The sequence below is a fragment of the Emydura macquarii genome, unplaced genomic scaffold, assembly GCF_026122565.2.
Source record: "Emydura macquarii macquarii isolate MOO-44397 ecotype Brisbane River unplaced genomic scaffold, CSIRO-AGI_Emac_v2 contig_1692, whole genome shotgun sequence".
NCBI lineage: Eukaryota > Metazoa > Chordata > Testudines > Chelidae > Emydura > Emydura macquarii.
This window is the reverse complement of record NW_027131829.1, coordinates 265,858-336,663: the sequence shown is the minus strand read 5'-3', so window position 1 is coordinate 336,663 and position 70,806 is coordinate 265,858. Positions and strand designations below refer to the sequence as shown.

At 46.2% G+C, this 70,806-nt stretch overlaps 2 protein-coding genes across 11 annotated transcripts in view; both read left to right on the top strand.

The window, feature by feature from the left end:
- Positions 1-25,793: 25,793 nt before the first annotated feature.
- GOSR2 (golgi SNAP receptor complex member 2) lies at positions 25,794-51,286 on the top strand. 3 transcript variants are annotated; one of them, XM_067556219.1, is made up of 6 exons: positions 25,803-25,938; positions 28,221-28,285; positions 31,913-32,021; positions 41,077-41,209; positions 44,544-44,684; positions 48,150-51,286. In XM_067556219.1, the coding sequence occupies exons 1-6, from the start codon at positions 25,910-25,912 to the stop codon at positions 48,309-48,311; spliced, it is 639 nt and encodes a 212-aa protein (XP_067412320.1). In that variant the 5' UTR covers positions 25,803-25,909; the 3' UTR covers positions 48,312-51,286. The 3 variants fall into 3 exon arrangements, with proteins under 3 accessions (XP_067412322.1, XP_067412320.1, XP_067412321.1); XM_067556220.1 differs by lacking the exon at positions 25,803-25,938 and adding an exon at positions 26,153-26,310; XM_067556221.1 differs by lacking the exon at positions 44,544-44,684 and having other exon boundaries at positions 25,794-25,938.
- Positions 51,287-54,753: 3,467 nt separating this feature from the next.
- LOC137158453 (zinc finger protein OZF-like) overlaps positions 54,754-70,806 on the top strand; it is a 16,260-nt gene continuing 207 nt past the window's right edge. Inside the window, exons 1-9 of one of the 8 annotated variants that reach the window (XR_010921429.1) lie at positions 54,754-54,873; positions 57,484-57,570; positions 58,073-58,294; positions 58,924-58,946; positions 60,504-60,616; positions 61,166-61,198; positions 65,217-65,330; positions 65,718-68,955; positions 69,051-70,806. The exon at positions 69,051-70,806 is cut by the window's right edge and continues 207 nt beyond it. Coding sequence is in view for 7 of the 8 variants with exons in the window: in XM_067556204.1 (XP_067412305.1) it covers positions 54,811-54,873; positions 57,484-57,570; positions 58,073-58,294; positions 58,924-58,946; positions 60,504-60,616; positions 61,166-61,198; positions 65,217-65,330; positions 65,718-66,640 (1,578 nt within the window). In the remaining variant the exon portion in view is untranslated. Of the gene's footprint in view, positions 54,874-54,959; positions 56,078-57,483; positions 57,571-58,072; positions 58,295-58,923; positions 58,947-60,503; positions 60,617-61,165; positions 61,199-65,216; positions 65,331-65,717 lie in introns of those variants that run through there. The other 7 variants (XM_067556205.1, XM_067556204.1, XM_067556210.1 and 4 more) reach the window with 7 other exon arrangements.

Below are 70,806 nucleotides of genomic sequence, written 5' to 3'. Positions count from 1 at the left end.
CCAAACAGCCTGGAAGTTGCAGATCTTGGATCAACATCTGCTTCTGACTGTGGCTTTTGGGCCCCTCTCTAGTGTTCAGTTAGTTCCACTCTCCCTAGCAGTGCCCAGCACAGTGCAGGCTGCTGGAAGTTTTCTTTCACACAGATCCACTGATATGCTTCATTCCTGACTCTGAGCCTCATCAGCCCTTCTTTCCCAGGCCTGTGTCTTTTGAGCAGAAGCTGCCACCTTGACGGCTTTTCTGATGTGGTCAGCTGTCTACTAGAGACAAAGCTGATTTGAGCTCTGCATAGTACAGGGCTATGGGGTTCACAGCAATTGCATGCAAATATTTCCTGGGCTCTCACTGCAATAAGAAAATCAGGGGGTTGGTAACGGGATTCTGAACCAGCAGGGTCACCCATTCAAAGCCAGCCCGGGTCAGAAATGACCAAAAGTTGTCATAGAAGAATCATAGAAACATAGAAGACTATGGATGGAAGGGATCTCAAGGTCATCTAGTCCAACCCCCTGTTCAAAACAGGGCCAACCCCAACTAAACCATCCCAGCCAGGGCTTTGTCAAGCCGCACCTTAAAAACCTCTAAGGATGGAGATTCCACGACCTCCCCAGGTAACCCATTCCAGTGCTTCACCAGCCTCCTAGGGAAAAAGTTTTTCCTAATATCCCACCTAGACCTCCCCGACTGCAACTTGAGACCATTGCTCCTAGTTCTGTCATCTACTACCACTGAGAACAGCCTAGCTCCATCCTCCCTGGAAACCCCTTCAGGTAGTTGAAGGCTGCTATCAAATCCCCCCTCATTCTTTTCTTCTGAAGATTAAACAAGCCTAGTTCCCTCAGCCTCTCCTCATAAGTCATGTGCTCCAGCCCCCTAATCAATTTTTTTGCCCTCCGCTGGACTCTCTCCAATTTGTCCACATCCTTTCTGTATTGGGCAATCAGCTTACAACCACCTCTGGGACATGATTCATGGCCAAGACTTAAATGCCAGGCACCTGTGAAGCAGGTGATAAGTGCAGTGTCAATGCATAGATAGATAGATAGATTTGACCCTGTCCCCATATGTATCACCGAGAGGCCCATGGATACTGCAGTGAGCTGAGATATTATTAAACTGACACTACTGAAGACAATTTCAATCTCCCACCCTCTCTTGAAAAGCTGGACTTGAACAAATCAGCCTCAAATGCCGGGCCCCGTTGCTTTAGCCCCCTCAAAACTGTTGAGTAACTAACTGGACCGGTCGGAGAGCTCTCGGAGGCACTGAGCAGTTGGCCTTTTTTAGCAGCATAGCCCTTGTAAAATCCCCTTAAAAACCACTGACCGGGCTCCTGCCCAAGCCGCTGAATCCTAGCAGTGCCGTGTGCACTGAAGTGAACAGCCAAGCCTAATGTGTGGTAACTGATTACTGAGCCCTTGGAGGGTCGGCAGCAGCGTTAATGCCGGTCAAAGGTCTCCACAAACATTTCACATCCATTAAAAGCTAAACCTTTGTGTACGGATGTTTGGGCTTTGAGCCCTTGAATAGCTTCAGGCTGCACATGAGGCTCAAAGAATCTCTGTGAGTCTGACACTGGCAAACACAAAGGCCTCCAGGCTGGCCTCTCCAGACTCACGAACAGCATCCTTGAACAGACCTCTCCCTCCCACTCATTCCTCTCCTGGCCCTCTCACTGCCACCCCGGGAGGGGGCACACTGACTGACTCTGCCACCTCTCCCCCCCCCTCCCCGGTTAAAATGGGTTAGACCGAGGTGGGAAATCAGTTTTCCCAACCTGCGAGTTTTCAAGATTTCAAAAAAATGTCCTGTCATGACTAGGGACAAAAAGTTGAAATCTCAAAAGTGTTCATAGGCTGACAAAAAGAGAAGTTCAGACTGGGCCCAGCCAAAGGTTTCGTTTTGATCATTTTGAAATGCGCTGTTTCAGTTTGGACCTTTTAATGTTTTTTTTTTTTTTGGCTTCTTTTAGTAAAATGATCTGAAATTCTTAAACAAGATGTTGTTTGGAAACAAAAAGTGAAATGTTTGTTTTTAAAATGTCAAAATTCGACAATTTCCAAACTCTTTTTTCAAAAAGTTTCTAAATCAGAAAAGCCAGAGAAACTCGCCCTTTCCCGAGCAGGTTTGGTGTTGATGACTCAGCATTTCCCACCCAAAAGACATTTTGCTGGAAAATTCCCGACCAGCTCCATGAGACTTGTGGGGCCCTGGTCTCCCTGCAGTCCCATTCCTGGGGTGCGTGTTGTTCCGCAGGGGGGGTGCAGCAGCTTGAGGGCCTTGCCTCCCTCCTTGTGTCTGACATTCACCAGCGAAGATTCCATGGGACCAATTTCTAGCATTTCTCTTTCATCATTTTAGTCCCCTCTATTTCGCTCAGATTGCATCAGATCTTTAAAACTCTGAGTCCAAAAGCTCATGGCCAGGTCCTGAGGCACCCCCTTATCCAGTAATGCTCCCCATGTCCCTCTCCCACTCCTACTCTGACTCTCATTTAATCCTGTCTCACCCCTTGGAGATTTCTTACGTGGCTTCTGGAATCCAGGAGGTTAGACACCTCAATGCCTTTGAGGACCTAAGCCTAATCCTTTGGGCTCAATTGTTAGACCCAAACTCATTCTTTGCTCATGCCAAAATAGTCAAACCTGTGGGACTAAAATTAAGCACCAAAATCTATATTTTGGCATCTAAATATGCAGCCTGATTTTCCAAGATGCTAAACTCACTGACTTCCCTGAGAGTTTTGCCTTTTTAAGGAGGGAGTAAAATCTGAGCAAGGACGTCAGGATTTAGCTGTTAGCAAGATCTGGTGTATACGCGAAATCAGCCCAGCAGAAAGCAGCAGCCAGATTTCAGGTCCGACCAAAGCAGCCACAGCATTAAATCAACCTCCCAAACTAAGCAGAACCTCACCCAGTCTTTAATATTTGCTATCTCCAATTGCCCCAGGCAAAGCCTAATTAGCCTCTGGCTTCCCGGACACTTGAGAATTTCCTTGTCTATTTAATTTCATGCTTGTCATCAAACTAGTCATTAAATGACTGAGTATTAAGGGAAAAATTCAAAGCTTTTTGCTCTGTCTTGTTTAATCTCTCAACTCTCCACCCCTTCTCCTCCATTCCAAAAACTTGCTGCAGAGAAAGAGACTGGGGGGGGCCTCACGGAGGACACCTCAGTGAAACCTCTGCTCAATCTGCTGCTGCAATCAAAGCAACTAACAAGATGTAGGATGCATAAACGACGGGATGGAGATGAACACAGAGATTAGTCTAATGTTTTTATATAAAGCAAAGATGCAGCCTCATCTGGATGCCATGGGCAGTACCGGTAACCCCCTCTACAAAAGGATATTGCAGGGTTTGAGAGGTTCAAAGAAGGCTGATGAGAAAAATTGGGGACATGGAAAAGATCTCATAGGAAGAGAGCGAGAATAGATTGGGATTGTACTTTATGGAGAAGGACACTAATCAGAGGGAGCATAATATAAATACATCAAATAGTGAACGATGGTGTGTGTCTGTTCTCACTGTCTCATAACACATGATGAAAGGGCAGTCAATTAATCTGAGAGGTGATAAATTCAAAACCAATCAAAGAAAACACTGTGTGAAATGAGACGGTGGAACTCACAACTATAGGTTGTTATTATTGAGGCCAAGAATTCAGCAAGATCCAAAGAGAAATTGGACATTTATGTGGCTATCAAGAACGAGCGTTAGAATGGGAAATTCTAACAAACATTGGGAAGGGATATAATCTTTCATGCTACACCTAAGTAAAACAAAACAACTGTTTAAAGGATCAAAACTAGATTGGTTAAACGTTTAACTGATATACTATTTTATATCCCTACGGGTTGTGGGGGGCGCCCAGGGGCTGGATGGGGGCATCCCCCCATGCCCTCCGATCGCCCTCTGCAGAGTGGGCCCTGCAGAGCCAGGATGCTGCTGCCTTCCAGCCCTCAGGAGGGGGCAATTAGGCACCTCCATGCTCTGCACATCCCCGAGCCCATCTGCCCCCACCGCACTCCTGGCCCTGCTCCAGGACTGGGGACACCCCCCATGCCCTCCCGACCCCTCCAAACCCGTCACCCAAGCACATCTCAGACACTGCCGCTTGGCTCACGGCTGCTCAAGCTGGTGCCACTGCCAGTGTCAAACCCTGAGCCACCAGGGCTCTTCCCTGCACATGCGTGAGTCCCAGCTGCCCCCCCCCCCCCCATCGTCCTTCCCTGCAATAGCCTGTCCCCATTCACCCCCACATGCACAGCCCCCCTGGCGAACGGTTAAATGGTTAATGCAATTTGTAAATGGTAAAACTACTACTTACCAGGTAACCGTTTAACTGTTTGATATTTTACACCCCTAGCTACAACCTCTAACTATTACGAGTTAGGAAGAGTCCTCCATTGCGACAGATTATCCCACATCTCCCTAGTACCTTCAGCTGAGGCATCTTGTGCTGGCCAGGGTTGTAGATGAGATTCCTAGATGCCAAGGCCAGAATGGACCATTGTGATCACCTAGTCTGACATCCTGTATAACACAGGCCAGAGAATTGCCCCAAAGTAATTCCTAGAACAGATCTGTTAGAAAAAACATCCCATCTTGATTTAAAAATTGTCAGTGACAGAGAATCCTCCATGACCCTTGGTAAATTGTTCCAATGGTTAATTACCTCACTGTTAAAAATTATGCCTTATTTCCAGTCTGAATTTGTCTAGCTTCAACTTTCAGCCATTAGATTGTGTCATCCTTTTCTCTGCTAGGTTGAAGAGCCCATTACTAAAAATGTGTTCCCCATGTAGAAATTTATACACTATATTCAGGTTAACCCTCAACCTTCTCTTTGTTAAGCTAAATAGGTTGAGCTCCTTGAGTCAATCGCTGTAAGGCAGGTTTTTTAATCCTTTAATCATTCTTATGGTTCTTTTCTGAACCCTCTCCATTTTATCAACATCCTTCTCGAATTGTGGACATCAGAACTGGACACAGTGTTCCACAGCAGTCGCACCAGTGCCAAATACAGAGTTAAGATAACCTCTCTACTCCTACTCGAGATTCCCCTGTTTATGCAGCCTAGAATCACATTTGCTCTTTTCGTCCCAGAGTCACACTGGGAGCTCGTGTTCAGCTGATTATGAACCATAACCCCAAATCTTTTTCAAAGTCACTGCTTCCTGGGATAGAGTCCCCCATCCTGTAAGTTTGTTCCTAGAGATATACATTTACATTTAGCTATATTAAAACCCTACTGTTTGCTTGTATCCAGTTTACCGAGTGATTCAGATCGCCCTGTATCAGTTACTTGTCCTCTTCATTATTTACCACTCCCAATTTTTGTGTCATCTGCAAATTTTATCTGTGGTGATTTAATGTATTCTTCCAGATCATTAATAAAGATGTTCAATAGCGTACAGCCAAAAATCAATTCCTGCAGGAACCCACTGGTAAAACGTTCAGTGATGATTCTCCATCTACAATTATGTTTTGAGACCCCCAGATCATCAATAAAAATGTAAACAGTCCAGGATCAAGAACCCTTTGAGAATCCACTAGAAACATACTCTTTGATGATGCTTCCCATTTTACAATTACACACTAAGATCAATCAGTTAGCCAATTTATAATGTATTTAATGTGTGCCATGTTTATTTTATATCTTTCAAGTTTTTAATCAAAATGTCATAGAATCATAGAAGATTAGAGTTGGAAGAGACCACGGGAGGTCATCTAGTCCAACCCCCTGCTAAAAGCAGGACTAACCTCAGCTAAATCATCCCTGCCAGGGCTCTCTCAAACTGTGCCTTAAAAACCTCTAAGTATGGAGAGTCCACCACCTCCCTAGGTAACCCATTCCAGTGCTTCACCACCCTCCTAGGGAAAAACGTTTTCCTAATATTCAACCTAGACCCCGCCAATGAACTTGAGACCATTGCTCCTTGTTCTGTCATCTACTACCATTGAGAACAGCCTAGCTCCATCCTCCCTGGAACTCCTTTGCAGGTTGTTGAAGGCTGCTATCAAATCCTCCCTCCCCCCGCCCCCATTCTTCTCTTCTGCAGACTAAACAAGCCTAGTTCTCTCAGCCTCTCCTCATAAGTCTTGTGCTCCAGCCCCCTAATCATTTTTGTTGCCCTCTGCTGGACTCTCTCCAACTTGTCGACATCCTTTTTGTAGTGGGGGGCCCAAAACTGGACACAATACTCCAAATGCGGCCTCACCAATGCCAAATAAAGGGGAATAATCACTTCCCTTGACCTGCTGGCAATGCTCCTATTAATGCAGCCCAATATGCTATTAGCCTTCTTGGCAACCAGGGCACACTGCTGACTCATATCCAGCTTCTTATCCACTGTAACCTCCAGGTCCTTTTCTGCAGAACTGCTGCCTAGCTCGTCGGTCCTCAGTCTGTAGCTGTGCATGGGATTCTTCCGTCCTAAGTGCAGGACTCTGCACTTGTCCTGTTGAACCTCATCAGATTTCTTTTGGCCCAATCCTCCAATTTGTCTAGATCATGTGGTACCAAGTCAATGTAAGTGTATTAAGTCAATATTATTATCTTTTTCAAAATGTCAAACAGGTAATCTCCTCAGAAAAGGTATATTAGTCTAACCGGGTCTATTTTCCATAAACCCATGTTGATTGGCATTAATTATATTATTCTCCTTTGGGTCTTTATTAATCAAGTCCCATATCAGCCACTCAATTATATTGCCCAGGATCGATGTCAGACTGATATTCCATTTACCCTTTTAAAATATTGACACATTAGCTTTCTTCCAGTCATGTTCCAAGACTTATTGAAAATCAACATTAATGGTCCAGTGAGCCCCTCAGCCAGCTCTTTTAAAACTCTTGGATGCAAATTCTCCCAACTTGCTCATTTAAAAATGTCTAACTTTAGCAGTTGCTGTTTAAAATCCTTCTGAGATACTAATTGAATGGAAAGAGTATTATTATCTGATCCTACTAGTTCATCTATTTTCCCCAAACAAATAGCAGAAATATGTATTGAACACTTCTGCCTTTTCTGCATTATTACTGATAATTCTACCATTGCCATTGAGATATGGACCAATGTCATTGTTAGGATATTTTTTGTTCCTAATATGCTTTTTAAAAAACCCTCCTTCTTAATGGTGTTAACACTACTGGCCATAGATTTCTTCTTTGCTTTTTTTTTTTTTTAATCAGTTTTCTATGTTTTTATTATTTTTATAGCTGCCTTCACCTCTCCTCTAAGACAAGTTTGTTTTTAACCAATATGTCCTGCTTCCTTGATTGTAAGATTGTGGCTTTTGGGGGATCTAGTAAAGTGTTCTTAAACAATTCCCAATTATCATTCACATTTGTCTGATTGAAGTTTTCCTCCTAGTTGATTTGGCTCATAATTGATTTCAGCATTGTGAAATTGGCCCATTAAAAGCCTCAAGTATATATATATCACTGGTCTGGACTTCATCCTGTTTGCACATTATACATGTGATCAAGTCATGATCACTTGTACCTAAGCTACTATTAATTTTTAGTTCTGTCATCATTTCCTCTTTATCTGTCAAGATGAGCTCTAATATGAGTTCTAACTTCCCTTAAGTTGAATGCCATGGTTTTTTGAGTTAGAAAATGTTCTTCTATAATATTTAGAAACTGCAAAGATGTTTTAGTCCTGGCAGCATGACATGTGCAGCATATGTCACTCAAAGTGAAGGCCCTCTGATCATGCCTTTTTTCCTACACATTATAGATAGGTGTGTAATCAGATGGTCATCCTGTTCCCCAGGATTATTTGGGGGTCTGAAGCAGACATTGACAAATACCCCATCTTGTTCTTTGCCTGTTAGAACTTGATCCATCTGCATTCAAGATTTTTTCCAAGTTGTTAGTGACTTGGAAGCAGGTAATGCCATTTCTGACAGGGTGCCTTTTCCCCTCCGCTTCTGACCGTTGGATCATTCCTAAATAGACTCTTAGCATTGGCTTTAACATTCCAATCATGCTAATCATCCCAGCAGGGCTCAGTTGTAGCAAGTAGCAAAATGTATGCTAATAAATTAACAATTCCAAATGCATTTGTATGTTAGCCAGGCTCCTAGCCCTGGTGCACAGACAAGCAAAGAATTTCTTCTCGTCGTGTAATTTGGTTCCTTGATTAATTTTGTTTTAAAAATCTCAGTTTTGTGCTAAGTGTTCAGATCTTACCACATTTTACTCTCTCCGTTTGTTCTTAGAGGACAAAAGGGTTGGGGTGCACTGGCAGGGCTATGGGGATGCACTGGGTTGGAGTGCAGGGTGGTTGGGGTGCACTGGCAGAGCTGGGGTGTAGGGTGTTCAAATGCAGAGTTAGGGTGCACTGCCAGAGTTGGGGTGTGGGTGGCTGGGGTGCAGGGTTGGGGTGAACTGGCAGAGATGTGGTGTAGAGTGTTAAGAGTATGGGATCGAGGTGCAAGAGCAGGGTGGGTGTGTAGGGTGTGGGAGTGAAGGGCTGGGATGCACTGGCAAAGTGTGAGTATAGGGTGTGGGAGTGAAGAGTTGGGGTGCACTGGCAGAGCCAGGGTGTACAGTGTTGAGGTGTAGAGTTGGGGTGCTCTGGTAGAGCTGGGGAGTATGGCATTAGAGTGCAGGTTTTGGGTGCACTGATGGAGCTGGGGTGTATAGCTTTGGAATACAGGGCTGGGGTGAACTGGCAGAGATGGGGTATAGGGTGTTGGAGTGTAGGTTTGGGGTACACTGACAAATCTGGGGTGTACAGTGTTGGGGGGCACTGGCAGAGCTGGGGCTGTATGGTATTGGAGTACAGCGTTGGGGTGCAATGGCAAACCTGGTGTGCAAGGTATTATAGTGCAGGGTTGGGGTGCTCTGGCAGAACTGGGGTGCAGGGTCGGGGTGCTCTGGCAGAGCTGCTGGGTACAATGATGGAGTTCAGAGTTGGGATGCAATGGCAGAGCTGGGTGTGTAAGGTGTCGGAGTGCAGGGTTGGGGTGAACTGGCAGAGCTGGGGCACAGGGTGTTGGAATTCAGAGTAGGGGTGCATTGGCAGAGCTGGGGTATAGGGTTTTGGAGTGCATGGTTGGGGTGCAATGGTACAGCTGGGGTGTAGAGCACTGGAGTGCAGGGTTAGGGTGCACTGTGGGAGCTGGGGTGTAGGGTTTTGAAGTGCAGGGTTGGGTGCATTGGAAGAGATGGAGGTAGGGCATTTCAGTGGGGTGCATTGGAAGAACTGGGGATGTAGGCTGTTGGGTTGAGGTGCTCTCACAGAACTGGTGTGTAGGATGTTGGAGTGTAGAGTTGGGGTTCAATGGCAGAGCTGAGGTGCAGGGCATTAGAGTGCAGGAGGTGAGCCTGGCTGAGCAGAGGCTGGCATGGGATAATGACCTGGCACCTCCCCTAGCCCCATAGTAACCTCACTTTTGGTGTCCGGTCAGTACATCTCACCACAGGACTAGATTAAAAGACGATTAAAGGCCTAGAAAACATGACCTAATCATTTTTGTTGCTCTGCTCCGGACTTACTTCAATTTGGCCACATCTTTCCTGAAATGTGGCACCCAGAGCTGGACACAATACTCCAGGTGAGGCTGTAACAGCGCGGAGCAGAGCTGAAGAATTACTTCTCGTGTCTTGCTTACAACACTGCTGCTAATACATCCCAGAATGACGTTTGCTTTTTCTGCAACAGTGTTATACTGTTGATTCATATTTAGCTTGTGATCCACTCTGACCCCCAGATCCCTTTCCGCAGTACTCCTTCCTAGGCAGTCATTTTGTATGTGTGCAACTGATTGTTCCTTCTTAAGTGGAGTACTTTGCATTTGTCATTATTGAATTTCATCCTATTTACTTCAGACCATTTCTCTAGTTTATCCAGATCATTTTGAATTTTAATCCTAGCCTCCAAAGCACTTGCAACCCATCCCAGCTTGGTATTGTCCGCAAACTTTATTAGTGTACTCTCTATGCCATTATCTAAATCACTGATGAAGATACTGAACAGAACTGGACCCAGAACTGATCTCTGTGGGACCCCACTCGTTATGCCCTTCCAGTTTGACTGTGAACCACTGGTAACTACTCTGTGGGAATGTTTTTCCAACCAGTTATGCACCCACCTTAGAGTAGCTCCATCTGGGTTGTATTTCCCTAGTTTGTTTATGAGACGGTCATGCAAGACAATATCAAAAGCCTTACTAAAGTCAAGGTATACCATATCTACCACTTCCCCCATCCACAAGGCTTTTTACCCTGTCAAAGAAAGCTATCAGATTGGTTTGACACAATTTGTTCTTGACAAATCTACGCTGACTGTTACTTATCACCTTGTTATCTTCTAGATGTTTGCAAATTGATTGCTTAATTTGCTTTATTAACTTTCCGGGTGCTGAAGTTAAGATGATTGGTCTGTAATTCCCTGGGTTGTCCACATTCTCCTTTTTATAGATGGGCACTATATTTGCCCTTTTCTAGCCCTCTGGAATCTTGTCCATCTTTCCATGACTTTTTGAAGATAAGTGCTAATGGCTCAGATATCTCCTCAGTCAGTTCCTTGGGTATGTCTACACTGCTGGCGGCATTGTTGGCAGTGCAGGATCGATTGAGTGGAAATGAAGACCTGCTCAATTGAACCCGGAAGTTGACACTATTAATCCACCCACACAAAAGGAATAACGCTGCATCTACGGGAGGGCACTTCCCTTCGGCACAGCATAGCGGGGACTCTGTGGTAAGTAGAAGTTGGGAAGTCGACGGGAGATACACAAACTACTCTACGTAGCTTGCATTTCTCCCATCAACTGCTGCTGAATTTAACCAGCAGTGTAGACCAGGCCCTTGAGTATTCTAGGATGTATTTCATCAGGACCTGGCAACTTGGAGACATCTAACTTATCTAAGTAATTTTTTACTTATTCTTTCCCTATTTTAGTCTCTGATCCTACTTTATTTTCTCTGGCATTCACTAAGTTAGATGTTCAATCATTATTAAACTTTTTGGTGAAAACTGAAACAAAAAAGTCATTTGACACTTCTGCTATTTCCACATTTTCTGTTATTATTTCTCCACCCCACACCATTGAGTAACGGGCCTCCCCTGTACTTGGTCGCCCTCTCGCTCCATCTTGCCTCTTGAGATGCAAGATGCCATGCAAGTGCAAAGGATAATGTGATCACTGATATACATATTTACTTGTATAGCTCAAGCAGGGAATTTCTCCCCCTGAGGTCCTAGCAGTGACTTCAGCATTCAGATCACTCACTTGCATTCTCTTCCTTGAGGGTGTCTAAGATTTTCCAGTGTGGTTTCTTCTGGTGCAACCGCATCAATGAAAGTTAGAGTGTGACGAGGAATGGGAGTGAAAGTCATGAGTCCTGCAGCCTGTGTAACATAGGGATAATAGTACACACTTTTGCAAAGCAGTCTGAGATCCCCAGATGAAAGGCACCATGTAAGTGTCACATTGGCATTGGGACAAAAATTCCTCCTGAGGAATACATCAGCAAATCTGCTTGTGGAGCAGGACTGGGCTGCTCATAAGAGGAACTATTCAGGTTAATGGAACTATTCAGGTTAATGGAAATGTGGGGTCACCTTTTCAAGTGCTGAGTGCCTGCAACTGAGAACAGATTTTCAGGAACCTCGGTCCCAGCAGTTCCCATTGTGACACTTTTGCACAAATTAGTCTTTGGGAAATCTGACCATTATTCTACTGCCTAAAAGGGTGCTGAGCTCTTTTGAAAATCTAGCTCCAATTGTGGGTGCTGAGCACATTTGAAAATTCTGGCCTTTGGTGCAAACCAAGCCCAAACTAACCAGGTTTGACTCCGGCTGCATTGAAAAGAATCTCCAAAGCCTGTGCAATGCCTTCGGTCTGTTTGAGCCACTCCTAGCAGTGCTGAGCAAAGCCAGCAACATGGGAGGGTTTGCTGTTGAATTCCATCTCACACCCGCTGTTAGGTCACAAAAGCTCATAACAAGGGCTGGATGCTGCCCCAATGGGAGCAGAGTGCTGCACTGACAGGCAGGGGTAAAGTAGCTCTGGAGAGCAGCAGAACCGCCTTGCAGCTCCCCTTTTCCTTGCTGGGCTGATGACGCTGTTGCAGTTTACTTTAACCACTGCGTCCAAGGGCAAAGTGAGAAGTGATCAATGGGACAGGGACACAAGGGGCCTCGATCCTGCCTTCCTGAGCACTATTGCATGGCTGCCATGTTACACTGGTCTATTGGCAGGAGGGAGGCTGAAGAGGGGAGCACACAGCTAAGCATCTGGTTGGTCTAAGGAGGATGGTGCATGAGCCCATGTCTCCTCAGCCACCACCCAGGCATCGCCCCTTTGCCCTACACACTTGTGAGTGAAGAAATAGCTGACTGAGGGCCTTGAGCCGGGGTATGTCTACACTGCAGCCAGCTACGGTGCTAAACATAGAGTAACTGCAGCAGCAGGAGTGGTGGGAGGGGCTAGCTGCACCAGTACATTCATAACTGATGCAGCAAGCCCAGAGGTGCCGGGCTCTGAACTGCCACGCCCAGAGGTGCTGGGCTCAGCCCTGGCAAAAATTAAGCCCTGGGCCAAAGTGCCCGGCTTCAACATGGATTGTCGAGTGCAGCCCTGGAAATATTCTCTTTGTGGTTTTCTTCCATCTAATCCTGTCTCTTGCATGATAGCTGGTGGGCACTGCAGCCCCCGCTAGCAGCCAATTCTACTGCCACCTGCCAGCCCCCGTACTGCGGAAATGTGCTTCATTCAGAGAAGGGAGGAGGTGCCGCGCACCTTTAGAAAGGTCAGTGTTCAGGCAGGTTTGAGATCAGCATGTTACCCAGCATTTGAAGGATCTTTATGGATAAGCCTCCGACTTTGTTGTCAGGTTTTCTTTCTCTGACCCCTCCTCCCCCGATGCTCCCAAAGTGCAGTGAGGCGCTCTGTGAGGTCTGGCTTATGTAAGACAGAGCCTGTCAAAGTTTGGACATGTAGGTCCCATAGCCTGCAGCTGGATTGAGTGATGAGTCTCTATCAAGCACTCATCTCCGTTCCTCAGCCTGCCCTGAGGTTTGGCATTCCTTGCTTTCAAAGCTGCACACTTATTACTATTAAGGAGCTTGCTCACCTCCAAGAAGCCCCAGGAACAGTGGGAGTGCAAGAGTCTCTGTGTGCATGTATGCGTCTCCATGTGGGTGCTGGGAATTGTGGTTTAAAAAACAGCCATATTACTGAGGCCTGATACGCACAGAGTGGCCAAGTCTTCTCTTCAGAAAGATTCCCATGCAGCAGGGCGGGACAGGGCGAGAACAAGTCCCTTCTGCCCCTGCCATGCTCTTGACTATGGGTCAGGGTCACATCCTGAAATAGCAGCAAGAGGAAGGTGACTGCCAAGAGTTGGGTTTCCTTATGGGTGTAATTGTGACTTCAGCCATGGCCCTGAATAGGGGGCAGAGCGAAGCAGAGCTAAGGGAGGGTTTGAGCTTCTCTACTCAATGCACCTTATGGCTGCTGGTTGCTCGACAATCAGAAATCCCAACCTTTGGCGTTGGAGTTAACAGGAGACCTGTTAACATGAAATCCTTTTCCTCCACTAGGAGCTAGCACAGAAATGACCTGGGGATGCATTAGACAGTGATAAGTGGCTCTTTCCATCCCCTTTTATCCTGTTTACAATACAGGAGCTTTCCTTGAACAAAACCCTTCTTTCCCCTCCATGCTCCTGGCTGTTGTGGCTCAATGAGCCAATTTGCTGACAGACTCTCCCTGGGAGGACAAAGTCTAACCTGAAGAGGCCTAAAAGAGAGCTCTGTGTAGCTCGAAGGCTTGTCTCTTTGGCCAGCGTAAGTTAGTCAATAAAGATATTGCTTCCCCCACGTTGTCTCTCAACGTCTAACAAGCATACTGGCTTGACCTCAGCACAACCAATGTCTCCACAGAAAAAAAGCAGAAATACATTACAGTGCTGCCACCAATCGCGGGTGATTGTCTTAAAGCCACAGCTTCGAGAGGCTCCTAGTGACTATGGGAGAATCTCAGTTTAGGGTTTTTTTTGGTTTTTTACGTGAGTTTCTAGCCCTTGTGGTTGTAGAGAAAAATTTTAAAATGTGACTTGAGTGTGACTTAAAGGCTCAGACACTGGAAGCCAAGTAAAAAGAACCCAACGTTTTTGTTCATTTTTTGTTTTATCTCATGCATTTTGAACCAGTATCTTGATTCTGGGAGACGTGATTCAAGATTTTGGATCACTTGGGATTAGTTCTTTTTCCACAGAACTGCACCTGGCCTGTTGTGTTACTGTTCAGAAATGACAGGGTTTAATGGATCAACTAGGGACCAGAAAGGATGGATCCACAAGGACATTGGATTTGACTTCAGCGGGTTTAACTTCACTTATTAGTGTAGCAGTTCAGGATAAAGACCCTTTGTAAAAATGATGCACTTATTCCATCCTTTGCAACTTCTAGGCCAAACTCTCTTACTTTTCAAGCAAATCTGAGGTTTCTAACTCCTACTATTAGTATCTGAAATTCCAAAGTGAATACTTCCTGCTTCTTACATCAATGTTTGCTATAAAAATCTTAGATTTAGCAATTGATACATGTAAGAGAATGGAACAGTTTGCACATTAGTAACCAAATGGACTCTGCGCTAGAAACAAACCTTTATTTAGAGAAATGCCATCCAGTTGAGTGTGGGGCCTCGCTTCACTCAGCCAGAAACACAGACTGTAAATCAGGACTGGTGAGACCCCTCGGCAGGATATCATTTACTTACTCTCACTATGTTTTGCCACCATGAACTTCAGCTGAGGATCGGTGTTGTTTCTGGAAGCCTTGAGTACATGGGGCCGGTTTTGTTCAACATCTTCATTAATGATCTGGAGGATGGGGTAGATTGCACCCTCAGCAAGTTTGCAGATGACACTAAGCTAGGGGGAGTGGTAGATACCCTGGAAGGTAGGGATAGGATACAGAAGGACCTAGACAAACTGGAGGATTGGGCCAAAAGAAATCTGATGAGGTTCAACAAGGACAAGTGCAGAGTCCTGCACTTAGGACGGAAGAATTCCATGCACAGCTATAGACTGGGGACCAATGAGCTAGGTAGCAGTTCTGCAGAAAAGGACCTGGGGGTAACAGTGGATAAGAAGCTGGATATGAGTCAGCAGTGTGCCCTGGTTGCCAAGAAGGCTAATAGCACATTGGGCTGTATTAGTAGGAGCATTGCCAGCAGATCGTGGGAAGTGATTATTCCCCTCTATTCGGCATTGGTGAGGCCGCATTTGGAGTATTGTGTCCAGTTTTGGGCCCCCCATTACAAAAAGGATGTGGACAAGTTGGAGAGAGTCCAGCAGAGGGCAACAAAAATGATTAGGGCGCTGGAGCACAAGACTTATGAGGAGAGGCTGAGGGAACTAGGCTTGTTTAGTCTGCAGAAAAGAAGAATGAGGGGGGATTTGATAGCAGCCTTTAACTACCTGAAAGGGGGTTCCAGGGAGGATGGAGCTAGGCTGTTCTTAATGCTAGTAGATGACAGAACAAGGAGCAATGGTCTCAAGTTGCAGTGGGGGATGTCTAGGTTGGAGATTAGGAAAAAGTTTTTCCCTAGGAGGATGGTGAAGCCCTGGAATGGGTTACCTAGGGAGGTGGTGGAATCTCCATCTTTAGAGGTTTTTAAGCTTGACAAAGCCCTGGCTGGGATTATTTAGCTGAGGTTAGTCCTGCTTTGAGCAGGGGGTTGGACTAGATACCTCCTGAGGTCCCTTCCAATTCTATGATTCTATGACATCTAGGGGAGCACACAGGCCAGATTGGGGCAGCTCCCCAGCTGCATGGGATGAGCTTAGCTCCCTTGTAGTCAGTCTAGCTATGACAACATCCGCTACCGGAGCATTACAAATGATCATTTAAGAAAATAATAAACTGCAATTTCTCTCAGTTGACTTTTGAATGTAAAAAAGCCCATGAACTAATCAAACCACTAGCACATTAAACCTTAACTTCCCTATGACACAGCGTCCCCTGTGCTTTGCAAATAACTCTCACCTCAGACTGACAAACTCACCACACTAAACACATCCTACAGGATATTTATCCATAAAGCATAACAATGTAAGGTATCTGCAGACAGCACGTGGTGTGCCAAGATTCAGAACCTTTGTGAGACCTACATATGGTAATAGTGCAGAAATAATGTAATTGTATTACAAATATTCTTGTAGCCACCAGGAGATAATATGTCTTGGTAACGGGCAGTTCAGGCAAGAGAGAGTTGTCACCCTGCCGAGTTTTGCCTTGCTCAGTACCAAGACTTTCAATGGAAAAACATCAGAGGCGACTGCAAACAGTCAAACCCACTTGAAGGTAAAGAAGGAACATGACAGCACACAGGTTCGCCCCGCCTATGAATAGAAACAAAAGGCTGTTTTTGGTATGACGAAAGGAGAGAGAAGTGCTGTGTATCCATTCATTGGTATATGGTATAAAAAGTCATTTACTAAGTGAATGGAAGAGCTGCTAACGGGAATTTCAGAGGGAGTAGCTGCAGACTCTGTGCTTGGAGGTAGCAGGATGTAGTGAGTGGTGCACTTTGGTTGACTGCTTGTTTGTACTCTTGTGTATGGACTGCAGAACTGGGCCATGGGCCCCTGAGTAAGCAGGTGCCTTGCTAAAGGCCACGAGGCTTTAACCCTGGCAGTTCTGATCAGCCCAGCTGTTTGAATTTCTAAGTGGTTAATTGCTCCCTGGCGGTGAGGGGCAGAGCTGAGCTGAGTTACACAGGGAAGAATTGGTATAAAAGGTCACTTAGTAGGAAAATTCAAGAACTGTGAAGAGAGGAAGCCAACAGGGGAGCTTTGGAAGGAGTTGAGAGAGGGAACGTGAGAGGCTTTCCTTCCAGGTTCTATGTGTGATCGAAGAGTGGTAGTGAGCTGCAATAGAAGAACCATGCTCTCTTTCCTGCCTGGCATTTCATATGCATGAAGTACAAACTGGTGGTTGTGCTGGAGGAGAAGATTCTTGGACTGGAGTGCAAGTAGAGACACTGCTGAGAATCAGAGAAGCTTGAGGAGCTCCTAGACAGCCAGGTTCAGGAAACATCATGCCCCAGTTTCAAGTAAGACTGGAGCTAGCCACCAAGGAATCAAAGAAATCAGAAATCAGAGAGGAGGTCTGGTGTTTTGTAACTATATAAGAATATAAGAACAGCCATACTTGGTCAGACCAATGGTCCACCTAGCCTAGTATCCTGTCTTCTGACAGTAGACAACCACCACAGGCAAGAGGTCATGATGGCATTCTGCATGGCTGGAGACAGATGAGGATGGGCAGGCTGTAGTTCGCAGAGAGAAGAGGACAGGGAGGAATTCCACACAGCTAGACGTTTCCAACTGATATCAGGTCCTCAACATGGAAACTTCAGAAAATACCTGTCAATATCCAGCAGGTCCAAGGGAACGGAGAGATGTATGGGAAACAGACATGGATGGCAGTTTGTCTCAACCTGTAAGAAGATCAAGCTTCCCTGCAAAGCGTTCTCCAATCATCCCAGGAAAACAGACAGTTCTTCTTGGGAATTTAATACTTAAAAGAATTGAAAGAATATTCTACAAGGGCCAAGCAGACAACAGTATGATGTGCCGGAGCTAAGATATGAGACATCACTCTAATATTGCATAGGCCTCAGAAGTGAACGGGCAGGTTCTTATCAATCATAATGACAATGCATTGCAGGATACCCTGCTGATATTAGATGACTTCATGGAACTCGGAAACATACTGAAGAAAAATGTCCACACAATTTTCTCTGTGATCCTTCCTGGACAATGAGAAAAGGAAAACAGAAGCAGAAGATTGGGCAAAAGGGGACAGGGAGTGGCAGTCTCTCTCAAAAATGGCATTACCTGCTTCCCAGTCATTGATAACTTGGAAGAAAATGATCTTGAATGCATATAGATCAAGGTCCCAATAGGTAAAGCACAAGATGGGGTATTAGTTGGTGACTGCTACAGACCAAATCACACTAGGGATCAGGATGACTGGCTCCTTATGCACCTATATATAACATGTAGGGGGAAACACTGTATAATCATAGGGGGACTTCAATTTAAGTGATATATACTGGAGGTGTCCTGCTCCCAATATTAAATCATCCTTGGTATTTCCAAATATTATAGTTGACAATTTCCTAACTCAAAAAGCATTGAAGCCAACATGTGGGAATTCTTTATTAAAATAACAGATAAAGAGAAAATGACCACAGAACTAAAAATTAATGGTAACTTAGATCATGACTTCATCACATGTATAATGTGCAAGCAAAACAAAGTCCAGATCTGTAATATATATCCTTGGTGCTTTAATAGGGCCAAGTTCATAAAGCTGAAATCAATTCTGAGCCAAATCAGCTGAGAGGAAGAATTTAATCAGAAAAATGTGAATGATAATTGGGAATCATTTAAGAACACCTTACTAGATGCCTCAAAAGCCACAATACTACAATTGAGAAAGAAGGCTATGTGGGTTTAAAAACTGACCTGGCTTAGAGGTGAAGTGAAGGTAGATATAAAAAAATAAAAAGATACATACAATATATGGAAGAAAGGGGAAGTTGATAGTAATGAATATAAATCAGAGATTAGGAATTGTGGAAAATTGATAAGGGGAGCCAAGGAACACAAGGAAAATTCTATGGCCAGCAAAGTTCAAGACAATAAGGAGTTTTTAAAAAATATCTAAGGAACACAAAGAATCCTGACGATGCATTTGTACATTGCTAGGTGGAAGTGGTAGAATTATCAATAATAATGCAGAAAAGGCAGAAATGCTCAATAAATATTTCTGTTCTATATGGGGGAGAGGGGAGAATGACGATAGTCTCATGATATGGTAATGTTAATGGTTTCCATTCCACTAGTATCTCTGGAGAATGTTTGTGGCAGGGTGTATCCCTGAATGCATTGGGGTTTGTGACTTTCATTTTGATCCCCTATTTGGAAAGAGTTAAGGAGGCCCACAAAGGGCAGAGCCCTTCTTGCAAATGGTAAGGAAATGGAGCCTATGTTGGAACCACTCAGTCTAGGTACCTAGGTGTGGTCAAGTTTTTCCACCCTCTGGGGGAGGACCCACCAAGGACTCTGCTACTATGTTAAACAGAAGCTATGAAAGTTAGACATTTTAAAATCAGCAGGTCCAGATTACTTGCATCAAAGAGTTTTAAAAGAGCAGGCTGAGGAGCTCGCTGGACCATTAATCATAGATTCATTGAAATGTAGGATGGGATGGAACCTTGATAGGTCATCTACTCCAGCCCCTCACACTGAAGAAGGACTAAGTATTATCTAAACCATCCCTGACAACTGTTTGTCTAACCTGTTCTAAAAAACCTCCATTTATGAATATTCCATGACCTCCTGAGGTAATTTGTTCCAGTGCTTAACTACCCTTATAGTCAGGAAGCTTTTCCTAATGTCTAACTTAAATCTCCCTAGCTGCAATTTAAGCCCATTATTTCTTGTCCTGTCCTCAGTGGTTAAGGAGAACAATTTAGCACCCTCCTCTTTATTACAACCTTTTACATACTTGAAAACTGTTATCATGTCCCCCCTCACTCCTCTAAACAAACCCTATTTTTTCACTCTTTCCTCATAGGTCACGTCTTCAAGACCTTTAATCATTTTTGTTGCTTTCCTCTAGACTTTCTCTAATTTGTCCATATCTTTCCTGAAGTGTAGTGCCCAAAACTGGATACAGTACTACAGCTGAGGCCTTATCAGTGCTGATAAGTGTAGTGGAAGAATTACTTCTCCTGTCTTGCTTCCAGCACTCCTGCTAATACATCCCAGAATATTTGCTTTTTTGCCAAAGTATTATATTGACGACTCATATTTAGTTTGTGATCCACTATAACCCCCAAACCCTTTAGTGCAGTACTCCTTCCTAGGCAGTCATTTCCCATTTTGTATTTGTGCAATTGATTAGTTCTTCCTAAGTGCAGTACTTTGCATTTGTCCTTATTGAATTTCGTTGTACGTATTGCAGACCATTTCTCAAGTTTGTTAAGATCATTTTGAATTCTAATTCTGTCTTCCAAAGTGCTTGCAACCCCTCCAGCTTAGTATCCACCGCAAGCTTTATAAATGTACTTTCTATGCCATAACCAAATCAGTGGTCCTCAACTTTTCCAGACTACTGTACCCCTTTCAGGAGTCTGACATGTCTTGGGTACCCCAACTTTCATCTCACTTAAAAACTACTTGTTTATAAAATCAGACATAAAAATACAAAAGTATCACAGTGCACGTCTGGAAAAATTGCTTACTTTCTCATTTTTACCATATAATTATAAAATAAATTGATTAGAATATAAATATTGTACTGATATTTCAATGTGATACTTACCATGTAATAGTATATAGAGCAATATAAACAAGTCAGTGTTTGAAATTTTAGTTTGTACTGACTTCGCTAGTTCTTTTTATGTAGCCTGTTGTAAAACTTGGCAAATATCTAGATAAGTTGACATACCCCCTTCAAGACTTCTGCGTACCCCAAGGGGTACATATACCCGATTGAGAACCACTGATCCAAATCATTTATGAAGATATTGAATCAAACTGGACCCAGGACAGATCCCTGCAGGATGCCAATCGATGTGCCTTTCTAGCTTGACTGGGAAACATCAATAACGTCTCTCTGAGTACAGTTTTCCAACAAGTTGTGCATCCACCTTTTAGTATGGTTGCTAGGCTACATTTCTCTTATCTGCTTATGAGGTCATGAGAGTGTCAAAAGCCTCACTAACGTTGATATACAGCACATCTACTGTTTCCCCCATCCACAAGACTTGTTACCTTGTGAAAGGAGGATATTAGGCTGGATTGACAAGATTTGTTCTTGACAAATCCATGTTGACTGTTACTTATCTTACTATCTGGTACGTGCATACAAATTAATTATTTGGTTATTTGCTCCATTGTCTTTCTGGGTACCCAGGTTAAACTGACTGGTCTATAAGGCAAAAAAGGGGCCACAACATGATAAACATGCGTCAAAGTCTCCCTCTCAACAGTGTTAGGGGAACTCCATAAACTGTGTCAGCAATACGCCTCTGTTCATGGCTGTCTGAAAGAGCTGCCAACTTATGTCTACAGTGGGCCATGAAACAAAAGTGGGGTACAGGCTGGCCCACTTGGGCTCCTTGCCCTTGATAAGTGGTAAAAAGTCTCTCCATTTAGTATCAGGGTGGGACACAAGAGTGAGGAAATGAATAATGTGGAACACAAGTGTGTATAGCTGCTTTTGTGATGTAGTGCGGAGGCAGGTTGCCTGGTTCTCCGTAAGCTGGGTTGGATGGCAGGTTCAAGGCGGCTGGTGGGATCATGGGGCAGGAGCCTGACATCAAGCTCCAGAGCACCAGCAAATATGAGTGAGTAAGGAACACCCTCCTGCAGTTGTGAGAGATAATCAACTGAGGTATGGGACATGGCAGCCTTTACTTCCTGGAGCACCTGGAGGTGCGGGGGACATATGGAGTGGGCAACCCGATGAATTAAGCAAGTGTCCCAGGGTCCACCCAGTTCCCCCAACTGTAGTCTAGGAAGTCTCAGACTGATTACACCAATCAGAATTAGCCTCCAGTGCACCAAGGGGACCGCCATGACCTGTGGATTATGAAGTAGGGTTCAAAAAGGTCTGTGTCCTCAGCAGCAGCAATGGATCTGACTGTGGAGGCCAACTTCCAGGTACTGTGGAGGTCTTGGTAAAGGACTGTCAGCTCCAAGAGGTTTCAAGAGAGGTCTTCGGTGGGGATAAAAGAGCTGCCAGTCATACTGGAACCTTCAGATGGTGAAGAAAGGCATCCCCTAACTGGCTCCATTCTGGACCACAAGCATTATAAGGAAGCCTCTGCAGGGGCTGAAGGTGGAATGTATGGACCTAGATGTGAATGCAAACTAGGCCCTGCCCTCTCTCTCTTAAGAGGGAGGCTTAGGACACCTGCAGAGACCCAGTGCTTCCCCAGCCAAAAAAACTCCAGGACCCTCCTCTGGAAGTTGGCCAGGGTTCCAGGGGGCAGCTTCACGGTGTTGAACCAGTGCCAGAGCATAGACAGGACCAACTAGGTGACAATAATGCTCTCTTCCAAAGGGAAAGGCACCAAAGAAGCCACAGCCATGCCCGCAACTGGTCAGATACCATGGCCTCCAAGTTGGCCTAATTATACAGTGGGGAGTGATTGATGGTGAAGAGGTAGATGCCAAGATAGAGTGACAAACCCATGCTCCAATGGATAATCCACCTACCACCTGTCCCCAATCTTCAGGCCAGACCTCTTGACCCAGTTGACATGGGCAGAAGCCGCCGCTGATTAGATTGTTTGAAAAGACTACTTGTAGCAGGTCTTCTGGGTCCTGGGCCATCATCAGCATATGCCAATAGGACCACTCTCAAAGCCAGGTTGCCAAGCATCTATCTCATCAATCAATTGCAAAGATGGCAAAGGAAGGATGTGATGGCAATGGCATATAACTGCCAGACAGAGGGCAGCCCTGACACACTTCCTGATCAAAGTTGACAGGTTCGGTCAAGTCCAGTTGAGCTTGACCATACACTCTGCAAAGGCTTACAGTACTTGGAAGAACACTGCAGAATGGAGACTGAAGCCCAATGCCCACAGGATTCCTATGAGATAACAGCGATACATCTCATCAAATGTTTTTTCCTAGTCAAGGGACAGGAAGGCAAGAGACAGACCAACTCTACATATTTAGAATCATAGAGTTGGAAGGGACCTCAGGAGGTATCTAGTTAGTGGGCATCAGACTAAGAACTTTTGAGAATTCAGCCAGAGTGAGAGGACAATCCAGCCAGTCCCAGTCCCCCATGTTCACCATTGGGAGTTTACCCTGAGGGATCCACATGCATTGGCTTCAGATCCAGAGAGAAAAAGTCAGCCTAAAAAGCCATTGCCCTTTCTCACATCTTCTCCAGATCTGTAAGAGAGGTATTGTCCTCTGCCAGGACACAGTGATATGTTTTTTGCACCTATCATCTTCTCGAGGATACAGAAGAAGTGGCAGCTTTGATCCATCTCCTGAAAGAGCTGGATACACAACCAGACAAAAGTGTCCTGGGCCAAATGGACCAAGTGTCCTGGGCCTGTTATTAAAATGCCAACAGGCCAGTCCCACCACTCAGGTATAAGAGCAACCTTCACAGAAGCTAAATGATAGTCTGCGAAAGGGACCAGTCAAATGTCAAAGGAACAGGCCCACAAGATGTTAAAACATGAGATGTAAATCCTGTCCAAATGTGATTGGCACAACTGAGCCCCCTCCATCCAGACAAAGATGAAAGAGGTGGCATTGTCTGGGTGCTGGTCGTGCCAAAGGCCTCTCAAGGAATGAGGTCAAGAATTACTCTGAGGATGTTAGTGGCGGCCTGTAGTCAGCCAACTCTCAGCCTGGGCTCGGCTGCAATCTCTTCCAGTCCCTAACCTCTGGGACCCCTACATGAGCCCCAACGCCTATGCAAGCTCACTGCTCCCCACAGGTGTTTAGTTCCCTCCTGAGGTCCTTTCTGGGGCTAATTGCCTCCACTCCCTGGTGCTGCTCCTCAGGTCACGGATAGAAAACAATGTCCAGAACCTCTCTCAGGGCTGCAGTGACTGCAACACCACGACAGCAGGCTTAAAAGAACTAATCGACCCTTTGGGAGTTGGTGCCAGCTTAACAGGCCCAGAGCCCAGCATCAGCAATCCCCTTGGTGGGCTCACAATCCCTGGGCCCTGTATCTTGAGCAGGCTTGGGGCTGAGCTGCTCCACCTTAGAGGAGGATGCAGCAGAATGCCTGGCACCTGGCTGCTCAGTGCCGTTAATGCAGCTACCTCAATGGCTGAGAGGCCAGCACTGTCATTTACTGAGCAGAGAGCAGGGCTGAGGAGCACCTCCAGAGTGGGGGCAGGGTCCAGGAAAGGAGAAGAGGTGACACTGTAATAGCTTCAGTGCCCAGACTTGGGAAATGGTCATACCTGTCTGGGTCAGACCCACAAGCCCTGACTGTCCCCACACTGTCTGGGAGGTCCCCACTAACAGAGTCTACCCCACTAGCAAATGGGGAAGAAATCCCAAACTTGGCACCAACTGGGGGGACAGATATTAAGAACACAGGCAGCCTCCTCCACAATGGTCTCCTCTAGTGGGAGAGGGGGACAACAATAACCCTCCCCTCTCTGCAAACCTCTTCCTCAGCCAACTACTCCCACTGAATTTTCCCAGGGAGCAGTAAACAGGGCATAGGAGCAGCATTGCCCCCTCCTCCCTGATGAGACCACATTGAGATTGGAGGGAAGCAGCCATGCCCCAGTCTTGTGCTTGGCTTTAGATTTGTGCCTGAACCCAAGACTATCTTGCAAGCAATATTATCAGTCTGCAGACAAGAGAGAATCCAGCAGCAAGGGCCAATGAAAGCCCCTTAGGGGCCACATCTCCCCTCATAAGAGGTTGCACTCCCTCTTCTGTTGCCATCTTCCCCTCCCCTCACAAGCTGGTGGGCAGCAGGATCCATCTGATTGTCTGGGGGCAATGGGGGTGGAAAGGCCAGCCTAGAGATTGTACCTGCAGGGACTATATTGTTGCCCTTCTGGGGTCCAGTGTCTCCCCGCAATGGGGTTGTCTGTATGGCCCCACCAATGCCTGCACATACCCATCCATGTGGGGTGAGGCAGTTTTCAGCACGCAGTGGCTGCTGTGCCTACAAGTCAGGCTAGGAAATGGACCACAGCTTTGCAGCCTTCCTAACGTGCTCTGAGCAGGTCTGTGCGCACCTCGGGGCAGGGCTGAGTGCACCACCTATTACAAAGCTGCTGATACTCCCCATTAAAGACCCTGTGTCAGCGGTTTCTGATTTTGCCAGGCTGGCCAGATTTGGGATCACGTTCTCCATGCAGCCTGCCTGCCGCCGGCTGCCTTCTGGGGGCAGGGTCAAGAACTGCAACGAAAATGGCTCAGCCACGTCCGAGAAGGGCCAGTGGGAATGCACGGCGGTGCGGTGCGGTGCGGTGCGCAGGCTGGGCACTGCTCTGGGAGCCCAGCACCCGCCGCAGGCAGGCCCTGAACGGCGCCGGGGAGGGACGCTGGGCCGGGAAAGTGCCTTTTGCCGCCCCAGGAAAACCCGCCCAAACGCGGCCCATTCACAGCCCCGCGCAGGCGGGATCCTGGCCCAGGCTGTGCTCGGGGCCGCCGGGCCGGGCCGGGGGCGCGCGCGGGAGCTGGCGGCGGAGGAACAGGCCCGGCGGGCCGCGTCCCACTCCCTGCGCTCAGGACCGGGAGAGGCGCCACTGAGGCGGGGCCGGCCACGGCAGGTCTCTGGGCAGCGACGGCCAGGCCGGGCCCGGCTTTGCGGGTCCCCGGCTGAGCTGAGCCAGCCCGGCTCGGAGAGGGGGGCCGCGCTGCCGGCTACGGGGAGACAGCCCAACCGGAGAGGGGGCGGGAGCCGGGGCCGGGCCGGGCCGGGCCGGGCCGCCCAGCGCAGACCGCCTGCGCCGCCCAGTGGCCCAGGACGGAGCCGGACTGAGTCGGAGGGAGCCTCACGGCCGGAGCCGGGCCTCTGCCTGCCTGCCTGCCCTGGTCTCCGAAGGACCCAACCTGGGGCCTGGCCCGGCCGCTCAGCGCTTCCCTCCCTCCAGCCGGTGGGTTCTTGTTGTTGTTGTTGCTGCTGCCCCGGCCCGGGCCCGACTCCCACCGCCGCTTTCAGGCAGGCAGCTGCACGGGCAGCCCAGGCTCGCGCACTCTCTCTCTCTCTCTCTCTCTCTTCCCTAGGGAAGCGGAAGCGGGCCGGACCTAGCGCTAGCGGAAGCCGGAAGTGGCGGGCGCTGCCGGTGCTGACGTGTCGCGCGCGGCGGAACCGGCAGGGCCGGGGCTGCGTCGTCCGGCGGCCGCCATGGAGGCTCTTTACCACCAGACCAACAAGTGAGGGAGGGGCTGGGCTGGGCCGGGCTGGAGGCTCTGTGTGGGGAGGGGGCGGGCGCGCGCGCGCCGGCTGCTGCTCGGGCCTGGCCTGAGTCCGCGGACGGACTCCAGCCACCGTCTGTGTAGCACCGCTCGGAGCCTGCCGAGCCCGAGTCGTGATCGCATCTCGACTGGGTCCCTGGGCCTCGGCGGTGTGTGAGAGCGGAGCCTAGGCAGGGCGGTCCCAGCGTGCACGAATCCCCTCACCCACAGCTGGTGTGCAGCCGCCTCTGGTGCAGAGCGCGTCGCTCTTCAGCGGTGCCCAGCAGCGTCCCGCAGTGCTGTCGGGCTGAGAGGAAAGAGGCTAGATCCGATTTGAGCTGCTGAGCGGGTGTGAGTGGAAGCGGGCAAAGTATAACTGGAAGTCGGTGTGTCCCTAGCAGTATTAAGAAGATGAAAAGTGCCATGGGCCTGCTAGTGTCAGGAAGTGTCAAAACCTTGATTTTACTTTTCCTCTGGCTCTCTCTTTCCTACGGACAAAATAAAGTAGTGCAGCGAGACTCCAGGAGCTCAATATATTTAGTTTAACAAAGAGACTGTTAAGGGATGGCTTCAGTACAGTCTGTAAGTACCTACGTGGGAAACAGATATTTGATAATTGGCTTTTCAATCTAGAAGAGAAAGGTATAATACGATCCAATGGCTATAGGTTGAAACTAGCCAAATTCAGACTGGAAATAAGGAAATAATAATAAAATACAAATTGTAATGGTGATAGTAATTAACGATTGGAACAATTTACCAAGGATCTTGGTAGATTTTTCATCACTGACAATTTTTAACTCAAGATTGGATATTTTTTTAAAAGATGTGCTTTTGGAATTATTTTGGCGAAATTCTATGGCCAGTGTTATACAGGACTAGATGATCTCAATGGTCCATTCTGGCCTTGGAATCTCTGAATCAGGGTTCTGCTTTCCTGGCATTTTGAGTGTTATAATGAGTGAAAAGTGATAATGGGAGCCAATGCATATGTGGTTATAATGTCGAAAAAAAAAAAAAAAAGCTGTATAACAAGAATGAGTTGTATGAAATTAAGCCATGAGTTTGGGAACTGTCACTTCTATATGTTTGCTCAGCTCCTAGCCGAACTGGAGTTCAAACAGTTTGGAGCCATATGGTTGTAGGAGGTCTTAAGTTTAGTCAAACAGTATACAGCGTATAATTTCTGAAGAACAAATCCTTCAGTTCTCTGTCTGTACAAGAAGAATCAGGTCCAGAATCTGTGCTGCAGTAGCAGACCAGTCTACACATATATTGGAGGGACAGTCAATAAATAGTCACAAGCTAACAAGTTTTTATAAATGACTATTATGGTCTCTTTATGACATCTAAAATTGAGTCTGTCTGAAAGTTTTAACAATGCATTTCCTTTAAATTCCCTCTCCTTCAGCTTCTTATTTCTCACATTCCATTTGTTGGCAGCTGCTTTACTGGGGAGGCAGGCAGGTTTCATAGATTCCAAGGTCAGAAGGGACCATTGTGACCACCTGTATAACACAGGCAGCAGAACTGCCTCAAAATAGTTTTTAGAGCAGGTCTTCTAGAAAAACTTCCAATCTTGATTTGAAAATTGTTTTTCTTTTGGTGGTACAGTCAGGGCTCCATTACGTACCTTTTTCCCAGCGGTGCTGAAGGGCAAAGCAGCAATTTTCTCCTTTGGCAGCTAGAACTTTCTTGTCTGTTTTCGCCCTTTGTGACCTTCTTGCCTAATATCCTGAATCTTTCCCAAACAAGTCCTGCTGTTGGCAGAAATAGTCGTTCCCACCATACCACTCACATTGTTTGTTTTGGATGTGGTTATTGACATGTACAAGATAACTGCTTTGGCTAACTTGATGGAATATATAAAGTGAGTGGAATCTGAATGGAGTCTAGTGTTCCTCTATGAACTCAGAGAACGTGTCCGGAAAAACCTTTGTCAACTCAATTGGATTTCTTTTTACATCTTAAATAAACACTGTTGTGACACATACATATTGAGAGCAAACTTTGGCCTCTGGACACATAAGGGTCTTTGTGCACTCACACTCTTAGGAAATGCTGTAAGGTATTTACATTAGAATAATGGAAACCTAGTGCCCATTCTTAATAGTTCCTAGTTCTGAAAGTTACATTTTACTATATTTTCTTAGTATTTCAAGTTTGCCACTTGTTTGTACTTGAAAAAAAAACAACCTTTCCTGATTCAATAGTTGTTGATTGACTTTAATTCCCATTTCTTCCCTGTCTTCCTTTGATAGGCAAGTCCATGAGGTTCAATCTTACATGGGGCATCTGGAGACCTCAGACAAGCAATCAGTGCACTGTAAGTTATTAACTAAAGACGGCAACTCAACTGTTGGTGTGACCTAATGCTCATGGATTGGGTTTCCTGGTAGCATTTAATCTCAGATACTATAAGATTCCATTTGCTGTCCTTCGTGAAATGAGTTTGATCTTTGCCTCCTGGGAATGAAGCAATGATCCACATCACGAAACTGAAATCCAATTACCCAGTTCAATTTTATGTTGGATTTAAAAAAGGCTTAGGCTTTCTGTAGGGTGGGTCAGAAAAAGCCATGAACAATAGTATTTTTGCAATTAAGATTGTCCTGCATACAGCAACTTTCCTATTCTCAGAATCCTCATAGTAGAGTGTTGAGGTTTGGTATAGTTATTAGATTGTTAATCCTTTTTATGTCTTTTTAAAACAGGGTGGATTGATTTAAATCAAGTTTCCTACTGATACTTTTTCACATATTTCTTAAACAGTGGTGCAAATCTGATCACTAAAACATGTTAATTTACAACTCAGTACAGCATTTTACAACATCTAGGAGGGTATAATTTGTGTATTTTTTAGATAATTTGATTTTTATTAATTGAGGAAATAGTACATAATACTCATTACCTGTGTCAAGCTGCAGATGCAGCAGCAGTACATTAGGAATGGTAAGAACTAAATCACGCACACACACAAACACAATAGCACTTATATTTTATTAAACTAAATCTTAAATGTTACATAAATGTTTCACATTTGCAATTACAGCAGTCTCCTGAGTTGCTGGCTGATGGCTGTCCTTAAACTCTTTTTTTTTTTTTTTTTTAATTTTAAAATTTTATTAACGCTAGCAGACAAGTCATCACAACACTAAACATACGCTGTACTTAAAACTTCTACATCTAGCTCTCATCTTCCCCATTCCCACTGTCATTTTTATTCATAGACTGAAACAGAAATACGAGTTTTCCTGCTTTTTCAACTCCCAGTCGATTTCTTAGCTTTGAGTGAATAATACCAAATGATGAAAATATTCTCTCTCTGCCTGCAGAGGAAGCTACTACTGTGAAAAGTTGGCTTAGCAACTGAAGAAACTCTGTTTCAAGGTGCCTGGCTAATGATTTCCACCAATTATGGGGAGTGACTTTGTTCAAAACATCATCAGTAAACGTACTGTTTAAATGGTTCTGCTCCATTTCTGAAATTTATTATGACTGGCATAACTAAGGAGTGATTTTGAGATGCCCATGCCATGGCAGCATCATCTTCTTCAGAAGTTAGGCATCTACTTTTATATCTGGGGTTGAGAACGTTCTCAAGAAAATGAGGTGGAGTTAGAGCTTGATCCATTCACTTCTTTATTGCCTGCAGTTTAACTTTCTGGTGAGGTATCTCTTTCTTCAATGTCTTTTGAAGTGCCTTCCAAATTTTGACAGCATCAGCAAAGCAGCAACAATTTCTCTGAAGTTTAAAGCTATAGGCTTCAGTATACATAGCATATCCTCTACATTCCTCTTTAATCCATACTTTGGATGAGATGCTTCCATCTATTTTATCATGGTTTTCTTCACAAAGTTTTATGAGAACAGGCCAGTTCTTAATAAATTGTTCAAAACAACCAGCCACAGAATTCCATTGAACAAATTGAGGGAGAATTAGTTTGGATCCTCCTGCTCTCTTCAGTAAAGCTGAAGCAAAATGGTTATTACGGAAGTATTTTGCGACTCCAACAACATTTTCTTTTATTCCTGGAGAAGACGTACTTAAGTCTGTGGCTAGAAGATGCATTAAATGGGCACTGCAGCCATATCTTATTAAGGAGCATCCTTCTGTTTCTTCTTCTAAGTATCTTCAAAACTGCACACGTGACAGTTGAATTTTTGTTCACAGTTTATTACAGCTTTCACTGCCACGTCTTTTAAATATTCTGTTGTGTGGGCATTTCCCGGTGTATGTATTGTTTCTGAAAGATGCAACCCCATCTTCTGTTGTCACACAGGCACGTATTACTGGATCATTGTGTACATTGTTCCACTCATCAAGGCTTAAACTGGCAAACTTCCTCTCAGTATTTCTTGCGCACTGTTCAAGTTCCTTCTCATACACTGTATCTAGCAACCTTCCACCAGTGTCTGCTCTACTAGGTGGAGTGTAGCCTGGTCGTAAGGACTCAACCAGGTCAATGAAGTGTTTATTGTTAACAATGCAAAAAGGAGAATTTGTGGCATAAATGAACCAAGCAATCTTTTCATCGATGGTGTCTTGTTGGTATTTGCTGGTCCTTACTACAAACCCATCCATGGTGGTGGTTTTATTGGATGATTGAAATCTTTTGCTTGCTACTAATACTTCGTTGTCTGAAATATGTTTAGTTGCAGCACTGCTGCTAAAAGTACCAATGGATGACTCTGAAGTTGTTGCAGATAGACAGTCACAGTCAAAGTCTCTTATGCTTAAATGGAATCCTGAAACAAAATTCAAAAATGATTTTGAATAGTCATTCTTCTCAGTTCTTCTCACTCTATTATTCAGTTAATGATTTACATTTTTTTCGGCAAGGATGCAGATCCGATTCCAAATGACCAAAACAGCTAAAACTGACTGCACTTAGAGTGCACTTAATCTTGGACTGACACTTCTGTTTTTTGAGGAAACAAGATACTGGCAACTCTAGATTTCTCTTGCTGCAGCTTTCTGTACCGTATACTTGGATAATAGATTCTAAACCTAATTAAACAAGCCATAAGGATTAGCTAAGTGAAACTTTTTTTTCTAGCAACATCCAGCATAGCAAACAGCTTGAGAATTTACTTGTTAAATCACACTTATACTAAAAGGCATAGAGAGTCTTGAAGAATGATGCATTGCAAAGTGAATTATTTCAGTTATTAACCAGTTGAGCCACTTGTTCTTCAGACATATCCACATCATTTTCTCCCAATAAACAGTTTTCATTACGTTTCATTCTTACAACTAGGCCCTGCATCTCCTTCTTGCACTGCTTACACTTGACACGTTTTCCTTTCTTATCCAGGAAAGGAATTTCTTCAAAATATTCCCAATAGGGTCTCTCTTACACCCTAAAGCCATGACAGTTTTTCTGTGGCAAAAGTGTGGGGGAATATAGGAAGCTGTGTGTGTGTACTGAATAATGTCTTCCCTTTTTCTTTCCAGTCCACTCCACTGTCCTCTCTACTCTGCCTCTGTCCTTTGTCTCTCTGACTTTAAGACAATTTCTTAACTAACTCCTTTGCCTTGCTTGGCCCAGCTCCACCACCACATAAGCATAGAACAACAACAATCCTATCCAGCCTATGTCTTTCTTTGCACATTAGACTTTAGTCTGATGGGAAACTGAAACTGAAAACCCAGAACTTTCAAGAAGCAAGAGCTGGTAGTTCGGCTGGACAGACTAGAGCCATTAATTTATTTTTATGAGACTGTAAGTGTAGGTTTAGCATGTTTGTAATGAGATTTAATTGTAACTGTTATTTTTTAAATGAGAGAGAAATTTAGTATTTTATTGATGATTAAAAAAAAAAAAAAAAAGATGCGATTTAAATTTAAAAAATCCAATTTCTTTTATTTAAAAAAAAAATCATTCATTTTTATCCACCCTGGTATATTTAGTCTCTTCCAACAACTTGTTTTCTCTTTTTTTCCTTACAGTGGTAGAAAATGATATTCAGGCAAGAATAGACAGGATATTCAGCAACCTGGAACGCCTGGAGATCCTGTCCAGCAAAGAACCTGCTAACAAAAGGCAGAATGCGAAGCTGTAAGTGTGCATTTTTCTTTGCCACAATAATGCTTTGCGTTTCCTAGCCCCTTTCAACAGTGGATCTCAACTTTGCAAGTTCTGAGCCTCCTTATCTCTATCTTATAGATGGTGGAAGTTAGGTACAGAGGTGAAGCGACTTGCCCAAGGTCATACACCATGTTGGTAACAGAGACAGTAATAGAACTACTCCACACTCTTGTCATGCTTAAAAAGAGCTACGTTCTTCCATGGGAGATTGAAATGGCCTTTGTGTGGATGAGGAAGAGAATGACTTAACTCTTCGAATTTATATTACTTTATTGCCCACTTTTCAAACTTAGGCACCAAAGTTGAGTTGGTCATATTGGCATTTAGGTCCCAAACACTTGATTTAGACACCATAGTGCTGAGTTACGTGCTAGTTTGGTTGGCTGCCAAATTTGAAAAGTGTGCTATCCATATGGCTTAAAGTCTAGATGAATTTGTAAATAGTCAGGAACACTTTTGAGTCCTGCCTTTAGATCTGTGCTAATATGAAAGAGATGCTTTTTTCCCCCCCTTAAATCTTTCTTCTGACTCCTTAAGAGTCATGCAACAAATGGTCTTAAGAGAGGCCCCTTCTTCGAAATGCTTCCCAACTAGTATGTTTCAAAACAAGCTGGTTGTTCACCTCCCTCTTACCACATTGGAATGCTACTCTGAGATCAGTATCTTTCTGAGTGTAAAACCTAAATGTGGAAGACTTCTGTGAGAGAGATTCTCCTCTATTTCAGAGGCCTTCTTTCTTACCCAATTGATTAGGGGGGCTTTGCTATGATTTGTGATCTGTCAGGTTTTTAATTTGAAAGAGTAACTCTTGTTCCTAATCTTCTGCTCGTATAATGGTAATGAAAAGCATATCTAATGTCCGATTCTAATTAGGAAATTAAATCTTTTTTTATGTTCTGTAAACCTTGCCTCACACTTCATTCCAGTGTTGCTCTTCAACTGGTAGGCAGCTTTGAAAATCCTAGCCTTAAGGAGAGGGCTTGAATAAAAGATTAGGAGTTTTCAGAATCCTGTTCCATTTCACTAATGCATCTGGAGTCATTGTCCAAGCAGTAAAAAAGAAAAACTGTTCAGTTCCTACCCCCTTCAAAAATCTATCTGAAATTAGGTTTTAAATGCGAAGTCTGGAGACAGTACGATCCAATCAGGGAGCATGCCTGAGACAGCTCAGGAGTTCTATTTCTGATTTTGCCACTGACCATGTCTAAATTGCTTATCTGTTTTGCTGCACAACTGTGCACTTCTGTAGCAGGTATTATAATTCTTGGGTGTTGAGACGTCATTAATTGTTCTGTATTGTGCTAGATAAGTACGAAATATTATTTTTAACACTGATCCTGGTGGCCTCCTGTTGCATTATAGTGGAGTATCTGCTCCACTCTGCTATAGTTAAGGTTGAGAATTCTTTCTGTTTAAAGGTTTGGCTCCTAAGTGCTCTGAAATCCACGTACTTACTCATATTGCTTTGAAATTTGGTGTGCCTCATTGCAGTGCAGGGTAGGATTAGTGATCCAAATTTGAGGTGGTTTGAGCAAGAGGTTCCCAAGATACACTCCCAGGACAAAATAGTATTTTTAAGGCTGACAGAGTCTACTAACTTTTTTTTTTTTTTTTTTGCACAGCCTTAGGGAGCAAACAGGGATTCTGATTATGTCTGAAATGGTCTCAGCTGCTTGACATTTACTCCATCCAGTGCATGGCACCCACTCTACCTTTGAGGGGGCAAAATTGAAAATTGCATTAGAAAGTTAAGCTGTCTAGGTAGGTGCATGCCTAATGCTTGTGAGCCAAATGAATTACACTATGCATATGCAGACAGAATACCCAAGAGAGTTGCTAGCCAGCCAGGACTTATAGGACCTCGGTGGTTCATGGGGGCATGCTACAGCCCTGGTTGCTGGTGAGTATTTGCTTCAGGTTGGGGGGCTGTCTGTAAGCTAGGATGGGTCTGTCGCCCACTGCCTGAGCAAGAGACGGATCATCTGCTAGGATAGGTTGTAGATCTTTAATGATGTGTTGGAGAGATTTTAGTTGGGGACTGTAGGTGATGACCAGTGGGGTTCTGTTGTTTTCTTTGTTGGGTCTGTCCTATAGTAGGTGACTTCTGGGTACCCTGAAGCAAATACTCACCGGCGACCATACACCCTACAAAAAGTCCAACCCAGGAACCTATCCCTGCAACAAACCCCGTTGCCAGCTCTGCCCACACATCGACTCTAGTGACAACATCACTGGTCCTAACCACATCAGTCACACCATAAGGGGCTCATTCATCTGTACATCCATTAATGTTATATATGCCATCATGTGCCAGCAATGTCCCTCTGCAATGTACATTGGCCAAACTGGACTATCACTACGCACAAGGATAAATGGACACAAATCAGACATAAAAAATAATAACATCCATAAACCAGTGGGAGAACACTTTAATCTCCCAGGGCACACTGTCACTGACCTGAAAATCGCGGTACTTCTCCAAAAAAAACTCCAGAAACAGACTTCAAAGAGAAACTGCTGAGTTAGAAATGATCTGCAAACTTGACACATTCAAACTGGGTTTAAACAGAGATTTGGAAAGACTCTCTCATTACAAGAGGTAATTGCTTTGCTCACCTATTCTCACCTCCTACTCAATGACTGTCATTAGCCCTCAAGTACCCGGCTTCCATCCACCTCCCCCACTGTTCTCTATGCACTTGTATATCTATGTTTCCTATTTATTGTATCATTCTACCTCTGCATCTGATGAAGTGAGCTGAGTCTCACGAAAGCTTATGCCTACAAAAATTAAATTTGTTAGTCTTTAAAGTGCCACAGAACTCTCGTTGTTTTTGCTGTATACAGACTAACACAGCTACCCCTCTGGATCTAGAAAGGGCTATGTTTCCCTGGTTATGCAAGCGCTAGTGGATAACTGGGGATGCTTCACTAACATCAGTGTTGGCTGGTCAGGGAAGGTGCATGGCACCCGCATCTTTAAGAACACTGGACTGTTCAGAAAGTTACAAGCAGGTACTTTCTTTCCTGACCGGCAGATTACCATGGCGATGTTGAAATGCCAGTAGTGATCCTGGGGGACCCAGCCTACCCCGCCTGACTCATGAGGCGATACAATGGTCATCTCAGCAGCAAGAAAAATTCAACTACAGGCTCAGCAGATGCAGAAGGATAGCTGAATGTGCTTTTGATAAATTGAAAGGGTGTTGGCATTGTTTGCTCACCAGATTGGATCTCAGTGCTAAAAATATCCCAGTGGGTATAGCTGCTTGTTGTGCCTCCAGAATATCTGTGAAGCAAAGGGGGGAAAACTTTGGTGCAGAGGTGGAGTGGCTGTCTGCTGAGTTTGAACAGCCAGACACCAGGGCTATCAGATGAGATCAACCGGAAGCTATGCAGCTTTGGGAGGCTTTGAAAGAGCCTTTAACAGAGAGCCACACTCATGTTCTGTGGTGTACTGTGCTCAACTTGGGGTGACAGTTTGGAGGCCTGTTAGGAAATCTGTGGTTCACATCAGTGACAGTGCACCTATTAATGTTGGGGGGAAGGAGGTTGCTGTACATTTATGATGACTACAGTGTTTGGCACTGATTGATGGGCCGTGAGTGTAGGAGAGCATTACTTTCACTGCCAGCAGGCATTACACATCATGTTTTGTAAACTAATAAAGCTGAATAACTTGCAAAACAAAAGCCTTTTATTCACTAATGAAAACAGCTCTAAAAAATAATCTAAAGACCGTAAAAGTAAATACAATATTACTTACAAAAATTTAAGAACCTTAATAAATAAACCAGAGGAAGGAACGTTGATGTCCATTGTAGCAATGCACATGCTGACCTGGGAGAGCCACGGCAATGTGTGTGAAGTGTGGTTGTCCATGATTTCCCTTGGTATGGAGTGGCAGGAGTAGGCATGCTGGCCCTAAGGCCATGTGGAATGCTGAGGCCGGGTATAGGGAAGCGCAGTGCTGGAGCCCTATGCTGACTGCAACAGCAGTCAAGCTCAGGGTTGTTGAACCTGGAGGTCCATAAGAGTCTGCAGCATCTGAGTTTGCTGAAGGAGAAGCTCCATTATTCCCTGGTGCAACTCCATCTTCTTTTCTTGCGCCTTTCTCCCGTCTGGTCTTTCCTTCTCCATACAGTCTGCATTATTCACCCTCCAGGCACTTTGTTCGAGGTCTGATGCAGCATTGGCTTGAAGGATTTCTCGAAACATGTCTTTCTACGTCCTCTTTTTTCTCCTCCTTATCTGGATTAGTCATTCCACTTGTGTGAAGGGAATCCCCTTTCAGGCTGCAGTGGCCACAGCTACAAATAACGCACACAGCGCTACTATTGTCAGGGTGGTAGGAATGGAAAGCAACACTTCAGGTTCAGAAATCCCTCCTTCTCTTGCTCCGCCAATGTGTAAAACAAGACAAATGTATTGACTCTGCTGCATTGGAACCACTCTCAGCTCAAGTTCTGATGAGTCTGACCTGCCAGGGGTGAGGGAACCGAGGAGAGAATTGCTTGGTTGCATGAAACCATGCATGTGGGGCAATGGCACTGAATACTGGCCCCATTTTCCACAGGCAGTAGTGATTTTAGCTGATATCTCACTCCTGAGAGTAACAAAGGTTACTGCTGTTGACGTCCCGAAGCTGCCCGGGCCTGTATGCTACTAGCTTGTTTACAGCAATGTTGCCTGCCAAAGTTATCACCGCCTGGCATGGGAAAGTGTCCAACCACAGAGGAAGAACTAAGGCAGCCCTCCCAAGAAACCTTTTGGGAGAGGATTGCAATGTACCTCCATGGAAGTTTCATTGAAATCTTTCAGGAGGGATTCAAGGGACATCCCTGTGTACATAAACAAACTGTTCTGCTTGGGCCCCCGCTGCCTAACTCTGCAGGGGAATGAAAAGCAGATAGCAACACTACCTCCCTGTGTTGTTCCACTAACTCTGCTAGTGCGAGTAAATTAATGAAAAGTCTAATCTGTGTCCTGCTAATTTGGGATGCCATCCTTTCAATGGAGAATTTATTTATACACTTACCCGAGGTTCCTTCCCCTGCGTTGGACTCACCCGTGCTTGATTGGCTGGACTGCAATGGAGTCAAAACAGGTCCTGGTCACCTGTCCCCCATATTCCTCCTCCTCTTCCTTGTCCACCTCCTTGCTGTTCAGAGCAGGGGCCTGTGACTTGAATTCCTTGGAGGTATCCATGGTGGGGTCATGGTGTGGTTTCTGTCAAATATGGCATGCGGCAGGTTGTAAAAATGGCCGGTCTGCAGCTCTGCACCTGATCGATGGTCGGCTTCCCTGGCCTTCTAGTATGCCTGCCACAGTTCCTTGGCTTTCACATGGCACTGCGGCTGGTCCCAGTCGTACCCCGTCTCTGGCATCCCCTGGGCAGTCTGCTCATAGATGTTGACATTTCTACAGCTGGTTTGGAGCAGTGCCTGCACAGCCCCTTCTCCCCACAAACCCAGGCCTGTCTACACCAATATAGCCTGTCTACACCAGGCAGGAGCATGTCTGGAGCGTGTAGCAGGCATGGTCAGCTGGGCAGTTGCACACAACAGTGGATTGCTGCTAGGTGTGCTTGCGCAGCTAGACAATCAGGGAAAAGCATTTAAAAAATGCACAGGGGCTTTAAGTGGGGTGGCTTTCACTCTTCATGATCCCTGGGTAGTGCAGCTCACACCCTGTGACCAGAGCAGGCATTGTGCGATAGCTGCTGGAGAACTGTTAGGGTTGACATAAGTAATGCAGTGTCTATGCTCGCGCTGTGTCGACCTCCATACATTGACCATGTGTAACGTTCCCCCCCTGCAATCTGGACTGGTGCGTAGCTGTATCACCCCAATTCTTCACTCCTGGGCCCTGACTTACCCCACTTTGCTGTGTGAACTACCCACTCCTGGATCAGTTCACGTCCAGCCTCCTGCGAGTAATCAGTCCCTGACCTAGTGAGGGAGCACTTCTGGCCAGCCACTCATGGGATAGAACCCAAGAAAACACCCCCCAATCCCAGATGCAACTCCAGGAACTGCCGTCTTGCAGGGTTCAGTGCTGTACAATGCACCCTGCAAGCTCATTTACATTTGTTGGTCAATTTATCAAAGAAATTGATATGCCCCAGCTCTGTCACTCCAAGTGAAGTCTCTACACACGCTCAGTCCACAGGCACTGTTTTAGATAAAACAAACAAATAAGTGAATCCAAGTCAGTTTAACATAAATGAAGGAGTTAATCACCATCAACCAAAAGATAACTCATATCCTAAACTAAGATTAATATTCTAGTCTCTTTCAATCTATGATGTTAGTTTACCACACAGGCTGGTTGCAGTGCGTCTTGCAACCAGGCCCTCCCTCCCTGTGAGTCAGTGCCAGTCTTTGATGTTGCTTGGAAGATAGATTCCAGGGGAAAACCCCGAGACAAAGATGCTTCTTTTCTTTTTAACAAGTTTCCCCTACACCCCCTGTGGTCAGGTGATCGTCCAAGTCCGGCAATGCGCGTGACTTTTCCCTTTTGAGCCAAAGTGCTCAAAGGTGCTTAGGCCAGTCCATTGTTGCTGTGTGCATGCCTCTGCGAGGCGTGGAAACACAGTTTTGTGCTTGTCTGCATCTATTCAAGCCATGTGAGAGACACATTTGGGGATATGATATAGCAGGGAATGTACAGATGTATGACATTGCAGGGAACATGCTACCACAACAATAAATGTCCAATATGTCATGAGCATCCCAAAAACACTATACATGGCATACTTTGCATCAGACCATACATAGTTACACTGTAAGGGTGAACATGAATGATACACAAATCACACCATAAGGGTGTACATGGGGTACAGCATGTCACATCATGGTTTTTGCACCACTCAGGGAGGTGTTGGCATAATGGGGCATTTACTTCAGTGGGAGACAGATTTTAGAGTAAACATGCATAACTAGGTCAATGCAAAGCGTCTTATGTCAACTTCACTTTGTAGTATAGACTAGGCCTCAGTTTTTCCATCTCTATAATGGGGATAATACATTTCTCTCCTTACAGTATTTGAGATATACAGTAGCATCGCAGTTGCAACCTACTTAACTGCCTAAATGACCACTCCTATCAACATTTTCTCATTCTGTTTAAAAAAAAAAAAAAACTAGGAAATTAATTGACAATACACTTTGATAACACCAAGATAAGATTGCTTGGTGGTTTCTTGTGCCCTTCCAGAGTAAAATAAAGATCTCCTGTTTGATTCCTGCTGTGTAGAGGGAAGCAGAATTTGGTACATTTCTGTAAATAAACAGGATTGTATCAAAGGAAATACGTGACTCCAACATTCATTTCTCCTAACTGAAATAACCCCCAGGCACCCAAGTTTTGGCTTAGCGCTCAGGTTAGAAAGGGGTGACACAGATAACGCATGAAAAAAAGAGAGTAGTATTGTCTCTGTTGTGCAGATGGAACTAAAGCACATCGATTTACTGACAACAAAAATTGTTAATGCTGAGTTAAGGTTGCCTGGTGGTTTCTTGTGCTCTTCAAGACCAGAAAAATAAACTTTTGAAAACCAGGCAATGAAGAGTTAAGGTACATAACTCTGCCCCCACTGAAACTGGCAGTAGCCACTGGGAATTACCTGCATGTACTGATGGTGATATGAGGTGATCTGGAGGGGTGGTGCCCCTCTAGGTGTATGTATGAGCCCTTTCTGTGCAAAAGAAAAGAGGTGCATTTGTACCGTGAAAGATCCTGTATGCCTCATTACAGCACTACATTGAGTATGGTGTCAGTAGCAGGGCACAGGAGTGGTCTTGCCATGGAGATTTCAGCAGTTAGATGGGAGATAATGTGGTATGTTGGTTTAATGAAGGGTAAGCGAAGTAGGTGGCCTCGTGCATAAAGTTGAAGGGACTGTAAACGGGTTGGAGTTGTAAAGTTTAGCAATGTGGTGTTTGAGAGTAGGGCAGGTGTAGGCAGTTCCTGTTTATCAGTGCAAAGGCAGAGAGCAAGGGTGTGTTATGAGCACATTGAGGCATTGCTCAAAGGGGCAGAGTGTAGGTTGTGTGGGTGTGTTACTTAAGCAGACTATTTCCTGGTTTTCACATGTTAAGAATTTTACGGAACTTGATGTGGTACTCGGTGTGTTGGTCACCGATGTTTATCAGTGTAGGCTGCGTGCATGTGTCCCCGTGTAGATGCTGTCCCAGCTCTGATCAGGAAACTGAGACGGCTCTCACGATCGAATGAGTCAACATGACCGCAGATTAGCTGAGCAACAAAGGCATCCAGGCCAGGTTTATTGTGTGCGGTACAATGAGAAATGACTTATAGAGTATCTCTGGGTCAGTTTTGCATAGGCGGCGTTACAATGGCCTTGGCCCAACGGCGGGACTTTCCGTTATCCCCTGGACCGGACGTCGGTATTCCCTCTGACACCCACTTTTATACATTGTTACAGACACTTTCATTCTGCCCCCTTTGACGTAGGTAGTTGCCACCCTCTTGACATAGTCTAATACCACCTTTTTCTGTTGATTGGCTGATTTGGGCAAAACAACTCCATGTATCGCATTTTGTCGTTTCCATCCATAAAAGTGTCATTTTTAGAGAGTTAGTATCTTGGTGCCTCCTATACCTGCATATTTTAGTAATATTTTGGCAATTTTGCAGTATCAGCACATTCCTGTGCCAATTTCAGTTAACTTGAGTGACCCCTTATACTTCTGTTCACTCGGCTTTTTCCATTTAGGCCTTAGCCTGTTTTACAGGCCTTAAGCTCTCACTTCTTACTACATTCCCCCCCTTTTTGTCTTTTTATGGGGAGGATGTTTACCCATCGTCCCGGAAAAGCATAATGCATGGACTAAAGGTAACCCAGTGGGCTAAACACTGTTGTGTGGTCACCTTTTTTGTTGCTATCCATATATTCTGGAAGGGCATGAGATACTTCTGGGTAACCTTTACTCTGCATTAATAGTGGTTTTTGTCAGTCAGTTTTCCTTCAGGTTATTGTCTTCCTCTCATTGATTTCTAGCCGAGTTGACCAGTTGAAATATGATGTCCAGCACCTGCAGACGGCACTGAGGAATTTCCAGCATCGCCGTTACGTTCAGGAGCAGCAGGAGAAACAGCGAGAGGAGCTCTTGGCACGCACTTTCACTGCTAATGTAACTATTCCATGCTCTAGAACAGGGGGCAGCCAAGCATTAAGACTCCTTTATATCAAGTTTTTGGGAGGAGGTGGAGTGGAGGACACAAGATTAGACCATAAAGCCTCTGCTGTGAGATGATGCAAATGTTTCTCAAGGTAGAAAAAGAAAACACTGGGTTTGGATTAAAGGCAGCTTCTTAAAAGCAAAACTAAAACTCCTAGACAGCAACAACAAAAGAGGGAGAATTTCTCTAGAAAGAAACCCACATTGTGCTTATTGCAGTGATTCATAGAGTCTAAGGCCAGAAGAGAACACTGTGATCTAACCTGACCTCTTCCAGAACACAAGCCATAGAGCTTTCCCAAAATAATTCCTGTTTGCACTAGAGCATATTGTGTAGAAAATCATCCAATCTTGATTTAAAAGTTTCTAGCGATGGAGAATCTACCATAACCTTTGGTAAATTGTTCCAGTGATTAATTACTCTCACTGTTAAAAATGTACAAGGTATTTCCAGGTCAGTAATATGAGAGTTTACGTAAGGACTCCAGAACAGCAACACAGGTAGGCTTTGAAATATCCTTAAAGAACAGCATTTGAACTGCAACATGGTTGGAAAGTGGTATCATTTAACAGTGTATTTTACTCACATTGGTGCCAGTGACTGCCAGTTATTTCTCATCTGTCTGGGGTTAGATTGTGCAGTTGGAAGAGCTTCCTATGTAATGTTAGTGCAGAAGCTTTTCTGATTCAAACAAGGATTTGGTGGAAACAGGCTTAAGTCTGACACTAGGATCCCCAACCTCCCTCTACCATAAGCATAACTTTCTTGCAAGATGGCAGCTGCCCTTTAGAGGCTCCAATGCTGTTTTTAGATGTTAAATACAGTTTAGTTCTTAGCTGCTACATGGTGAGAATCTACCACCATGTCAACATGAAGAGAAATTCTGCTCTGAGAACATATAGTTATGTCAGCCTTCCAGATTTCTGCTCCTACGAGCTCAGGGCGAGTAACTTTTTGTCAGACAAAATACCATCCATTTTTCTTGTCCTCATTCACTAGTGTAAAAGGAGGTCAAGTGAAGCGTAGACCTGGGCCGTTCAATTTTCATGACAGCTTTGCAAGGCCGATTTAAATGCACCTCTCGAGGCACCGTGTAAAGTTGATTAGCTTTTTAATTGGCCACCTCAGCGTTATAGGTGATCTTTCAGTGGGGCACTGCCAATTTGCAATCTAGTCTGTTTTCAAAAGTTATTGTTTTGGGTGCTATGGCTTCCATTAAATTCCCCTGCACATTCTTATCTCTTTATTTTATTTTCCTATCATTGATTTTTCTCTCCCCAGTTTTGTGAAAAATCCACAAAAGCAGCAGCTTACGATAGAGTGACAGTAATACTACCTGTGCAAAGGACTGTCAGATGCAAAATGTAAACTGGAATATGGAGAGATTTTTTCCTCTAAAGTTTTTCGGTTACATGTTCAGTGAGACTTCAACAACAAATTTAAAAAAGAAAATTCAAGGTGTCACTTTTAAAGCTCCAGCCTGTCTCTGTAATTCACAAATAGATCATTCTTGCTGTACTTATCCTTTGTGACGCTGAAGTCCCTGAAAAATGTTGAAATGGCTTGTGATTTACATAATTCTGCTTTTTGCTGTTACCCATAATATCTCACACAGTTGTGTTAAGCAAACATATGTGATGCATTTATAACAAAGCTGAATCAAGCTCTTCAGGATGGAAAATGGGACACTTGAAAACTATAACATTCTGGACACTTTGTTTGAGTCACAGATACTTAAATTTCATCTTTATCTTAAAGCTTCTACTGCACCATCCTGTAGAAATAGCATAATTTTATAGTACTATCATTATGCTGTTGTCCTAATTAAAGAAGAAAAAATTAGGCTTACGCCCTCTTCTGACTGATTTGTGATGTATAAAGATAGCCTGAAAAATGTCCTGCATTGGAAATTGAGGTCGTTTTGCTCTGAAGCTAAATGGGGTAATCCATGAGACTGGTCACTGAGCAGTTTGCAGTTGGACTCTTTCTTCAAATCCATGAACACTTCATTGAAGTCCAGTGCCTAGTAAATGCTTGATATAAGGGATGCCCTTGCTAGTCAATGGCCCTGCTCTTCAAATATTTGGAATTCCCAAACTTTCTCTCCACTGACTGAAGAGAATCTCAGCTGAAATTAAACTCTTTTTTCTGGATTTCTTTTATAGCCAGAAGAAAGGTGTGGTCAGATGATAAACATGTTTAAAGCATCTTCAGCACCACATCAATGTATCACAGTGATAATCATCAGAATCCTCTCTGGACAAGCTACAAGCCTGCATAGTACTCCATATGGCATCTCAGAGGCCCATGTTATTAATTAGTCCTTTACTCTAAACTCATGTTACACTTCCCATTAGAGTAAAAAGGGATGATGCTGTTGCCAGAGTACAAGGGAGCGGCTGGAACAGTCTTCCCATACTCACTTCTTACTATACCACAAGTGAGACAGTTCATGGGAGTGCATGATCTCTATTGTGGCTCACTGCCTATTGCCTGGTTTGTTTTTATCTGACCTATGTCCAGAAAAGATAGGGTTCAGAGATTTTTTTTAATGTATTTTTAAGGGTCAGAAGGAACCATTGTGATCACCTACTCTGACCTTTTCCACAACGGGCTATAGAATTCCACCAAGTTATTCCTGTGTCAAGCCTAGAACATTCTGATTGGATATTTCTTGCTAAAAGAGGTGTTCTAGCTCCGATGTGATCGCTGAGTCCTAGAGTAATGTGTTCCAGTGGCTAATTACTGGTGCTGTTAAAAATATGCACCTTTGTTCTAGGCTGAATGTCAGCTTCAGCTTTCAGCCATTACATCTTGTTATGTCTTGGTTTTTTAAAGAGCCCTCTACTATCAGAAATTTTCCCCATGTGGGTGCTTATATACCATGATCGAGTGACTCCCTTTCTGCTTCTTAGTGGTAAATTCAGTGTCCCTACTCTAAGTGCCCTTACAGTAGAGTTTTCAAAAGCACCCAGCTTTAGCCCGACTCTGCTCCCTTTTAAGTCAGAGAGCATTTAACCCAACCTTGATCACTGTGGACAACCCCTTCCTCAAACATTGTCCGTTTAGGCTCATCTGAACCAATTTCCTAGCGATGGATGCCATCATATCTGTATAGTTCATTCCCTTAAAAACAAAACAACTTCCCCCAAGATTTAATCCCCCCACACCCTGCTCAGTTTTTGTCTGTCCATTCTGGATCAAACAGTTGCCTGGGGGGAGGAGGTGCAGGGAATATAAATCAGCAAGCCAGTGAGGTAACCAAGAAACTGCATTTCCCTACAGGACTCTGACACCACCATACCGATCGACGAAACATTACAGTTTAATGAATCCCTCCAGAATGCCCATCGTGGCATGGATGATCTCATTGGCAGTGGGACCAGCATCCTGAAGGGACTGAGGGACCAGAGAGTGACACTAAAGGTGGGGGCATCCCTTTTACCAAAACGACTCCAACTTTCTGCATGTATGGCGATCAGTCCTTACATCTGTTCCCTGAGAAACATACGCTATATCAGCAAAAGCACTTTTATGCCAATATAAGTGCATCTACACTACAGCTTATTCCAGTATAGCTGTTGGTGGTTTAAAAGAAAACAAACCCCACTCCCTTAATCAACACAGTTATGCTGGTATAAGTTTTAAGTGTAGAACAGGCCTTAATGTCTGGAAAGATCTTTCAGCTACTTACATTAAGGCTGCTGTAAAGTAATTGTCTTTATTTTTGAGACATGATAAAGATGCTGTCTCAAAAAGCCAGCACATCTGAACAGTCTACCTCACCTGAATTTCTTTATTGAAAGGAACCATATATATTTATGTCCTTTATCAGTAGGGCTATTTGTCCCTTTTTCAAAGACTGTTTCAGGCTCTGTTCAAATGTGACAGACAGCAGCTCAAAGACACAGAATTAATTTTCATAGGCCATGAGAGAGAATGACCAAGGAAATGGGTTGGTGCAGAGAGGTGGAGGCTCATTTTTTTCATAATGTCTTAGTTGAATCCAGAATGCCTCAGCATGGTATTTCTGGGTTAACTTTTTAAGATTTTACACTTACAGACTTGTTACATTACAACAGCTTTCAAAAGTCCCAGCTAAATGTGGGGAGAATTGCTTAACTGCCGTCTTAAATGTTTTGATATTGCTTCCATTTTGGGGACTGTGTGACACAGGCTGTCTACTGAATTACCATTCCCCTCTAGATCACTGAGTCACATCCAGCCCAGGTCAGTAAGAACGTAAAATTGTCACCATCTGATGGCTGTATGGTACTCATGGAAACAAGTGAGCACATCACCAAAAACACCATCAGAATTTGTCATGAATTTGCCCCCTTGTTGGCAGTCTGATCAGATAAACCAAGAACTGAATGAGCCATGGGGATCGAGCTCTTCTCACCTCTAGAGACATGTTCCCTCCGGGATTGAGGCATATTGACACAGAACTATGTTGAGAAAGCTTACGTTGCTGTAGTCTGTACTGGGCCTTCTCTCTGGTGGACCAGAGGACTCCAAGGGTATCAGTACTAAACCTTTTTATTAGCCCTGAATTCTTGCACTCACAGCTGTAAATAAGATTGGTTTTGTGGTCAAACCTTGGAAGTTATCTTCCTGGCTTTCAAGTCTAGCCATCATGTGCTTACCAGCTGTGGGAAGTGCCACTTTTCAAATCTACAAAGATTGAAAGTACTTGGGAGGAGTTAACATAAATATCTAGTGTCTTTTATTTTGATCTCAGCCATTTTTCTCTCTGTGCTCTGGGTGGCAGGAAGTGGGTTGGGCTCGTGAATAGAGTGGCCCTGGGAACATGGTAGTCTTAGCTAGCCTAGCTGTGAGACACTACCTCTATCCTACTGTCAGCTGCTGCAGTGTGTGTGTTCTGTCTTTGTTTGGTTTGGAAAGCAGCCGGTCTGTCAGCTCGGTTGGGTCAAAGAACCAATTCCTGCAGTAGCTGTTGCTGTCACAATAATTAGCATCGGGTTGTGAATTTTTTTTAATGATTAGAACACAGTATTTTGCCCAGGTTCATATTAGACCATAATGGGCACTTTTGGCCATCTCACACAATCACATGATGTCACAATTGAGTCAAAAGGGCCCTATAGAATGGCAGGAATGCTGCAGATCTGAATTGAAATGCATTAGCGAAGGTGTTATTTTTGGCATGTGGTGCCTCTCTGTGCAGTGCTAGTGTTATTCTCTTACAGTCCTAAGCTCTGCAGTCTCCCTGGTTTTAGAATTTCCCTTCACTCTCTTTTTCCTTGGTGAATCTGCTGTTCCTGCTTTTCCTCCCAGAGTTCTCTGGCACTGTAACCTTGTAATATCCAAGATGCCAACCTCGTAACCCTTTAACATTCTGGCCAAAATAGCTGCAGGCCAGTGCAGTCCTCTCTGTAAGAGGAAAGAATGAATTTTGGGGATAAGTGGACCATCCGACATTTTGTATCTCAACTCTAGATCGGTGCAGGGGAGAATGAGAACCCTAAAACAGTTAGTGCTCGTAAGCACCAACAGCCATTCAGATGTTCTAGCTGTACCCCTCTGTTGAGGGTAGACGTTAAGCCACCCTCACTCCCTACAGCCTTTTATGCCTAGTCTAACAAGAACAACCACTAATGGGCTCAACTTTTTCCAAGCAAGGCAAAACTATCTACTTTTCTGGGTTCTGCTCCCTCAGTTTTTCTGGTGCCATCACTCACCTGCAGCAAGGATTCTTTGAAAGAGGCAGAAGTCTTACAGGCTGCTACAGAAGCAGGCAGGAGGTTTAATTTGAAAGTGCAGTGTGTGCCAGAGTTTTCACGTGAGCCCTGTGGGGTGGGGAGGAGGAATCTTACCAGTCTCATCAGCTGGGAAGAAAGAACTAATTTCAACAAATTGGGCAAATACCTGTGCTGCTGTGTATGCAAGTGATGACATTGGTATCTTCTGTTTATTACACAGATTATGGGGAGTAGTAATGGTTGCCTGTTCAAACCTGGCTAAATTGGTTACCATCAGATGGCTGTTTCAGTCTCAGTCCAGTTCAAATGCAAAGCTGCTACCACAGTTGTCATTAATTGTCATCCTTTATTCTCTTTTACATTTCCTCGCCCTTCAGTCTCTCCAAACGCTGAGTGGCAGAACATACTGCCATCTTGTAATGGCAAGGATCCCCAGTGGCCAGCTACTACTCCACCCTGGTTCCAGGGCTCTCCAGGAGTATAAATAGGTGGCTCCTTCACATAGTTGTGACCATGGGGGGTGTGACTGGTGCAGTTCGCAGACACCCCCTAGCTTGCTGCTTTAGCAGCAAAAGGGGGTTCCTTGGGACATGCCAGCCATGATGCACCAGGTTGCAGGCCCTCTTCTGTCTCCTCCAGAACCTCTTGTTGAGATTCTGGCTTCATTTCTCACACAACTTTCATTTTTATATACCCTGTCAATGGCCCCACAAGTCTTGAGACCTTGTCAGCCTCCTGGAATTGATCATCCATCAGTCTAGGAGGAAGAAGCTGAGTGGGGGAAGCTTGTCTGACTGTTAAATCTTCCATGTACTTGTTAGAGCATATATCTCAGTCACCACCCAGGCGTTCTCTGACATGGTTCCCTTAACATGTTCTTGGTGCCATGGACATTGTGTGGGATCCTCTTCTGGATCCTTCATTTTGGACCTTGGACCTCACTCCAGTTCTTGATTTTGGGTATGTTCTGTCTTAGTTAGTTGATTCCCAAGTCTCCTGTTCCCGCATGAGTGGTGAGACTTGTTGGTCCGTGGGGGGGCTCCATCCCCAGGTGGGGATCAGATAGGCTGGCACCTATTTCCAGAGCTAAAATGTCCTTTGAATGTGTTATCAGAAGTGCTGTGACACAAGGCTAATGGGCTTTTTTTTTACTCCTTGTCACTCTCAGGGCACTCACAAGAAAATCCTAGATGTTGCGAACATGCTGGGCTTATCGAACACAGTGATGCGACTGATTGAGAAGCGGGCTTTCCAGGACAAATACTTCATGATTGGTGGAATGCTCTTGAGCTGCATGGTCATGTTCCTTGTGGTGCAGTACCTGACGTGAGCTGATCATTAGGGCCAGAGAAGATAACCATTTGGAAGAAGACAGCCTGCCCTCTCCAAATGTACTGCCTACTTCGCTGTGACCTTTGAGTTAGTCCTGCTTTGTGAACTGCAGCGTGCACCACGTGACACTCAGATTTAATCACGTGTGGGCCATGCAGAGGGGAGCAGATGTGGCTGAGGATGTCGTAATGGGAAATAAGACTCCATACAAAAAATCTCAGCCCTTAATGCTGTTAGCCTGTTGCCTGTATACTTAAAAATCTGGTTACAAGGAGCCAGGTGCAATGAATTTTTCTTATCGGCTCTACTACGAGGAATGGTTGTGGTACCTTTGTTTTGGTGGCGTGGGGGATGATGGAGGAGATAACAACTGCAAGGGAAAATGTGATGTACCTCCCTGTGCTGGCTGTGAGTGGTCTTTCTCTCCATGTTATTTGCCACAAGCAGAAGCCTTCAGAGGAGAGTAAATAAACTCTGCAGAGCAGGCATGCCAGGAGAGGGGCGCAGTGTGAGTTCAGTGGTTCCCGAATGAAAACTCAGCCCTCTGCAGAGGTGGGGCACAGCTCTCTCAGTGAAGGGCACTATCACAGCTGCCTCTGCCAACTTCCTTTGTTAAGGTAACTACAGTTTTAACCCAGCGTGACTCTTCCTGCCTCAGGCTGGGATGCTGCTGTTCCCGTGTGTCAGAGTCTGGTTGCTTACCCCTGCACATCTTTGAAAGGCCTTGGCTTTTCCTAGGCTGACTTTTCCCAGTGAATGCTGAGTGTTGCACTCCAGAAGTAGAGAAATTACCATTCAGTAGAAGGCTTTTAAATGTCTAGTTTAACCTCCACTTCTTTCTTCCTCTTCCTATCACTTTTTAGCAACCGCTCTCTCATCCCCTTGCCTTCAGTTGGGGACCAGGGATATACTTCAGTGGATCTGCATCTGAAGAAGTTCTGTGCTTCGTCCCACTCATCTCTCTGACGAGTCCAACCTCCAAAAACCATAAGACTTTAAGTCTGCTTGCACAGCCGGTTTGCCCTGGCGAGCTAGTTTGTCTCCCTCTCTGTTGGCGCTCTGTAGCTGGCGCTTTGACACGGTTAGCAGGGTCAGAGAAGAGAACTTGGCCCAGTGATTCCACAAGGAGACGGAAATGCTGCCTGGCCAGTTCCTGTGTGGGACTGGTGGCTTTTTAGCACTGGGATCTGCTCTGCATGCATCTCATACAACACGTCAGAGAGATTGATGGAACCAGAGCAGTGAACCTCAAAAGTCACAGCCAGTGGGAGGAAGGGGCGGGGGAGAGTGCTGTTCCTAAAACCTTCTTCCCAGAAATGAAAGAAAATTCCTGTCCCCCATCCTTGGAGGAAGGGTTATCCTTTACATTTACCCCTGCTGCTTGTCAAAGAACTGTGAAAAGCACCTTTGCACCTGAAGGAGATTTAGAGGAGATAGCTGGCTGAGACATGACGACTTCTTAGCCACAAAACTTTACCCACTTTTACATGTTTGTAATAAGGAAAGTGGTGTCTTGTTTTAATATCACCATTCTTTTTCTGCCAGTTGACAGGCTTCTGTCCCAGAATAGTCATCTCTGGCTCGTGGGAGGAGTCCACTTTAAACAACCTCCATTGGCACTCCTACCCCCAGCTTTCTGTAGAAGTCCAGGGCATTCCCAGATTTCCAGTTGTCTTGTGATCATGCTACAGAGCTGCCATAATGTACAGATGTTTTGTCGTTCTGGGATCCCATTCAGTTTTCTGTAATTGATGCAATGGTATCTTACTAAAAAAACCAAAACCAATCACTAATAAGCACTACATCTTTCTCTCCCCCAGTGCAATGGGTGTATTTCTGTGCATTGCATTCTGTACACTACAGCAATAGGTAGCCTGCTTGGAAATTGAAGAAGAGGGATTCATTTTTCGTCAAAACTTACATGTCTAGTAATTGTGGGCAAGAAAACTGGCTTCAGCAGCGTGTTAAAGATCTGCAGCCACAGTGGGAACTGACCACAGAACAGGTCCCTGCAGTCTGAGGCCAGAAGGCACCATCAGATCTAGTCTGACTAACTCTATGTCACAGGCCATTAGATTTCATCCCATATTGAGCTTAATGAGTTGACTAAAGTATTTCAGTCAGTGGGAGACTGAACCATTGTGTGCCCCAGGCAGAGAACAGAAGAAACTGAGGTGCCACCAAGGCCTGAGGCCCCTGCAATGGCAGGGAATTGATTAGGTGTGAGATGTCCAGATGATCCCATTAGACCACCCATGCCACAGAGACAGGTGAACCCCCCTCACCCCCCCGAGTCCCTGATCTGTTTACATTTACTGCAGCTGCCAGAATGCTCTGTGCTTCTCAAGCCCTGCACCTGCGCGGGAGCACTCTAGATTTCCAGGCCTCTCTTTCCTCTGCTCTTGTTGGGTCAGGAAAACTCGACAGCAGCAGCAAACATGAAACATTGGTTCAGCTCTTCCCTGGGTGGCCTTGAGCGTCAGAGAGAAAGGGAGCAAGGAATAATCGATAGAATCCCAGGGGAGGTTTCTGCCAGCATCTGAGCTCAAGTTCTGTGAGATCAGTGAGGCCCCTTGGATCTGACTGTGGACTGAGATGGACGTGTCCGTAGAAAGAGAAGCACAGTTTGTCAGCACTGAATTTGTGCTTGTATGGGCTCCATCTAGTCATGCAATGGCAAGGTTCATCGTGTAGGGAGGCAGGACACCTGCACCAGCAAGCTACAACTTTGCTGCTGTTTAGATTATTTCTGTACATTCAGGAGCACTCACACCTCACCACAGCCCCTTTTGGCTAGCTCAGTTTTCTGTTTTTTAGCCCAGCTGCATCTACACCTGAGCTCCAGCAGGTGGACTGGCAGAAATGTTTGTGATGGAAGCAAAGAGTGAAGATGGGATGGATGCCATTTTTACTTTAGTTGTAATCTGATTTCTGTTTTGGATTGGAAGTGGAAATAAAATCCTTTGGAAATGATGTTCTCTGACCTGAAAATGGGCTTGGTTAAAGGATCTTTTTTCTTTGTGGAGGTAAGAATCTCTGGAATAATTCCCCATCGTAGTCTGTGTGCTAACGTCCTTCTTCTAGGCATGGCCTAGACTGTGCTCTACAGGTCAATGGGTACTACTCGTAGATCATCTGGACAGCAGTTTATTTTAAAAACAAAACCAGAAACTAGGTTCTTCTTACCACCTACCTCCTCATAGACTCATAGATTTTAAGGTCAGAAGGGACCATCGTGTCTGGCCTCCTGCACATCACAGACCACAGAACCCACCTACCCAGTCCTGTAATAGACCTCTAGCCTCTGGCTGAATTACTGATGCCCTCAAAAGTCCATGTCAGTCTCCTTTTTTCTCAGAGTTTGTGCAAATACTGTGCAGTTCCTTGGTGCTTTAGTCACTCCTCTGTCAGCAGTTACCTGTGGAAGCTCCTGGGGCTTGTTTAAACAGCTACTAAAAGAGATGGGGAATGACAGCCAAAGCTGCTTCTCTCCTGTATTGTGCTTGAAAAATGTTATCAACCTAGCTTTAGTGCTGTTTGCTGCTAGCAGTTTGTCCTGTTGGCCCTCTTACTGACCACGCCCTTTGCCTTGTCTGAACATAAAACAGGATAGGCCTGACGTGGGGGTTATCGTACATGTGCTGTGTGTGAAGTTCCCTCCACCTTGCCAAGGATTCAATCTGAGCCGCAGAAATGATGTCCTGCTTCTAGCCAGTTCTGTGGGATTGCTAATGTTCCAGTCATTGTGGAAGTTTTATTGCTTTTGAAGAAATTCCTGCTGCCCCCATTTCTGATCCGCCTCCCCACTTAGCGAAAGGCAAGGTGGCCGTCCCGCTTGTTCATGTGACTCGTGTGAATAATGTAGGTTTTGCAAAGCAATATAATGAGGAGGATTGGATGGTTATTTTGTATGTTAGTAATAAATTGTAAGATGCCTAGGTCCCTAAATCCTACTGGGAGAATCCGAGTAACTGTAGATCCACTAGTGAAAAGGCCCTGCCACCAGCTAGGGAGGGTTTCTCATTTCAGGCATTGTCCCATCAATTCTATTGTGACTTCTCCAGTTTGCAAAGCGCAGCAAACTCTCTGAATGGCAAGCATCTCACGGCAAGGGGCATGGTAGTGGGTTGCATGGGAGCCAAGCTCGACTGTAAAACGAACCCTCCCTCTGGCTGGCGGTGGGCTGTCATCAGCGTTGGTGCCTGTCATGTTTTGGGCAGTTTCATGTGACATTTCATGCAATTGCAAATAGGTTAATGCATCACCCCAAGCACTGGCAGAGGAAGGACATGGAACTGCACAGAACTTGGCAGCTGGTGAATGGGGGGCGGGTAGCTGGGTTGAGGTATTGCTGGAAGATTGGGGTGACAGGAAAGATTGGGGTATCCCTGGAAGATTGGGGTTCCCTCTGTGAGACAAATAGGACATCTGGGTGAGAGGGAGATGGTGAACCCATGGCTGATGGGAGCCAGTGGAGTATTGGAGCTGTCCAAGAAGACGCTCCTGTGAAGCTCTGGGTCACATAAAGAGTCATGCTGTGCTACAAGTTTGATCATGAAAACAATGGATGGGGTAAAGTCAGAGTTCAAGGCCAGAAAAGCCCACCAGACCATCAGGTCTATCTCCTGTAAATATCAGCTACCACCACCACCCAGCATCTGCACCCTAAACCCAACAGGGTAGTTAACTCCCAGTCTCTCCTTCTCTAACCACCAGGCTCTGCATTCCTGACATATGGAAAACAAAATTAATAGATGCTAAAGAGCTGGTCCCTTGTGTACAGAGGGTGAAAATTAGCCTCCAGACTTCGTAACCTTGGTGTGAATTGGTTTGGCTGATGGTCCTTTGGAACTCTGCAGAACATCAGCTGAGCTGCTCCCCTTAAGTAAGGACTAGAAAGAGAAGCAGTGTGACCCAGAGGATTGGGCTGAGTGCTGACACTGGCATTGCTGCTCATAAGCTGAGTGGGGTTGGACAGGCCACTTCACTTCTCAGCCTGGTTCAGTTTCTCCATGTGCAAAGTAATGCCTGACAAAGGTGGTAGGGAGAGTGAGTTGCTGTGTGTGCAGTGCTTTGGATGTGTAAAGCGCTACATGTATATTCACTGCCAGAAAACTTTGTTAACACAGACTTAAGGTTGCCCAGTGTTGTTTTGTGCTCCTCCAGAACTGAGAGGCAGCTAAGGTTAAACTTATCAAACCCAGTGTGGACGTGCCCCTAGAACCAGGGAGCAGCATAACATTGATAAAGTTTGCAGATGACACAAAAATTAGAGGAGTGTTAAATAATAAAGAGGACAGGTCACTGGGGGATGTGGGATTTTATTCTGGGAAGAAGTGACTGTAAAAAAGATATTGAGGTCATGGTAAATAATCAGCTGAACATGAGCTTCCAGCATGATGCTGTGGCCAAAAGAGCCAATGTGATCCTGGGATGCATAGATAGAGGAATCTAGAGTAAGATCAGAGAGATGATTTGACCTCTGTGTGTGGCACTGGTGCGATGGCTGCTGGGATACTGTGGCCAGTTCTGGTGCCACAACTCGAGAAGGATGTTGAAAAATTGGAGATATTCAAAGAGCCATGAGATTGATCAAAGGATTAGAAAACCTGCCTTGTAGTGAGAAGTTCCAGAGGGGAGCCGTGTTAGTCTGTGTACAGCAAAAACAACCAGAGTCCTGGAGCACCTCAAAGACTAACACATTTTTGTGGGCATAAACTTTCGTGGGCTGCATCCACGAAAGCTTATGCCTGCAGAAATGTGTTAGTCTTTAAGGTGCTCCAGGACTCTGGTTGTTCTTCCTTATAGTGACAGACTCAAGGTGCTCAGTCTATCTGAACAAAGAGAAGGTTAAGGAGTGAATTCTCCATCACTGACCATTTTACAATCAAGACTGGAAGTTCTTCTAACAGATCTCCTCTAGGAATTATTGTTGGGAACTTCTCCAGCCTGTGTTCTGCAGGAGGTCAGACTAGATCACAACCATCCCTCTGGCCTTGGAATACAGGAATCTTTTGTAGGAAAGAAAGAATCTTCTTCTCATTTCTCATCTGCTTCCCCCGTTTTACCCCGGCACAGACGCTGGCTGGAGCGGAGAGCAGCAGCAGTTTCGCTAGATTTGCAGCACTGATCCTTTCGCAGGCATTGATTTCCACAGGCAGAGGGGCAGCAGCAGCAAAAACATCTTCTCCCAGCCGCTCCAGCCCCTTCTCCCCTCCCTGCTTACCAGGCCAGGCTGCAGCCTCAGGGCCTGTCCCCGAGGGAAGTGGCCATCCCAGCGCAGGGTCTAGGACCCGGTGTCCCGACCCCCCGCACCGCACCGCGCCTCCCGAGGAGCCAGAGCAGGAGCCCCCGGGTGTCACGAACCCCCTGCAGGGGCCCCACGAGCAGCCGGGCCAATCCGGGCCGGAGCCGCCCCGCCCGGAGCCCGGCGGGGAGGAGCAGGAGGCAGGAGCCCTTTGTGTCGCGGACTGGCAGCCGGAGGCCTGGAGCCGCCCATGGCCGGGGCCGGGAGCGCAGCGCCGAGGCTGCTCCGGCCCCGCTGGCAGCGAGGCAGCGAGGTGGGCCGGGCCGGGCCGGGCCGGGGCTGGAGCCAGCGCGGGGGGCACTCTCCTGCCGGGCCCGTCCGCTCGGTTGGCTCCGACCGGGGTCCCCGAGCTCCCCGCGGCCGCAGAGGCGCTGCCGGGCCGGGCGAGCGGTGCAGAGGAGCAGCCCCTGCCGCAGCCTGGGTGCGACGGAGCCGGGGCGCGGCTGGGCCGGGAGCTGCAGGAGCCAGAGCCCGAGCCCGGCTCGGCTGCGGAGCTTGGAGCCCGCTGAGCCCCCGGAGCGGAGCCAGGGGGTGGCTGGATCTGGGGGTCAGAGCTGGGCTTGGCGAGAGAGAGCGAGCGAGATCTTGGCTAAGGCGTGTCAGGAGCCGTTAGGAAAGGGACAGAAAATGTCCCAGGGCCTCCATGTAAACCCATGGCGCACCCGGCCCTCGAGCGCTGCCTGCAGCTGCGCTCAGCCCGTGGCAAAGGAGAGAAGGTGCGGAGAAGGGCAATGGTCCTGGTGCGGGATGGGCCAGTTTCCATGTGAGGAGAGACGGCAGGGAGTGGCCAGTCATTCCGCTCAGAAAAGAGCTGGCTGGGGGATGTGATCGAGGTCTGTGCAGTCGTGAGGGGCGCAGTGAATAGGGAAGTGTTGTTTACCTCTGCCCACAGCACAAGAACCAGGGGTCAGGCTGCCAGTTAAGGGGCAGCAGGTTTAAAACAAACACAAGGAAGTTCTTCTTCACGCAGCGCACAGTCAACCCGGACAACTCCTTGCCAGGGGTTGTTGTGAAGGCCAAAGTATAACTGGGTTCAGAAAAGAACTAGGCGAGTTCACGGAGGACAGCGTCATCAATGGCCATTCGCCGAGACAGTGAGGGGCGCGACCCCATGCTCCAGGTGTCCCTATATCTCTGCCCAGAGCTGGGACTGGATGCGATAATTGCCCTATTGTGTTCATTCCCTGTGAAGCATCTGACACCGGCCAGTGCAGAGACAGGACACTGGGCTAGATGGGCCGCTGGTCTGACCCAGTGTGGCCGTTCTCGTGTGGGCAGAGTGGCTGGAGCTGAGGACTAAGAAGAAGCATTTCTGCTATAAGCTGTGACCGCATCAGTTGGAAGTGACAGAGGAGGAGAAGGACCTGGGCGTATTGGTTGATCACAGGATGACTATGAGCTGCAATGTGATGTGGCTGTGAAAAAAGCTAATGCGGTCTTAGGATGCATCAGACGAGGTATTTCCAGTAGAGATAGGGAGGTGTTAGTACCATTATACAAAGCATTGCTGAGACCTCATCTGGAATACTGTGTGCAGTTCTGGTCCCCCATGTTTAAGAAAGATGAATTCAAACTGGAACAGGAGCAGAGAAGGGCGACTAGGATGATCCACAGAATGGAAAACCTGCCTTATGAGAGGAGACAAAGAGCTTGGCTCGTTTAGCCTAACCAAAAGAAGGCTGAGGGGAGATATGATTGCTGTCTATAAATACCCCAGAGGGATAAACACCAGGGAGAGAGAGGAGTTATTTAAGTTCAGTGCCAATGTGGACACAAGAACTAATGGATATAAACTGGCCATCAGAAAGTTTAGACGTGAAATTAGACACAGGTTTCTAACCATCAGAGGAGTGAAGTTCTGGAACAGGTTTCCCAGGGGAGCAGTGGGGGCAAAAAACCTAGCTGGCTTCAAAACTGAGCTTGTAAATTTATGGAGGGGATGGTATGATGGGACAGCCTAGTTCGGCAATTGGCTGATCTTTGACTACTGGTGGTAGATATGCCAATGGCCTGTGATGGGATGTTACATGGGGTGGGTTCTGAGTTACTACAGAGAATTCTTTCTCAGTGTCTGGCTGGTGAGTCTTGCCCACATGCTCAGGGTTTAACTGATCGCCATATTTGGGGTTGGGAAGGAATTTCCCCCCAGGACAGATTGGCAAAGGCTCTGGGGGTTTTTCACCTTCCTCTGTAGCAGGAGGCATGGCTCACTTCCTGGTGGATTCTCTGTACCTTAAAGTCTTTAAACTATGATTTCAGGACTTCAATAACTCAGTTATAGGTAGAGGTTTATTACAGGAGTGGGTGGGTGAGGTTCTGTGGCCTGCATTGTGCAGGATGTCAGACTGGATGATCATACTGGTCCCTTCGCACCTAGAGTCTGAGTCTGTAGTGGGGCTGCTTGGAGCTGGGTTTTGGGGTGTAGGGGCTCAGAGTTTGACTTTGAGATGTGTTGGTGTGAGGGATCTGTAGGGGTGGGGGAGGTTGAAAGCCAGGGTGTTGGGGTGTGTGCGCTTTGGGGGGTCCATGTTCAGATCCGGCACGTTGGGTATCTTGGGTTGGAGCTGCGGAAGTTGGGGGACATCTGAAGTTGGCTGTTTGGGATGTGAGTGGTGCTGGAGAATGTTTGGGACTGAGGCGTGGGCTGCGCCCTGTCACTTCACCAGGGCCTCATGTGTCTTCCCTGGAAAACCCGGTCCCTCTGCCACTGCCCCGTGAGATCTTCCTCGCGGAGGTTGAACTGTATCTGGAAAGAAAGTCTAAGTGCGTCCCAGGGCCTGTGCAGGGCAGGATGAGCCTGAAATCTGGGAGCGGTGAGACTCTTTGTAGCGGTTTGTAAACCTCCCTCCCCTTCTTCTTCCAGGAGGCACCAGGAGAGCATCTGGCCTGTCTGCGAAAAGAGAGAGAAGCAGCCAAAGCCAAGGAGGAGCAGCAAAGTGAGGAGCTGCTGGTGGGTGCCCAGAGCCCCCTGCCCTCAGGTTTGCCTGGGATCCGAGTGCCCTGAGTGAACCTACAAACGCAGGCCCACCCTGCCAGCCTGAGCCAGGAAACATCCCCCTGCAGCCCAGGGAGAGCGCGGGATCAGACATGTGAGCAGCAGGATGCGTTTAGGGTTCAGGAGGCTGCTGTGCAGGAGAGAGTCAGTCTGTGGCCTGGAGGGCCCCTGCCCAAGGGCTGTTCAGATATTACAGCGACTGGGGGGAGGAGGAGAGGAAATGTGGGTGGCTAGACAAAGAATTTGGCTGAGTGCAATTTGATGAGATTTTGGGAGAAAAGCCCCTCCTGTTAGCAATTTACAGCTGAGCCCTGCCCGTCTTCCTCCATCTTCCCGGCCTAACTGCACTCCCATCACCCACTGCACGAGGCCCTGTGCTCTGGTAAATAACTCCTCCAGCTGCTGGGGTACATCTCCGATTGTCCCGTTACCGATCCGCCTCTCCCTGTGATTGCAGAAACAGACGGAAGTCGAGAGGCAGAAGATGGTTGCAGCGTGGAAGGAGCTGCGAGGATTTCTGGAGCAGCAGGAGCAGCTCCTGCTGTCCTGGCTGGAAGAGCTGTCCAGAGCCATTGTGAAGAGAAGAGATGAGGGCGTCTCCAGACTGCGCAGGGAGATTTCCCTGCTCAGCGAGAAGGGAGGAGAGAGGGGACAGCAGCCGAGGAGCCGATCCCTGCAGGTCAGACTGTGTTAGTGCAGTGACAATACACAGTGTTTCTAGAGGAACTTCTCAGCCCTCAACCCCAAAGCGGGGCCTCGGGCATCATCCCTATTTTACAGAAGGGAAAGCGAGGCACCGGAAGGGGCACAGTCCTGCCACAGTCACAGCCTGAGTCTGTGGCAGAGCCAGGGATGGGACCTGGGAGTCCTGCATGCTGTAACCCCAAGACCTTCTCTCCTGCCCTGTAAATGTCTATCTGCCTTTGTGCTTTGAGGGTGTAATTCCCGGCTCACCCTCTCCGCTGCCAAGCAGCAGTCGCATGCCAGGCCCAAGGTCCCATGTCACCCCCGGTTAATGGGTCCAGTGGTGTGAGGGGACTTGGAGCGTTTCAGTAGTAGGGGGAATTTCTCTCTCAATGCAGCAAATATTCCCTTCCTGTGAAGCGCCTGGGGAGAGACTAGCAAGGTTCCCTGAGGCTGCTGAGAGGGTAAATGTCCCGACTGCAGGGGGTGAGACAGGGCAGCCGCTCTCTGAGTCTGAAATTCCCCAAATAGCCGAGGCTCCAGTGATAACTCCCCTGCAGAGCAGGAGACCTCCCCAGCCTGGGGGACACCCACTGACGGCCTCTTCTTTCTCTCCCTCTGCAGGCGGCTGGAAGCACTGTGAACAGGTACGTCCTGGGCTGCCTTTCCCTCCTTCCGCGCGGTTCCCTTGGAACGCACACTGACTATGGCGCTCGCCCTGCTGTGACATGCTGGCTGAATGCCTGTGATCATGTCTCCCCCTAGTGGCTGCCTCAGGAAGGAGAGGAGCCTGTTACTAGCTAAGAGCCAAGGAGGTCACACACATCTGACAGCTAAGGAGGGCTGGCAAGTATAGGGCCTGTGGGCCGGACCCGAGCTGGCTGCAGTATTTATGTGGCCGCAGCACGTGTTCACAGCATGCAGAATCTCAGCTTTGTCTTTTTAAAATCTATTTCTAGCCCTCCTGGTTGCAAAGAAACTCTCCCAAATGCAAACATAGGCAGAGCTGCCTTCCTGAGGGCTTGTGTACACTTGAAATGCTACAGCTGCAGCTGTGCTGCTGCAGCGTTTCACTGTAGATGCTCCTTATGGCAAAGGGAGGGGTTCTCCCATTGGCACAGGTAATCCACTTCCCCAACAGGCGGTAGCTAGGTTGCTGGAAGACTTCCTCCTACGACCTAGCACTGTCTACAAGGGGACTCAAAGTGGCCTATCTACGCTGATCAGGGGTGTGGATTTTTCACACCCCTGAATGACGTAGTTAAGACCACCTACTTTGCTAGTGTAGACCAGGCCTGCGTCTGTTGAAACAGCCTGAAACCCTGGCTCGGAGAGGTGTGAACTCCCCTGTCCCCTGTGAATCTTACTGGTGTGTCAGCTGAAATGATGATATTTTAGTGTCAACATTGAATGTTCTATTGCTGATCTCTTTAGCAGGTGGAAGGGGGAGGCAATGGGAGTGAAGCCCTTGAGGGGCAGGAATAGGGTTTTGCTGTAGGGAGGGATGAACAGAGGAGAGACACAAAGACAAGGGGGGTGGGGGGAGAGAGAGAGAGAGAGAGGGAAAAAAAAAAAAAAGGAGCGTGGGGAAGGCAGGACAACCAAGGGTAGAAATAGCAGGAGCCCCAGCTGGTCAAGTGAAAAAAAATGGTGACAATGAAGTACTTTATAAATTAGAGCAATGAAAAGTTTTCTATATAAAGGGCAGATTCCCCACCACCTTGATCTTTGTGGGTGGGTGTCTCCAATTTATGCCCTGGCCTGAGGACAATGACAGAAACTGGAATATGGCCCTTTCCACCAAGTGAATTTGACACCCCTGGAGTCACTGCATTAGCTGAAGTGCTCAGGGCTTTTGACATTAAATGGTCCAGGTTCATTCCCTGGCAAAGACCTGTGCACTCTGTCTGTGGCCTCAGGGAGCACATGGGGCACATGCCAACTCTTTGATCTGTGTCTCCTCCTTTCCATATAATGCCAGTACCCCTTGTTACTGGAATAACCCCGGGTGGAGCGTGGCTCAGATAAAGCTCCAAAACCTGTCTCCATCGCTTGCTCCATTGTCTCCCCACAGCCCATGGAGCACACCGGGCTGAGGGCAGGTGATCATCTCAGACTGCAAAGCTCAGATGTGGGTTTCCTGGAGTTTGTGGGCTGCTGGGATTGGGAGACCCAGGTCTAACCATTCCTGCTTTCCTCTGCAGGGAGGCCGGGTCTTTTCAGAAGCCAGAGCCGGGGTTTGTGGAGCTGGAGAAGAGCCTCCGCGACTTCTCTCTGAAAAGTGCCGTCCTGCAGGAGGTGCTGCTGGGATTCAAAGGTGAATAGGAGTTGGGCAGCAGCGTCCCTTCTTGTTCGAGGGGCGCTCGACCTGGGGATGAGTCAGGGGCTCTAGTGATGTCGCTGACCTTGGACTCAGTCTCACAGCCCCATGGGAGTCGCCCTGTGGGGCTGGGTCTGCCTGCAGCAGGTGAGGGTATGTCTTTACTGCCGGGGCTGCACAGATCGATGCAGCGGGATCCATTGAGTGGGCTGTGGAGACCCGCTCAATCGACTCTGGAAGTGCTCTCAGGTCGATCCCATAAATCCCCCCCCCCCCCCCCCCCCAAAAAGAGTACGGCTGCGTCGACCGGAGGGCATCTCCTGTCAACGCAGCACAGTGGTGACACTGCGGTACAGCAACATAAAGTCAACAGGAGGTAGCTCACGTATCTCCCATTGACCGCCGACGGCAGTGTAGACCAGGCATGAGTTATCAGGTCTGTGTCACCATCTCATAGCTAGCAGCAGTTCTGTTAGTAACCACTAGGAACGTCCCCACGAATGCCGGGGCCTGAATTCTCACCTCTCCCGTCCTCTCCTTCCCCAGAGACTCTGCGACTGGAGCTGGAGAGCAACACAGGTACGTTTCCGTCTCTGCTGGGGAGGTTTCAGTCCAGTAACCACATTAGCGGCAGGGGATCACTGCCTCCAGCCTGAGATGAACCTGAAAACTGTGGAACAGTGTGACGCAGAGTGAGCCCCGGGACCCCCAGTTCACTCCTGCGGTGATGTTGGGTGGGTTCAAAGTGAATCCTGGGCTGACGGGTGCGTTTCCCTTTGAGGAAAGAACAAGAACCTGGCTGGTGTGAAATGGTGAGACAAAGACAAAACATCCATACGCTGGGCAGTCTGGCAGCTTTAATGAGCCACTGAAAATGGCCATGGGGAGGCAGTAGAGTCTCAGGAGTGAGGGGTGGAACCCTGTTGTCCCCTGTATAGACTGGGCTGAATGAGAAATGGGGCTGCTCTACTGTTTGCAGACCAGCTAGGAATGGGAAGAGAGCCCTGTATTGTATATAGGCTCATTTTGAAAGAGGAGGGAGCTTCTCTAGTGGACATCAGCGTTTCTCACACTTTTCACGTTGGCAACCCTTTATTTGAGGTAAAGGATTTTTGTACCTTTCTGACATTTACTATAAAAGTAAGAACAAAGCTATGGAACAGTGATAAGCCTTTATAGTATCTCTGCCCTCCGACGCTGGCAGTGTGCTCCGCAATTGTCACCTGTACTCAGCTGCTTTCCTGGTGTTGGGAATAGCTGTACCGAGTGGTGTAGGAGCTTGGCTGCACTTTGACTGTGCTGTGAGGTGATCTGGGGAGCTGTGGCCCTCGGGGGGTGTCTGTGACCCCTCTCCCTGACCTGTGTGATATGAGGAAAGAGGTACAGGTGGACCTGGAGAGATTCAGTGTGCCTGATTTCAGCACTGCGCTGTGTCACTAGCAGGACAGGGACAGTCTCGCCATGGGGTGTCAGCAGTGGGGGGAGATGTGTGTGGCATGGGTTTAATGAAGGGTCAGTGAAAGTATCGTGTTAAATGGCATTGTATGCAGCAGGGCTGTGAAGAGGTTGAAGGAGTTGTGTAACTGAGTAGCTGGGAGTCTGTGGGGCAGGCGAAATGTTCGGAGCTCCAGGTCAGTACAGGGCCAAAGCAGAGTGTGTGATGGATGCACTGGGCCGTCACGCTAAGAGGGCAGAGTTAAGGCTGCGTGGGCATGCACCATAACACTTTCTTTCCTGGTTTTCACAGGTTTGACTTTGGGATGTTCTGGAAGGGTTCGGGCACTGGTAGGCTGGGGAGGGCAAGGTTTGGAGTAAAGAGCTCCTGAAAGCTGGAAGAGGGTTGCCATCGAGCAGGTGCTTTGGAGACTCAGGGTGCCAAGGAGGGCTGGGCAATGGGAGGCATTCAGGACAGGACCTCTGAGGAACTGGCAGGCTGGTAGTGGTGTGAGTAAAGGGAGGGTTGGTGCCGGGGTGGGTGCTGGTGCTGCTGGCAATGGTGGAGCTTGGAGGGTGGTAGCAGATGGGAGGGAAGGGAATTTGTGTGGGGCAGGAGCTCCTGGGAAGTGGGAGTGAGGAAGACTCGGACGAGTGGGAGAGTGGTTGAGGAGCAGATAGTCTGGAGGAACTGGAAGAGAAGAGGGCTGTGGTGGGCAGGGAGAACACAAGGTGCAGGTGCTGCAGGGGTCCCAGGAGGTGGGGAGGGGAGTGTGGAGGAATAGAACTAATGGCCACCAGGGAGGCAGGGCAGGTTTGGGGATCCGGAGCTGTGGGGTCCCAACCCATTGACACAGAATCCTTGCCCAGGCCTCGCTGCTCCGGAGCCTGCACTCCATTTTCTTCAGTCCACTTGCACTTTCTTTTACGTTTTTTTTTTCAAATCTTATTATAACTCTTGTCCTCCCTCCACGGCTCACTCCTCCCATCGCGCACATGCCCCTCTTCCCTCCCCACTGAGACCATCTTCTACTTAGAAAATAAACACCAGGATCTTAGTCAGGGGTTAAGGCAGTATGCCGCGTTTATTATGAATAGAAAACAAATATTTTGAAAAGCAATTGCCTAAAACTCTCTCTCTCTCTCTCTCTCTCTCTCTCTCACACAGAGAGAGAGAGAGAGAGAGAGAGAGAGAGAGAGAATGAGTTCTGCAGGAGGGATATAATTGCCAGTCTCTGTGTGGCCCGAGCTGAATCACTGGCCAGGTGATTCAGACACGAGGGTGGAGCCAGGCTCCGTCGGTTGCGACACGATGCTCCTTGGGGTTTGCAGAACGAGCCCAAAGTCCAGGTTTCTTCTCCCCACCATTTTTATACTTACCCATCCCCCTTCGGGTCTATGGATTTTGTTATGGCAGACAGTCTCCTTGTTTGATGTAATCGTCAATGACATTTTATATAGCAAGTGTGACAGCAGCTTTCCCATTCTTCTTTCATTCCTGTTTCACACTTTGTCTTGTTCCTGTCCTTGGGTGTTAACTCCCCCGTTTTCCGGGGTCATCGTGATCTTCGCCCATCTGGGTTGTAAAATTTCTTTAAACAAAAGCATCTTCTCTCCCTCCTGCCCTTGGAGGCTGAGAACCATTACCACAGCAATTACTTCCTCGCCGTCTTATCTCAGCAGACTCAAACTGCATTCACTCCTCATTCATACTTACCAAAAATCATTACATTCTTATCCCATTACACTGATGCATTATCTTATACTGACTTACTAACATAATAAAACCCTTATACCTACACCAATTCTATTAATACCAATTTTACTAAAAGAAATCAAAGAAATCTTATTTGCTCTCTCATTGCCCCATGATTTACACATCAACCACATTTCTGATACGCATTGGGGACTTTCCTTCACTTGTAACTTATCACAATTAGATTTCAGGATGTTCCCAAACATTCATATGTAGATGTTCACAAACAGGGCCCCAATGTGTCATAAATGTTAAATCACAAAATATTTAGGCAGGATGTTCCCACTCATATGTTCAAGCAGTCAATTATCATAGTGAAGCCTGGGGTGGCATGAACAAACAAACAATGTGTCCGGAAAATCCCGATCTACAATGCCTGATTTTGTTCTTTCTCAGTGTGAGGATTAACCCTTAAGCTTCAAATACATATCCATGGTCTGGGCCTGCTCTGGTTCAGGCCTACAACACGGTGCTCACAGTGCAGGGGCCTACAACCATGGACACCGTTCCTGAGTTAGGGCAACCCTTCCCTGGCAGAAACATGCATTGGCTTGGTGATGTCACAGGACGGGAGAGAGACTCCTGGGGACTCGTTTCCGCTCCCTATCTGCAGCAAGCACAATTTCTCTTCCCTGCAGGCTCCTTGGATCTTGAGCTGGTCCCTCTTTGGGTCATGTGGCCTGAGTCTTATTTCTCCAATTCTCCTTTTCTCGAGGAATTAGAGCCTGTTTCTCATGAATTATAGTGTCTGATTCCCCAGCCTTCTCCACCCCCTGGGAGAATTTAATCCTCCCTCCCACTGCACCTGACTCGCTAGATTCCGTAATTTCCCAAAATGCACTTTCCTGACATCTAATCCCCCAAGCTGCTGCATTTGGTGTCAACCTCACTCCCACTTATCCCTCACTGCGCTGAACCCAGCTAGCTCGTGGAGGAGGTCTAGGCTGGATATTAGGGAAAACTTTTTCCCCAAGAGGGTGGTGAAGTGCTGGAATGGGTTACCTAGGGAGGTGACAAAGCCCTGGCTGGGATGATTTAGTTGGGGTTAGTCCTGCTTTGAGCAGAGGGTTGGACTAGATGACCTGCTTGAGGTCTGTTCCAACCCTCTCTCATTGTCACTGGGCTCCTCTGTCAGGGAGAAGCACTTCTCTGTCTGTAATCTCCACTTTCTGGGACATACAATTGCATTCTCTGTGTTTTAGGATCCTCTTTGATGATGAGTGTCTAGCTGTGTCTGCTCCCAGCAGAGATGCAGATAGTTAAATTCTCCCATTAACAGTGTCCTGCAGTTTGGGCACCTGGATTTTACAATTTTAAAAGGAGCTAGGGTTAAAACCGTGAAACATTGTTTGTGACAAATGTCCCACCAATTCACCTGATCTCCCTTGGTTTCCTTCCCCTGAGCAGGGTTTACAGTTTCCAAACCTGATGATGTCTCACAGCTGGAACAAGGAGAAGAGCCGTGGGTCCTGGGTCTCCAGGGCTTAGAGGAAAGAGAGATCCTGGGAGATGCCTGCATGGGTAGGAATCAATTAAACTAACTCAAAACTGCTTTGTGTCTGAAGAAGACAGCTGGGATTCCCTACAGAGATCTTGTGAATTCTCTGAGTTCAGGGTTGTCCCCAGTATGTGATATGTCCTCATGAAGGAGGTCACAGCTTCCCACCTATCTTCACTGACACCTGGCAGTAGCTTCCTCCGCAGTCTCCTTTCTCCTGAGTGTTCGCATGGGATATGGAAGCAGAATTCTTTCATCTCTGGGGATGGGCAGAGTTTCAGCTCCTGATTTTTTTTCCATTTCTCCAGGAATTATTGTAATTCGTTTCCCCCTTTTCCCATTGCCTGTTTGAGTTTCCTTTCTGCTCAGCACCTGGAATAGCTCCTGTCTGGATTCTCTCTTTCTCCCAGCAGGTGACAGGACAGTGAGTAAGAACAAGGAGGAGAATCATCAGCAGAAAGATCCTGAGGAAGTGGAACAATCTGGGATGTTATCAGAAAGATTTGAAGGGAATGTTTACTGGAATTGTGGGCAGAGAAAAGATCATGACAGTCAGCACTGGCCAGAGAGGCAGCAGAGAAATCAGCCAGGGGATTGTCAGGGAAGCGGCAAGGAGCTCCAGGAAAGCCCAGCCCAGCAAAGAATCTCCACGGGAGAGAGAAAAAACACCTGCACTGAGTGTGGGAAAAATTTCAGTAGCCGCTCAAACCTTATTACACACTGGAGAATCCACACCGGAACGAGACCATATAAATGCTCCGAGTGTGGGAAAAGCTTCAATCAGCGTTCAAACCTTATTAAACATTGGCGAATCCACACAGGAAATAGACCCTTTAAATGCCATGATTGTGGGAAAAGCTTCACTGACAGCTCAAACCTTACTCAACATCAGAGAACCCACATGGGGGAGAGACCCTATAGATGCTCAGAGTGCGGGAAAAGCTTTACTCGAAGCTCAGACCTTATTAGACATGAGACAATCCATACGGGAGACAGACCCTTTAAATGCTCTAAGTGTGGGAAAAGCTTCAATGACCGCTCAAACCTTATTACGCATCAGAGAACCCACATGGGGGAGAGACCTTATAGATGCTCAGAGTGCGGGAAAAGCTTCAGTGTGAGCTCCAGCCTTATTACACATTGGAGAATCCACACAGGAGAGCGACCCTATGAATGCTACGAGTGTGGAAAAAGCTTCACTCGCAGCTCAGACCTTATTAGACATGAGACAATCCACACAGGAGACAGACCCTTTAAATGCTCCAAGTGCGGGAAAAGCTTCAATGACCGCTCAAACCTTATTAGACATCAGAGGATCCACAAAGGAGAGTAAACCCATAAATGCATTGACTAGGGCTGGCCAAAGATACTTTTTAATATTTTTGCTAATTCCAGTAACCTTTAAGGCTGTCTGTGCCATTTGTGTCACCATGATCTCTCAGCTGCCCCTCTGAGTTGCCTGCTTTTGCAGCTCACCCTTCTTTGGGGTGAATCCCATGGCTCCTTCTATCAACTCTTCTGCCCTGTTCGTGGTGGGAGTGTGTCCATCAGCCCAGGTAGGGCTACAGTGAGGTATAATCTGCCTGGGCCTTGTCTGCACTAAGATGTTGCATGGAGCTAGGTAGCTATCCTGATGGAAACCCACCAGTATTCTTGCAGTGCAGACATAGCCCAGAGTGGCCAGAGTTATCTAGCATATTCCCCCTTGACCTGAGCTAACCTCCATCACTTTTCCTACCCTAGACAAACTCTGGGCATCACATCTGTACTGTCCCCCACTGTCAGCAGAGTGATTGTCAGATTGGGTATGTCTGCACTCCATAAATCCTGCAGCAGCAAGTCTTAGGGTCTGGGTCTACAGATGTGGGCTTATGCTGCAGCCCTAAAAACAGCCAAGTAAACAGCTGAGACGGAGCTCAGGCTATGAAGCTTGGAAGGGCTTTTAGCACAGTAGCATGAGCCGGAGTCTATAGATCCAGTATCTGAGAATCACCGCCTTTTTTTTTGCAGTGTAGACACATCCATAGGGTTTATCCTCCCCTCACTCTACCACTCCACCTCCTAAAATGCCATGTGATGCAGTGTTCTCAGCTCTCTGCATGTAGATATTGCAGTGTCATCCTAAATCAGACTCATTAGGGCTGGAGATGAAAGTGTCACAGATCTGGAGCAGGAATTTGAATGAATCCCAAACGCAGAGTAATTGTTCTGTGCTTTAATCGGTTTCCCTGTATGGGCAAAGCTGCTTCTGGTCTTTTTCCTGCTAAGATGGGATTGTTTGCTGATGGGAAGTTTGGCTGTTTTTATTCCATTATGTTGATGCTAAAACTTCTGTAAATAATATGATTCAAAAATACTGAGATGGCACTGAGTGAAGCATGTTTGAATGGATCAAATTACAACACAATGGGAGAATCTGTTGTCCTGATTCTGAGTCATCAGCTGTATCCTGCTCTGGAATTTCAGTTTATATGAAACTGAAAGTGTCTTATATCCCTTGGTATTGTGGGGTTTTCTCTTTCCTGAAGGCCTTTTAGTCACATCACTGGATAGTAATTTTGTAAGACAGAATGTAGCTCAGATTTAGTGGGGACTCTGAGACAAATGACCATTTGCTAAAATAGTCACCTCTTACTTTATTTTTGATTTTTTCCTCCGCTCCTCCATGATGACATGGCCCATGGGGGAGGTTAAAGTGTAGGTCAGTCATCAGGAGAGAATGCGTCAACCTATTGGACATGCTACCATGGAAACAGTAGTGTTTCAAAATCTTCACTTAGAGATGGTAAATAACACTCCAAACTGTGCAACGAACTGAAGTAACTGGCTATAATCACACCAATATTCAACTGGTTAGGTCCATATCATTTCAGATGGTCTTGGAAGAGAATTCCAGAGTAAGTGACTTGGAACTAAGTAAAATAAACATGTATTTTTTTCCCAAAGTAGTTGAAGCCCAGGCCCTTCAGGAGGTTACTTTTGAAGATATTTCCTTCTTGTTCAGGTGTATGTTGCCTGTGTTTTGGGAAACACTGTCTCTATCTATGTAGATGTGGAGAAGATGGGAGTGGCATTTCTGCTGAACTCATCTTTTGTACATGTTGCAGACGTGTATGAAATGAAGTCAGTGCTGAGGGGGGGGTAGTTGCAGAATAGCAATTTTTTAATAGATAGGCCAGCTTTGGTGGCTTGCAGGGATTCTGATGCAGGCCTGTTTCTAGGCCTGAATTTAGACTCATGCCACCAGACTAAAGACACAAATTGGACATGTTTGGAGAAGCAATTCCTCCCTAATACTACTGAGATTGTGGGTGGTTTGGTAAAGTACTCTACTCCAAAGAAGAGTACATTTATCCTGACCGAGGCCAAGGATTTGGCAAGCACTCAGGTAGTAATAGCAGGTACCATTGGTTGGTTTTCACCCAAGAGAAGGACTCTATGGTGACCTATGGCCCAGGTAAAACTGCATTTAGAACCTTTCCCTAGTTTAGTGGCATTTGATTAAGGTCCCTGAGGACGCCATAGGAACAATTGTCCTTTACCATTTGTATCCAAATTTCAGGAGGCAAAAAAGAGAGAGAGAGAGATGGTGCCTTCCCTATGGATCCAAGTCTCTCCCTTGGTGGACAACTAGGACTTTCACACTGTGTAAGTGATGATAAGCAATGAGGAAATGGATGTGTCAGATTCTAAGTTCAGACAGACAGATACATAAATGTTGATTCTCTGCTTTTGTCTCTTAGTTTTGCTCTGGTATCTTATGCATTCACATCACTTCTCCTTTATGTCCAGCTACTTGGAAAGATTAGGAAGTGTGAAAATAGAGTAGAGGTGCTTGTTCTCATGATGCAGACCTTCCCACATAGCGTGAGGCCCCTTCCACCAACACTTATGGCAGAAGACCCAGATATAAACATATTCAAAGAAGTGGAAGACACCTCTGTTGATATAGAACGCAACTTTAAAAGATTACAAAATCTTATCATATATGTTAGTTTTCTTTTAATCTCTGAATATGTTATTGTTTCCAGTGGAAATGAAATTAAATATGAAGTTAATTATTGTTTAAAGAGTAAGACACTAATTTTGTGATAACCTGAATTATACCGGACCACTGCAATTTACATTGGTTTTCTTTTTGTTAGTATAGGAAATGGTGGCTAATCTTGTAATGTTTATTTGATGTAAGATGCACCCTTTGAACTACATTTTACTTCAAAGGTTGGGGTGAGGAAATATGTGAGAGAAATAGTGTATATGTGAATACAGATCCAGGATTTCTGTTTCAAATGGAATTTATTACAAGCTCTAAAGCAAATTTTCTGTTCAGTGGAAAATTACTTAAGGAGAAAAGTAGCATAATCTTTTACCCAGTTAGTCTGTAAGGGTCACTGAGTTCCCCACGTCTCTTGTTTGCAAAGTAAAGGTGTGATATGTGTCATGAGATGTTGTGATGGTTTCTTAAGTTGTCCAGAACTGTAAGTCACTCCTCTACCTTAGCAGAAAAGGGATCTGCTGGTGCTGAACCAAATGACAACTCCTTGTCACTCCAGTTTGTTAGCCAGCCCCATAGATTCCTCAGGATACCAGCAGTCCTAATTTTGCCTTGTAGGTCAGCCCTTGGTTTACTTCAATTCCCGAACTCTCCAGAAGCATCTCCCTGCAGCCTGCAGCACCTGGTCACTGGACACTTACAGAAGTTACCAAATCCACTGTCTGTAGAGAGACAGTGTACTCACCAGTTTGCTTGATTTAACCAGGAATTCACACTGTGTTCAATATAACAGCACTGACATAGGCTTATGATAAAACAAGATTATTAACCAAGGACAGAGATTTAAGTGATATTAAGCAAGAATAATAGAAACAAATAGTTACAAATCAAAAATATATCATGCTTCTAAGTGACTAAACCTTGACAAGGTAAAATCCTTAATTAAAATAAGTTTCTAACTAAAGAAACCTTTTAGCATCACCCACTGTTATGGATTAATTACATCCCTACACACTATTGTGATCATCTTTGTACAAGGTAAAAACCAACTTGCTGATCAGTAATATCATGGTAAAGTGCATATAGCAACATTGTATGGAAAGTTATGAACATATGCTAAAATCATGACTGAAGTGTGTTTCCCAGGCAAGTCTGGGGAATGGTTAAATCAGTTTCTCAAAGACAAAAAGGGCTAGTTGATGCCCCAGCCAGGTGTCAACAAAGCTAATGAGCCCATTACCTACCAAGTGACCAGTCTTTGGCAAGGAAGGGAGGCAGGGACACGCATCTATCTTAGCAAAGAAACAGCCTAGAGTCTCCTTCTTCTAGCAGGCTGCCTGTGTCTCAAGTGGAAATGCTTTGCAAAGAGGGACTTAAACAAAATTGTAAACAAGAGGTGCAAACACCCCTAGACACTCCTTTCTCTCTCCCTGCCCATCTCATTCTCTGCACCTGAGAAGACAACAGAAACAGCCATTGGATGCTGAGGGAGGAGTCCTGATTGA

What these genes read in the sequence shown, in the direction of transcription:
- GOSR2 (XM_067556219.1), top strand. Translation starts at nt 25,910, where the DNA reads ATGGAGGCTCTTTACCACCAGACCAACAA. An exon ending in AAAAGGCAGAATGCGAAGCT is followed by an intron (nt 32,022 to 41,076) that starts GTAAGTGTGCAT and finishes ATTGATTTCTAG; the next exon opens with CCGAGTTGACCAGTTGAAAT. An exon ending in CACGCACTTTCACTGCTAAT is followed by an intron (nt 41,210 to 44,543) that starts GTAACTATTCCA and finishes ATTTCCCTACAG; the next exon opens with GACTCTGACACCACCATACC.